This window comes from Falco biarmicus, chromosome 5, assembly GCF_023638135.1.
Source record: "Falco biarmicus isolate bFalBia1 chromosome 5, bFalBia1.pri, whole genome shotgun sequence".
In the NCBI taxonomy this organism is placed as follows: domain Eukaryota; kingdom Metazoa; phylum Chordata; class Aves; order Falconiformes; family Falconidae; genus Falco; species Falco biarmicus.
The window spans coordinates 91,456,521-91,517,468 of record NC_079292.1 but is presented as its reverse complement, the minus strand read 5'-3'; the positions used below and the strand labels follow the sequence as shown (position 1 = coordinate 91,517,468).

At 41.0% G+C, this 60,948-nt stretch overlaps 2 protein-coding genes across 2 annotated transcripts in view; one reads left to right on the top strand and one right to left on the bottom strand.

The window, feature by feature from the left end:
* Window positions 1-849: 849 nt before the first annotated feature.
* KPNA1 (karyopherin subunit alpha 1) lies at window positions 850-55,275 on the top strand. Its single transcript, XM_056341181.1, has 14 exons — window positions 850-984; window positions 13,481-13,614; window positions 15,955-16,062; window positions 17,853-17,952; window positions 18,523-18,617; window positions 22,534-22,665; window positions 30,797-30,885; window positions 32,563-32,662; window positions 33,269-33,432; window positions 34,585-34,663; window positions 37,157-37,282; window positions 49,823-49,950; window positions 50,680-50,858; window positions 52,252-55,275. The coding sequence occupies exons 2-14, from the start codon at window positions 13,486-13,488 to the stop codon at window positions 52,437-52,439; spliced, it is 1,617 nt and encodes a 538-aa protein (XP_056197156.1). The 5' UTR covers window positions 850-984; window positions 13,481-13,485; the 3' UTR covers window positions 52,440-55,275.
* Window positions 55,276-59,890: 4,615 nt separating this feature from the next.
* Window positions 59,891-60,948, bottom strand: part of FAM162A (family with sequence similarity 162 member A) — a 9,016-nt gene continuing 7,958 nt past the window's right edge. Inside the window, exon 5 of the mRNA XM_056341182.1 lies at window positions 59,891-60,168. Coding sequence (XP_056197157.1) covers window positions 60,073-60,168 — 96 coding nt within the window. The 3' untranslated portion in view covers window positions 59,891-60,072. The remainder of the gene's footprint in view (window positions 60,169-60,948) is intronic.

Sequence of the window (60,948 nt, the reverse complement as noted above, 5' to 3'; positions counted from 1 at the left end):
TGGGAGCAGCCCGGCAGGGCACGGCTCCTCCTCCTGCCGTCCCTCTGTGGGTGTGCAGACCAGCTTTTGCCACACAACCGAGCGTACCATCTACCTCAACATATCGCATGGCTGACTAGCGGCTATTGTATTGTGGCTTTTTGCACGAACTGGACAACCAGTGCCCGCCGCTGTTATCCATCACTGCCGCTCTGCTGCGTTCGGCCTTGCTGCCGCCGCAGGGTCTGGGAACCGCGACATGGCTTCGCCCACCGTGCCTCCCAGCCTGCGCAGCACAGCGCGGTGCTTTGCTCGCAGCGACGCCGTTTGTAGTGGCACCGAGGCCTCCGCCGGGTAACCCGCAGCGCAGGAAGCGCTAATTCCAGTGGAAATATCAGCTCGTCAGGTTATCCCGGGCCGTACGCCCCCCCGAGGGTGCGGGCTCTCTGTCCCTTTCACTGCTGCCCTCCCCTCGCTGCCAGGCGGCGGGCTGTGGCCCACGGCCGCCCAACACCGCCCCGCCAGTGGCGGCCGCTGCGCCACTGCCGCCCCGCTCCTCAGGGCAGCGCCCGGCCGCACACCACCTCCACGGCCGCCACGGCCGCCGCCACCGCCACCCCTCCCGCGGGGAGGCGGCACCTCCGCGTCCTCGGCGGGGCCTCCCGGCTGAGGCGGCGTCCGCCGCACTACAACTCCCAGCATGCCCCTTGGCCGCCCACCGGTATGCGCCTGCGTGCCGCGCCGCGCTGCATGCCGGCAGTTGTAGTGCGGCCGCCGCCCGGTGTAACATCCTGAGGAGCCGCCGCCGCCGCCGCCCGGGCCGGCCGGAAGAGCTCTCCTTCCCAGAGGGCGCTGCGGCAAGGCCGGAAGTGACGTGTACCCTGCGCCTGCGCACTGTCCTCGGCAGGCAGCGCCGGGCAGGCAGGTAGGGAGGGAGCGGCGCTCGCGCGCCTCGGGCCCGAGAGGAGACAGCGCGGGGCCGGGCCGGGCCGCGCCGCCGAGGAGGTACGGGGGTTGGGGGGCGCCGCCTTCCGCGCCGCTGGGAGGCGGGGGGGGGGCCGGTCTCGGCGCCTCGCTGAACCGGCGGAGAGGAGTGGGGGGGATAGCGGCGAGCAGAGCGGTGAGCGGGGCCGCGCCGGTCGCGGGGGGAGGGCTAGGTTCCCGTGGGAGGCGGCCGCGCCCGGGGTTGCGGGAGGTCCGGGTTGGAGGTGCCGCTAGCGGCGGGAGCCCCCGGCCTGCTCGCGTGCAACAGGCGGGGCGGGGCCGGCCGGCGCGGCGGGAGCCGCGCTTCTGGGCCGGGGCCGGTCGCTTCCCGCCGGCCCGCGCCGCCCGCCCGGGGAGCGGGGAGAGAGGGGGCTCGGGGGCTCCTGGGAGCTCCCGGGGAGCGGGAGGGCGCCGGGCCGGGCCGGACCGTGCCTGCCCCGGGAGCTCCGGCGTCGCTGGTTGGGCGGCGGGGCTGGTGCCGGTGGCGGGCCCGCTCCGCGGGAGCGCCGCGCTCGGCTTTGGGGGCCGGCGGGGCGGTCGTGGCGGGCCGGACTGGGCCTGCCCGGTGCCGCTGCGTGCCGGCGGGCCGGGCCGTGAGGGAGGCCGGGCCTCGGCGTCGGGGCGGGCGGAGGAAACTTTCTCCTGGGTCTTCAAGCTCGTGCTTCCACCCTCCCCGGCGATCCCGGCTGATCTTACCGAGGTGCTGCCTCACCCCGCGCCTCGTCCGATCCCGCTGCAGGTTCTCTGCCTTGGGCGGTGACGGGTCCGCGCTTTCCCTGTGGCCCTGGCGGCCCTTCCCCGCTGTGCCGCCCCGGCACGGCCCCGCACAGCCCGCACGCCCCGCCGCCGGCAGGCCTCGCCGCTCAGCCCATTCATAAGTTCCAGGTCGCACCGCCCGTGCAGCATGCATGCATACGTACATACATACATGTATGTAACGGTGGTTTTGAGCTTTGCCTCTTGAGGGCGTTTCATGAAAACTGAAACTCCGGGCTGGAAAGATACGTCATGAGCTGTGAAAATACTGGGCTGCTGTTTCTGCAGAATTCCCAAATGGTGCTGAATGGTTGTGTTTAATAGTCCCATTATCCTTTATTCAGGCTGCAGTTTCTCTGGATTTTTTTGTTTGCTGGCACATTTTCTGCTCTGACTGCTTAATGAAAGACTTAACAAAGTTGGGATATGTCTGTGAGTTATCTGGAAATGGGATTGGAGCTTTATTCCTAGAAACTAGCTATTTTAAAGCTATTTTGCATATACCTCCGACAAATTAATAGTTTGAATCCAGCTGAACATTGGTTTATCTGTCCTTTATTGTAACTTCATTGTGTTGTTCTCCCTGCAACATTACCACCGGCATCGACACTTGAACTAGCTCATTCAAAACAAGTTTGTTTCTACCTGAACTGTGGTTGCAACTTGTAATGACCCTTTAGACATACCCATAGGCATAGGCAAAATGAGGAGTAGCTTAGGGCATGGCAACATAACATATGTGTGGTTGTAGAGGTTTTTCTCAGAATGGATTCCCTTGTCATAATCTTTCAAACAGATGCAATGATGCTTCACTTCCAAGAAATGTGGTTGTTTTGGGGGCTTGGGACCTCCCCCCCCCTCCCCCCCAACAACCCAACAAAATAAAACATCCAACAAAAAAACAGCCCAAAAAAACAACAAACCACCTTCTGAGCAGAGTCTTTTGTTACATCCTATTTCTCATTCTAATGCTGTACCAGGATGTTTACCTTTTGCTGTCAGTGTGCCATCAGTTGATTTTTTTTTTTTTTTTCCTGATACGTTCTTTTTATTGATGCCTTCAGAGCTGGCTTACTTATGTGGTCCTGTATATTCAGCTGAGTGCCAGTACCTGGAGAAGTCACAGTTAATTCCGTGGAGAAGTCACAGTTAATTCCGTTTATAAAAGGAAAGGCAGCAACAGCCAGCAGCAGCACTGACCAAAGACACTGTGAGAACTAAAAGTACTACAGATGCTGTAGAAGTTTCTGAAAGGCTCTTTATAGAGACTTCTAAGAGTAAATATTTATTTAACCAGATTGTTTGATAGTCTTATTTCAACTTAAGTGTTTCAACACAGTGTTCTTGTTTCTCCACCCCCCCCACCCCCCCCCCCACCCCCCCCCCCCCTTCCTTTCTGTTGAATAAGCTAGAGTGAACAGAATGGTACATTTTGTTTTAGACTGTCCTGTATCTGGCAGGCTTGCTTTGATATTTTTCTGTTTGTCTCTCCACAAGATTGTGGAATTTTTCTTCTGAAAGGTTTTACAAGTCCTGGAGGGGGCAAATGGAGGGCTTAACTCATATCCTTAAGAACACAAAAGGAAACTGTACCTTTAAAGGCAACAGTAAAGAAGTTGCTGGGTTGGAAAATGTAACTTTGTGGCAAGGGGTGAGAGATTAATGGATGCAAAATGGTGCCCGCCAGAAAAATGGAAATTGAGTCTATGTGAAAAAGTATAAAATTTAACAGATAAAAAAGAAGAAGAGTGATGTGAATTGGAAACGTACAGGGGAATAAAAGAGCAGCAACAAATAGCTAAATTTAATGGATTCGTTTAAGTACTTCTGAAGGCCACAGGGAATAATAGGGGTGTGAGGGAGCCTTGTAGGCCATGAGTCAAGAAAAATAAAAGACTTGAAAGTAATTACTCAATGAAATGTTGTGAGTGGCTGAAATACCTAAACAGGAGGTTCTGGAACGATGTTATGGACAAAGAAGTTAGAAAGACGAGGCCACCTCTCTTTTTCAGAGAACAAGGGTGGAAGCTGAACAGATAGGAAAATTATCCAGTTTCGTGCTAAGGGGCTAAAGCCTAGTGGAAGTCCTTGTTTAAATAATAATACTAATGAAAAAAATGCTGATGTAAATTGCAGAGGTAAGGGGCAGCAATATGATAGCAAGTCAGGTTTGTTCTGCTCTGAAGAAAAAAAAAATATTCATCCTCAGTCTGATATAGTTTTCAAAGTGTGCCAAGCAAGTGATGGATTTAACTGCTCTATGCTATTTCCAAGAATGAATGTGGGGTTTTCAAGATACAAAGTGCAACCAGTAGGATGCAAGGCCTGTAGAAATGTCAATGGTTTTAAATTATTTTGAAGAAGGTAGAGGAACTCTGGAAAAACAGCAAAGCAACGTTTAAACAAAATACTCAGTGAAAACCTCTGCTAAATATAGTATCTGTAGAAGAGCAGGACTGGAAATTATATTATGCCACCTCATGAATGTCTTGAACTGCATTAAATATTGTGCAGGCTTAGTAATTCATTTTGAGGATAAAAAGTAGAGGTAGTCCCTAAGGCAGGTGACAGACAGTAAATTTCCTTTCACCAGAATTGGTTTAAAAGGGGTGTTAGTAGTAGGAAGGTATGAAGAAGTGGTAGGAAGCGATGGTAGATTGGACATGGCATTGACACTTCTGTTAATTCACTAAAGACAGGAGTAAATGGAGTTCAGTGACACAGAAGAAATTGTAAATTGGGATAAAGTGAATACTTTCTTGAAACATAATTAATGCTTAGTGTTACGAGGAGGCAGAAGCTGAAACCATTAGAGCTGAAAGAAATATGAATATGTTCCTGGGTGTATATGGACAGTAACAGACTATTGAGTTTTCAGAGTGTGCCATAAGACTTAAGATTTAGCTAGCCACCAGCTGCTGAAAGCTGCCCTATGGTTTAGGGTAATTCTTTCCTCTTGTATTTGGCAGTTCAGACTGCTTGTCAGGATCAGCAGGATCTGTATGTTTTGTGAACAACTAACTGGTTTGACACACAGAGATCTTACTTACTTTTTTACTCTCAGGCATAAAGTTGAGATTATACGGAAGTGATATGCTGATTTTAGAAATAAATATCCTGTGGCTAAACATCCTGAATGTATTTATCTCCAAACAAGGCATTGTAAGCCTATGAAATCTAGTCCTAAGGTTATACTTGAAAGCAAATTCACCTGTTGATAAATGAATGTCATTTTGGCAAACAAGCCACCTTTTGGTGACACACAAGCCACAACTGTAAGTCAAGTCAGATAATAATGTTGTGATTAATATTAGATTGTTGTGATGTGTTTTTTGTCTGAATCGGGATGAGATTGCCTCTTAAAAGATGCAGGACTCTTCTGTATAACTTCCACATTACCTGTTCTCGTTTTACTCTTTTTTTTTTTTTTTATTTTTTGTATTGAAAAGGATCAGAAGAGAGAAGAGATGTCTTTGAGTGTGCTGCATATTGCATTCCAGAGCTTTTTGGGTAGGAGGGGTACTAGGTGTAAGTGGCATGAGGGAGGCAGAACGAGTATCATCAAGCTTTAAAGTTCCTGTGGGTTTTGGCTTGACGGGGCTGATACAGCAGTATTATATGACTCTCTTGGTTGCTGATGTCCAAAGCTAGTATGAAATCCGTAGAATTTTTACTTACAGTTATTTTGTGCTTTTGTACACATATCTTCCATAATGCTGAGTCACGGCAACCAATAAATTAATCTGTTGAAGGCAAACTTGTCATCAGGGGAAGCATGAAGTAGGTTTGGTTTCAGTGCCTTCCGATAATCATAACCTCAAAGAAAAGTTGCTTGAAATTACATCATCAACTCTAATAATTGAGTTTAGTTTTAATCTAATTTGTTTAAAAGTGTCTGGGATTTCTTATTTTCATGATATGAATTGCTGAAAGGTGCACTCTTGTTCTCTTGTAAAGAATGTTTGGGGCATGTTAGGATGATTTTTTTTTTTTTTTTTGTGCCAGATGACAGAGACTACTGTTGTTTTTCAAATGGTCCCGTTTTTAGATACGACTTCACAAAAAATACGGTTGTGGGTCAGCTAGGCCTGTAAGTGCAGGGAGGATGTGGTGGAATCTTAATCAAAATACAAATGAATCTCTGCTTTAAAAGAAAAAACAGATTACATTTTAGTTTGGTGCACAGGAATAATCACTTGGGTTTTCATGTAGGTGGGCACGTGAAGGTGGGGTTATGTTTTTTAATGTTAGTATAATCCTGTGCAGCTGAAAAGTTTAATTCACCATCACTAGCTGCTTTGTTTTATGACTTGTGGGAACATTTTGGTTTCAAGTTGATTATGGACTGTGGTGTTACAGAAATCAGGGTGAGGCTTTTATCATTAAAACAGATTTATTGCACTGCAATGACTTCGAATGCAGCAAAGGAATTTTGTGTTTGCAACTCAAATCAGAAAGGCTCAGTTAACAAATCTGAAGATGTTTTAATTTTAAGTTGACCTGGCTTTGAGAGTCAGGGTTTTTGCCATCTTGCTTGAGTTAAAAGCTTTCTGGAACTTTGAAAGCTGTATCTGCTGCAGTGTTAAGTCAAAAGGGACCTTTAAAAATGTGGAACTCAAAAAAACCCCATAAATTTGTAGTGAAGTTTTTAGATAGCATCTTTTATTGCTTCTGCTTCCCTCCGCTCTCCTCCCCCACCTCCCCAGTGAAACTGTTTTCCGATAAACTTTGTAAATACATTACTAAATGTGTTCAGTGGTGTTTCTTAAAAAAAAAAAAAAAAAAAAGACAGAAAGCATAATCCTTAAATTTTGAAATTAAAAAAAATTGCTTAAGTGCCCGGTTGTGTGGCTGTCAGCATACTTAACTAGTGGTACAGGCTGATGTGTCAGAGAGAGCATCAAGTAAATCTATTTCTATTATGGTTTGGGTTTTGTTATAGCCAGAAATATACTTTCTTGATTTTATTTTTTTTGTTTCTTTGTGCGTTTTTTAGTGTAAAAAAAGGAAGACCAGGGGGCCTGGCAAGCTGGTGTTGGCCTGACTTTAGGTGTGCTTTAAAAAAAACACCTGGGTTTTTTTTTGTAAGCACAGTTCTTTCTGAATATTACCTGGGGTGGGTTGGTGGGTGGTGGTATACTTAACTGACTCTTCAAGATTAGTCTTTTTGCAGAAACACTTCTGGTATGGTGGTGGTTTATTTTTATTTTTACCACCTTCTCAGCCCTTTTTTCTTTTGTTGATGATGAGGAGGTCACATTGTTGAAATGTGACATCCCTACAAGCTTGATATCAGGCGTCATCAACACTGTTCAGATAACACTGTTGATTTTTTTTCTCCTTTGAGCGTCAGTCAATATTGAGGTTTTTAATTTTCAATATCACATTCCATATTGTGCAAAAATGTGTATCTTTTCAGGCCTTGCATTAATTTTCTGAAGTGTTAAGGTTGTTTTAATTTACACAAGTACCAGTCTAAATTGCTAGGTGTCCTTGAACTAGAACATGCCAAATTTGCTATAGATTAGGTGGATTAGTACTTGGTTTGCTATTTCACAGGTTTATTAAGGTGCTAGAACAGAAGCTGTTGTGAAGTAAGACGTACTACTGGGCCTGGGAAAAAACCTAACAGGGCTAGGAAGCCTGCAAAGTAAAGCAAATTTAAAAGACACTGGGATGGGCAGCAATCCCATGAAGTCCCTTTACCTCCATTTTTTGACAGAAAGTCCCTAAAGTTAGGGCCTTCAAGGCTATATATTCAATCTGCATTTAGCTATGGCTCTTATGTTACATTTGAAGCTTCTTTAATCTTTTGGCCTTTTCGATAGCTGGTGGGGGTTCTGTTTCTTCTCCATCATTCTTGTATGGTGGCTGCCCTAGGAGTGTGGGTCCCTGCTGTTCTGCATGAACTGAAGTTTGTCATTCCTGCTCCTGAGTAGCACTGGTGCTTGCTGCTGCAGCTTTCCCAAACCACAGAGAATGAAATTCACAGGGTTGTTCTGTTTCCTTAGTGCTAGGGTTTGATGTCAGCAACACTTAGTTTGCAGCCTTTACAAATACAACTGTTGATTTTGTGGTGCCTGTGAGACATTTCCAATTCCTATTTTACAGCTAGAGAAAGTTAAGCAAAGGTTTTAGAAATTGGCTGTTGTGCTTGAGTGATAGCTTGTTGTAGTTGAGATGATTAAATATCCTTTCCTCTAGATGTCCCAAGCTTTACAAGAGTCTGAAGACATTTGACATTAGAAAGTAACACTCCTGTTGCTCAGGTGATACAAGTTTTTCTGCTGCTGGGCATTCCCGTAGATCCCTGTAATCCTGTATGCTTTGGCAAACAATTTTGCAAAAGAAGCAGATACAGCTTCACCAAAATATTTGTCTGTTTGAGATGTTTTTTCAGACAACAGGAGGTGGCAGTGAAGAGAGAATTCAAGTCTGCAGATTTTCTTATTTTCTTTTTTCCCCTCGGATAACACTGTAGAGACTTGGATTTCATCTCTAGGATGATGGCAAGTGTAGGTTGTTGCTCTAGAATTTTTTCTGGGGAAATAATATTAATCCCAGGTGATTTTTTTTATCATTCTATGCCCTCCCTATATTATTCGTTGTTATTAAGATGACCTTTTATTTTATAATATTCTTCTTCTTAATAAGACCTTTTGTTGTCTGTCACCTCCAAGAAAACTGACAGTGTACTTCCACAAGATTTAAATATTTCTGTTATCATCCTGAACCTGTTGCCTTAGAATTGCCAAAAAGCAAATTAGGACTTCCCAAAATCTACACTTTGGGGGGGGGGAACCAAACACATTTGTGGCAAAAATGTTGGATTTTTAGGGAGTGTTGATGAGAGTAATGAATGACCCAGTGCTACTTTCAGGGTGGTTTTTTAAATTGCATAGATTTTCCAGTCTCTCACTAAGAATGTCAGAAGATTGTGCATCCTGTAATCACGGCTCAGTGAATTGCTTAAATGTCTGTCCAGGCTGTGCTGTAGATGTTTGGTGTGATGTTGAGAAGCATGATTGTGAAGAAACTTTAATTTTCTAGGAGGCCTAGAGTCTTATGGCAGGGCCAAGAAGCAAATAGATCTCCACTGAAGTAAAGGTTTTGTAGTGTAGCTGAACCATTTCTTACCATGAATAATTCCACCTTCTCTCACTGCTTGGAACTGTGTTGAGAGTGCTGTTTCCAACGCAGGTTGTCCTTTCGGGGCTAACAGCCCCACATGGTTTTTTTCCCCTTGTCTTTCTGGCAACAATCTGAAGAAGAGACAGCAGTTTGACTGTAGTAGAGCTAAGTATGCCTCCAGTAAGTCCTTTCCATCTGCAACTGCAGCTTAGGAAACCAGACTAGTAGTATGTCAGATCAGGCATCTTTAAGATAACTTTTTTAACGGCTAACACCATTTCTCTTCAACCTCCTTGTCTGCCTTTGTTTTCAAGTCTTCCTTTTCTGATATATTTCTATTGGAAGGTAGAACTTCTTGTACAGGTCTACACTTCTGGAATACTTTTTTTTTCCCCTCCCTCTCTTTCCCACCCTAAATTCCAAAGAAGGAAAGTTTGTCTCTAACAGTCTTTAATATCAGCAGGGTATTTGGTAATCTTAGTTTGAGTCATTTGCATTATATATAACATCACGCAGGTCTTGATTTGTAGAGCCTTTAGTTTTACATCTGGATACCTCTGATGTGAGGAATATCCAAGAGTGTTAGTCATATGGCATTCCTGTTGGCAAAGCCCTTAAGTGTGGTGACAGCGATATCTGATTTAAGAAGGCAGGGAGTTCATTTTTGTTCCTGTCTAGGTGATTGCTTGGGACAGGACAGGTCATTGCACTAAGTGACTCTGCCTTTCCCAGTGCCTCTGAATTTCTTTGACCTGATGAGCAAGGAGAAATGCAGCACTTTTCCAAATGTGATGTGTTCCAAGCACATGTTTCTAGAAGAAAGGAAGAGTCCTTGTCTTGATCAGCAAAAAATTTGGGGATCATAATTTCCTTAGGGAAATGTAGACATCCAGGAATAGATTGTGGTTTTAATTTTACTAAAGATCATTTTCATGGCAGTGAAACTGAGGAGGAGGAAGTGTCATATGGGGTTTGTACGGTGCTGCACAAAAATCTAAAGAATACACCTTGGAAACTCCTCACCAGGTTGCCAGAGGTTTTTATCTGTAGCTGGGAGTATCCAAAAAATGTGGAAAATACTATGCTATCTTTAGGAAAGAAAAGATGGGTAGAACATTTCCATGGCAACCACCACGGATTTTCACCAGAAGTAGCATTAATTTTGATCGTGTAGAGAAGATCCAGGGTTTGCTATCCAATGGTGAATTTAAAGTGGCCAGTGAAGGATGCTCAGTTAAGCCACAACAAAACTGCAGAAATGAGTCAGGCAATTCGGAGTTGTTTTGCCTCTGTGGTTTAGTCTAGGGGAAAGGCTACATCCTGAGAAATGGAAGAGTTGATTTACAGCAAACAATCCTTGGATGACTGTAACAAGTAATTTAGGATTGTTGTATTTTCAGTCCTAAACAAAATAATTTGGGTGCTCACACTGAATAGGTCAAAGGTGCTAGAAATAGGTGTGGGTTAGATGAAATCCTTGATGGGCTCATTGAATTTTTCACCGATAGTCAGGGAACCAGTAAAAGAATGATAAATAGTAATGATTTTAGGAGATTTAAGGATATTACAAAAACTGCTTTTAGAAAATAGTTTGGGATTTAATGGTTATACAGGTTAGGTAGGCAGGTATATAAAATGGATACGTTACTATGTGTTGGGTTTCTGTTTATTTACTATCAGTGAGGGACTAGTATGAAATTGGTGATCTCATTACTACTTGGTAACTTCTTGATTCAACTTCTCAAATTATTGAACTCATTATTACTTGAATTGGTAACTTCTCAATAGTGAAGGGAGCTTAATTTTTTTTACTTTTAATAGAAGAAACTGTCTTCCCAGTCATTTGGTGGTAGGAGTTTCTAGAAAGGCTTTACTCGCAGGTAAACCACAATATACTACTTTAAAAGGATTTTAAGCATACAGATTACTCAGAAAATAGAAGGGGTTAGTCAGCAGTGAGCTGTTTTGAAAATCAGGAATGAGCATAGCTAGAAATTGCAGCTAGGCTTCTAAAGAGTGTAATAAATAGAAGATAAAGCTTGTGAAGCCATTAGGTAGAGGGGTTGAAGTAAAGTCAGAATTTAAGTAAATCCTGTGCCTGTATTTTCAATAAATGAAACAATGATGTAAAGTGTGACAGGAGAGGGCTAATAGAGCTCTGAGAGGAAAATTAAAATTATTACTGAAGTCAGAAGCAAAATTAATTTCTCTCAATTAGTATACGGGTTGGGAGTTGAGGGGAAACTAGGTAAATAAGTACAATAAGGAAGAATACGCTAAGGAAACTTGATGATGATGAAGCTGGACGGTGTCATTGATGTTTAGAAACTCTGGAACGTCATATGAAGGGGCTGCATAATAGAAATGAGGTGAAATTCAGTGTTACGAAATGAAGATGTTCCCTGGCAAAGATTTCTTTAAGTTAAGAACTTTTAGGGATTGAAAGTGAAGGTGTGAAATGACCACAGGAGCTATCAAAGACCTGAAATCCCAAATATAGGCAAATATAATATGAGTCTGAGATGATGTTTTTCAGATGGAAATGGAGAATTGCTAACCGTGTCAGGGAAGGCCTGAGATCTTATCTGGGCTGTTGTGTGTGCCCGTGTTCCTGTTCAAAGGCAGATTGACTAGGGTTGGCTGCAAAGCCGATGTCCTGTCTGGCATGTCCTTTTAGCTCATGGTTGTCCATCTGGTGTTCGAGTTAATTTTGCTAATTGTAGAATATATAAATATTTCTTTCAAAATGTTTTCGAAACAAAAGAAATGTTGTGTTCTGACTATTTGTTAGACTGAACTTCTTTTTGCAGTTAAAATCCAAGCCTTCCACAAATAGTTTTTATGTTTAATGTACGGGTAGTAGTCACTTAAACTAAAAATGGGAAGAAAATGCTATAGCCAAGCATATTGCAAGAAACACGAAGACTTTAAGCTCAAGCACCTAAACACAGGAAGAAAGGAGCCTCTAAGCTGTTATGAATGATGTAGGGCTTAAGGCATTCTAAGGTGTATCTTTTTGTAGGACCTTTATTTCAAATAAAGCCCTTTCAGGAAGAGCCTTTTTGGCAGAATTAGGCTGCTGAATGACTTGCTTGATCTGCTTAGGTTTTTATGTTGCATTCAGTGTGATCTGTGATTGACTGAGCTTGAATACAGTAGTTCTTTCTCTTAACAGTTTTCTAAATCTCAGTTGGCAGAATACAGTAATGCTTGACATGATGCCTGAAATGTCTTCAGTGAGTCAGTTCTGATCAGAATTCTTACAAACAGTTGTCAGGTAGCAGTAACTTTAAAAGAGGCTCTAATAAGAAGCACATTTGGATATCTTTTTTTCTTTAATCTTTTAAAAGTCTTTGTGCTAACTGAAAGAAAAGGAGGTTAGAGTAAACTTTATTCTACATTTGTATTTTAAATAGGAAACCTAAGCTGTTGAGAGTCTGTTTACACCTGTGTTGCTCCATTTTAAAGTAAAAAGTACACAGGAGATCATTTATCATCTGGTGATTCTGTGCTTATGGAATTTGAGGTAGGTAGCATATTTAATATAACGCATTAGAGCATTTGGAAGAGACCTTTAGAAGCCCTCAGTTACCTTAGAGTAACTTTTTATAGAGCGTTAATTTTGTATTGCAAAGCTGCAGGTATTCACAACATGTTGGAGATTCTGCATCTGTATGAAGATACATGGAAGTACCAAGATGTTTAGAATTTGGTTCCCAACATTTTTTGGATTTAAAGGGGAGGTGTAAGGAGAGAAATAGCAGCAGAATGGAGTGCTAAGAGTAGAGCCCTGATCCACAGTGCATTGGTTTAAGGGGGAGTGTGGTATTTCCACACAGCTTTGTAGCTATTGTTTTATGGTACGTAACTCCGAAGTGCAGCTTTGTGCACGTGAATATCATCACAGGTCGCTATAAATGCTGATCCACTGAGTTACGTAAGACAGAGTCCTTGGAAATCATGGACTAAAAAAAGGCCCCTCTGCACAAACAGCAGTGGGATTAGAGGCTGGGGGTGGGGAGGAGGGCAAGAATATCACGGGCAGCAGTGAGCATTTTCAGTGGTTAAACCATCCCCATCTAAAACTTCTCCATTTCATTTTCCTTGTAGGCGTTGTCTGGATAGATAAAACACAGGGTTGTGTTGAAGTAACTTAAAATGTGGATTTGGAGTGCAAAAAAGCCCCTGTACTGACTTGCAAAGTGAATTAAGCTAAAAAGCAGCTAAACCCCCTTCACTTCTGAGTGAAGGCAGTGGCATATAATTAGTTTGGCTAATTCCCTGTGTGAAGAAATATTAAGATTTATTGGTGCAGTTTTGTTTTTAGTCCAGACTGTATACTCTGCCTTAGAGATCTTAGTTCATTCTTAATATTACACTTAACTCATACCTTGCAGCCTCAGAGAGCAAAATAAAAGTTTGTTGCTCTGATGTGAACAACTGGCACGCTGAGGTGACAATTCTGTGAAATTTTGCTTTGCGTCTTCTAAGCTATTGAAAATTAATTGACAGGGTATAGAGGGGCAGTGGCTGGAAATGCATGGCTACAGAGACTGAGACAGAATATAAAATAACGTGTTGTTGGAAGAGTAGTTCTTCTCTGACTTCTTTTAAAAATTTTGTTGTAAAGGAATCATGACGACCTCAGGAAAAGAGAATTTCCGACTGAAAAGCTACAAGAACAAATCTCTAAACCCTGATGAGATGCGTCGCAGGCGAGAGGAAGAAGGTCTTCAGTTACGAAAGCAGAAGAGAGAGGAACAGGTACTGTACTACAGTTGTGATAATGGTAACCAGTCCTTAAACGGTCTTGTCTTCCCCTGTTCTGGCTCTTCGCTTCTCCCAAGTCCCTTCTTAGTTGCTTCCCTTCCAAGTTCATACATTGTCAGTCTGAAATCAGAGTCACTTGCAGACTTTACTGATTTTTCTGCAGGCTTTACAAAACTTAAAAGTGCATGCTGCTCATTTGCTTCGGTATAAGCTTGGCCAGAGCAGCTTAAAGGTGATTTGAATAAAGCTGTCTGACCTTGCAGTTAGGGTGATTGAGGAACTCCTGTTTTGTTTTTTGTTTATGCTTTTGGTTTGTGGTCTGTGTTTTTGTTTTTGGCGTGGTTTTTTTTTTTTTTTTTTTTTTTTACTACCTGACTTGTGGCTTTAATCCCTGTTCAAAGAGTGACAAGCTGGGTTGACAAGAATGCAGCTAGAACTGAAGGAGGAGAAGGTCTGACCAAGTCTTTATAAGTTGCAGTGATGATTTTCTTGATGGAAGAAGTATTTTGTTGACCTAATTCTTCTTAGTTTTCTATCTTTAAGTTTCAGTTCATTTATGAATTTACAAAAGTTCACACTATGTTTATGCCTGTAAAGGTGGTACCTACAGTGGTGCGATTGGTGCATGTTGTAAATAAAATGATTGAGAAAAATGCTTGGGAACAAAGCTTCTCTACCTGCTCATGTCTTCCCTAGTTCTTACTGCTTCATTCCCTTTGCGAAGTGGCAGGTGTTCTGCGGGTTTCATCAGGAAACAGCAGCAGTGGCAGAGACATGGTGAAAACCATCTTCTGATAAAAACGGGTAGCACCGGACAGATCTTCCTTTTCTTAGTTGTGTTCATTGGAAGCTTTAAGGGATTGGTTCGATTTTAAACAAAGTTACAATGAAGCCTTTTTCATCAATGTTGAGGTTTCTGGAGTGAGAATGAAGATAGTAATGTGCTTTTGTTTGGAATGGTAAATCAGGTCTGTTGTCTGATCTGTTTAAGATGGTTTTCACAGTGTCAATACCAGATGCTTCCAAGGACAGGTGGGGAGGGTTCTGGGAGGGAATTGCAATATTTCATGTTGATTTTTCTCACTATCTGCAGGTATTGTTTCCAGATATGCTACTAGTAGCACAGAATATTGGTCTTGTTTGCAAAGCCATTACTGAATTAGGAAAATGATGAGTCATTTTCTGTCTAGTGTATGCCTCTTGACCTCTCTTGGACCTGATTACAACAGGTTGGCTAGATAAAGTGTGTGGCAGTATTTCCTTCTGTTAAGGAAAATTGTTAGTCCTATCTGGACTAACAGTGGAGCAGAAGTGGAGTTGAAAGCAGAGCCTGCAGCTTTATAATTTCAGACCTTGTACAGGTACTTCTGTGTATTTGGCACGTAGCTCATGGGAGTTTGTTTAAATTCCCCTTGGTTTTGTTTTTGGCTTGTTATTTTTTTTTAGCTGAACAACCCCACAAAACCAACCTTGGGCTTATGAATTTTCACATAACTTGGCAATGTGTAAATTTTGGTTTAAGATTGTATTTGAGCACATACAGTAGGTTGGAAGAAATACCATTCCATAAGGATGCCCATCACTGACCTAGGGTTGCTGTAGATGTAGCAGTTTGGCGTACTGTTTCCTCCCCATCTTCTCTGGAGAAGAGTAACAGCAGGTCTGTGTCGGGGCTCTGTCCTGCCTGTCTGCGGTGGTGCAAATCTGATGTGGTGCAGAGCTGCAGGCTCGCTTCCCGAACTCGGCAGGCCGGGCAGTACCCCTAGAGCAGACTTGTCATTGCTAATGTTTCTTCCAGGGAGACAGCTGGATTAAGAGGAGACTTAACTAGCCTCTCCAGCTCTCCTCCTGACATCTCAAACTGGGTACCTTCTCGAAGTGGTAGCAATGAAACTCTGTTCACCCCGGTATAATTTCAGTCCCATGTGATCACCCTCCAAAGCTCTCTTTTTGCCACTGCAACTTGGTTACCCCAGCCTCTGCAGGTGTTCTGCAGACATTGTTATACCCGGCAATTTTTCAGGTCTTTGAGCCCCAGCATCGTCTGCAATGAAGCAGTTGTCTGGAAGCTAGAGATAGTTCGTAGATGGAGGGGAATGGTGAAGAGGGAATATCGGTGAGAATTTTTCAGAAATGTCGGGAACCAATATTCTAGCACATTGCTGCTTTCATTTACTACATGACTAAACTTTCTCTGTTTACTGTCAGGAGGAGTCCTGTAGCCAGTATACTAGTTTTTTTCAGGTGATAGCATATATTGTTTTTATTGTAGCCTAACTTGACGTGCTGTGTATATTGGCTGCATAATATGTATTAAATACTTTCTCTCTTTAGTTGTTTAAACGCCGAAATGTTGCAACAGCTGAGGAAGAAGCGGAGGAGGAAGTGATGTCAGATGGTGGCTTCCATGAGGCTCAGATGAACAACATGGAGATGACTTCTGTAAGTGATCAGAAAGGAATATGATGTTTGTTGAAAGGGGTGGGCCTGTTGTGCAGTGACTTGAGGGGAATGGAATTCCAGGAGAATGTGAAAACTGGCATGCAGAGCGCTTAGGGACAGCTCTTAAGCACCTGTCTCAGTGTACTGCCCTGAAACAGATTGCAGGAGAGAAAAATCTTGTGGATAAGAGTGAGTGGTTGCTCAGTGGATATGCTTTCAAGAGAATGAACTAAACCATCATGGCTCCAGACAGGCTGGTTACTTCCTGGTTTTGGTGTTTGCCATTATAGGTGATTTTATCAACTGTTGCCCAGAGGTGTTGGGTTTTTTTAAATCTGAAATTCATAGTGCTTGTAACATGAAAATACAAACCAGGCACTGTGTTATTGCAATTTACAAAGTAAAAAGGGGCTCAGTGGAAAACTTTGTTAGTAGACTTTCAAGTGGCACCATTTTTAGCCAGGGTGTGGGAAGCACAGCTAGACCTAGCTTATCTACATGCCTGTGTCCTTAAACTGCTTTCCAAGCTGGAATGTCATCCTACAGAAAAAACTTAAGTGGAAATTAGACTTTTTGGCTTTCTCCCTGTTTCTTTGCCACAGTCCTGTCCCTGGAAAGAAAAACGGTAAGGAATTCAGGCTGTAACAGAGGTTTAAGGGAAGTGCAGTCCTCACTTATGTCTAACTGCTGATTTTCACACTTGTGCCTGTATTCAGAGTATGCAAATGATGTTTTCATAGAAATCAGGCTGGGCTTGGTTTCTCTTGGTGCTTGAAGTTTACCTTGAAGATTACTGTGAAATAGAATGCCTATAAACAGTGTGGTAGATCACTGATAGAATATATTGTTTTGCTCTTCAAGATAGTCTTTGAATGTCAGACAAGTCCTAAATACCATTTAATCATTTGTGTAGAAGCTTATATGAAATGAATAGACAGTAAAAGGTAAATGAGATAGATACTACAGTTTACTAAAATGTCGTTAATTTCAGGATTTTAACAGTTGGAGCTGCTAGCTGTTACAGACAAAGCTTAAGTATTTTCAGCACTGTCATCTGTCTCCCTGTCTATCTAGGGGTTTGAATCAGATCTATCTAAGGGTTTAGATCAGAAGTGGAAGGAAAAAATCTGACTTTCCTCATGCTGCTTTACAGGGATCTACATGTGTGATGAACAGACTGTCAGTTTTTACCTGGCGTTAGAAAGATTACTGATTTAATTTAGCTGTATTAGTGGAAAGCATCAGTATTATGGAAAATTTAATACTCTTACTTGATTATGGTGACAAGCATTAGGTTTGCCAGCTCTTCTAAAATGACAGGTCTCGTACATTTTGGTGTAAGAGAATGAGTCAAAATGTACATGTTGCAGAAATCTAAATAATAGTGTAATCAAAGTGGTGTTCTTGTATAACAGTAATTGCTATTACAATTTAAACTGCCTTTTGTTGAAGCTGACAATTTTACATTTATTTTAGAGGAGGGGAGATAGAAAAAAGGGGAAGAAAGTACAGGTGAGAGATTCTGAAGAGTAATTTTCTTACCATATCTGAAATAAAATCTGAATTTTGGCTTCCAGAAAAGAAAGGCTACATGTAAGAGTGATGCTGCATATGTAGATGTACATGTGTGATGGCTCATTTGTTTCCATGATGGTCTTATCTAGATTTTTACTCAGTAAGAGATGAACTTGATACCAGTGTAGCAAAAGTAACGTTTTTGCCACTAATCCCAGATTTTGTTTTCCCAATTTTCTCTATCACTGTCATTGTCTCCCCCACCTGAATCCTAGAGTGCAGTCATCACCTCTGATATGATTGAGATGATTTTCTCCAATAGTCCAGAACAGCAGCTTTCAGCTACCCAGAAGTTCCGAAAGCTTCTTTCTAAAGGTAAGGACTGAAATTACTTGGAGAAAAATGTAGAAGTGTCCCTGGCATATGTTTCTACTTTGACAGCAATAAAGATTGAGTTTTGTACAGAAATTTCTGGATGAAACTCTGTTTTGCAAAGTATCAGCTAGGTGTGTGTAATAGTAGCTTTTTTCTTGAAATCTGTAGATAACTGCTAGGTGATGCAGATGTGATGTCTACTCTTTAATATTGTAGGCAGTATCTCTATGGCTTAAATATGCTGATATACCCAAGTTTCTCTGCATGTCTGCATGCCAGAGTGACTTCACAGAACTGCTGCTGTGAAGTTGGTCTGCCTAAATTACCGAGTGCGTAAATGTTTTGAGTAATGTTAGCTCATTACCTCAGAATTTAGGCTGTAGTCTTCTTACAGTGACAGATGGGAATCCTTTGTCTTTTAGTAAAGGTAAAGCAGTATTGTATAGAAAAAGAAAACACTCTTAGAAAAGAGGAGTCAGTATGTCATTGAATATTATTTTGATGCACTAATTTGAGAATTTCCCTACAAAAAAATGAATTGTATCTAACTTTACTTTTTGTTTTAAATAGAACCAAATCCCCCAATAGATGAAGTCATAAGCACACCAGGAGTGGTGGCCAGGTTTGTGGAGTTCCTCAAACGAAAAGAAAACTGTACATTACAGGTACAGAAAAATAAATGTATCTTCCTATATTACAAAGGCATTTGGTGATGCAGATTAGGAAAAAAAAAAATCAGTGATTTGTTTAATTAGCTGTACTTTCATTTTTTTTACTAGGTTAAAAAGCTTTTTTATCTTCAGAGTTTCTAGCAAGACCTTTGGAGACGGGGGTAGAGAGATATGTTTGAGATGCATTGTGTGGTTGCTAGGGTGGGATCTTTACACTTTGTCATGTAAGAAAGTGTTTAAGACCTCAACAGATGAAAAGCTATTAAACTAAACTTCAGTGTTTGTCTTTTTTGTACTAATGGAAGATGGTTTTAAATCTCTAGAATTATAACTTAAATTTCTAATGAAATAAAAACCAAGTTTAAATTAGATAAACACAGAAGCCTTGAAGCTTACTTGCTCTGGTTTGAAGAACTAAACTGTGTCTGCTACAGTGGTGGTTAATTCATCTTGGACTTGCTTCTCGGAGCTTTGTCTCATTTCCAGCTATCTCTTTTTTTTTTTTTTTTTTTTTTTTTTCTTATCTAAGTTCTTTCTTCTGGGCTAGTAGAAAATGAAAAAAAAAAAAAGAATTATCTAGTGAAAGGAAAAAGTTAACAGGTAACCATTAGATACATTATATAGGCTAGGATCAGTGTTCTTTCAAAACGCATAAGGCAACAAAGTTGCTAATGCCCATGTGAAATCCAAATTTTGGTGAGTGGAGAGATGCGAAACATTGGCATTTTTTTTTCTCCTTACACATTAAAGAAGAGGTATAATTTATAGGAATTATTTTTCAAACTGATACCTATATGATTCCAGAGTTCTGTTGGCTATCTTTGAGGAGTCTGAGGACAGTAACTAAGAGTATGTATCAGATTTAAGCCAGTTGGTTTGCAACTCCAGTGAAAAGTTTCTAAGCGATTGGATATTTAAAAAAAAAATTGAATACCTTTTATTACTTCATAGGGTGCTAGCATGGGAGCCTAAGACAGGCAGATGCAGGGAAACAAGCTCCTAATACTTCAAGGATGTATTTGAATAGGAAGGGAAAATAAGGGTAGAAGATACTTCCTCAAATGCAGATACATCTTGAGTTTAAAAAACTTCACAAGCAACTGTAGACTGAGTCAAATCATCATGGCTTTACTGATGTAACATGTAGTATTGATCTTTGCTTTTTCTTTGCAAAAATCAAAGTTGAAACTTCCAAGCTTGTCATAAAGAGTTTGTAACAAAACATTGAAACCTGAGTACATTGCTTTTGATACTCCATTCCAACTGCTTAATTTTCCTCCTTCTTGCCAAACCTGTCTGCCTGCTTGGCAGTTTAGGGTCTGCAGGTAGAACTTTTTGCTGTGATACGTTAGGAATTTCCCCTTGACCTCGCTCTTTAGTATTTGTTTTTACTCTGTCAGTGTTTCCGAAAGTGTTTCCTGGCACAGGTACAGATTTTGAGCTCACCATTTTAGGCATTCCTGACTCTAGCCTAGCTGTAGAAGGAAAGGATTTTCAACTAATCCTGGAAATGCTGAAGTATTTTTGTGCTTAGGTACTATAGGTCCGTGTTGATGAACTTGGGAATTTTGTGTGACTTTATGCTCTGTTTTTCTTCTGTGTTGTCAATGGAATATACACATTAAAAACTGGGGTTCTGGTATCAGTGGTAGGAAGGATTTGTCTGGAATTCCTCTGTCCCAATTTTTACTCAAGCGATTTCAAGAATTAGAAAAACGCCCTTCTCCGTGATCACTTAAACCCATACATGAACAAGTAAACTTGTCTTGTGCAAAATCTTCTTGTGATGGAGTGGGAAATCTGAAAAGAACAGTGCCACAGAGATACCAAGATTATTCCTTGGATGAGATTTTCTTCCTGTCAATTAATTTTAATTATGATGAAGGTTTTTTTTTTGTCCTTTACCATTTGCATGTGGCTGTTCTTTAGTTTATAGGTCCTGGAGCATCAGGTGTCCAGAGTGGGGATGGAGAAGAGAAGCTGTCTCTTAGCTAACCTTTCTGTAACTGACACCATCTGAAATGTTAAGTGGTGTTCACGCAAGGGCATCATCTAATTCACGCTTGAATCTAGTGAGATGTTGGGAGGAGCTCAGTTTTACAGAACTTTGTTCTACGAAAGATGGGGAGATAATTAGCTCAAAATCAAAACTTACTTTATAAATGTTTGAAGAAAGTACAGATTTGTGCAAGACCTGCTATTTGGTCTTAAATTTTAATCTTTTCATGCATAGGGTTTCTACTTTGTCATGGGTGTATGACTGGAGAAGGTGTGAGTCTGAGTTGAGAATAGTCCAACCTGGTAGCAGCCATCCTGGTGGAAGCCAAAGGGCAAGTTCTAAAACATGAGTAAGAAACCTCTGTGGTTGAGATGACTAATAATCCTGTTATATTGCATCACAAAACACTGGATACTCACCTCAGAGAAAGTAAAATTACAGGAAAGCAAATACATTTTATATTGGCTTTAAGCTCTGGCCTGGGAGTTTTGCTTCTGGTTCGTTAATGATGAGTGTTGCAGCTTTGGCATTGTGTGCGTTTACTTTATTGCAGCCCATATTCCTTGTGTATTACAACGATATATCTTGGAATTGTTTATTCTGATCACATCTTACCAGAAGATAATTTAGTTCATCAGGAGGGCAGAATTGTATTTTAAAAACTAAAATATTTAATAATTAAGAACACTTGGAAATCAGAAGCCTTACAAGCATAGGCTTAATTGTTGAGTTCTTATTTCAGGCCCATTTCAGGAATATGTATGTCCCTTTAGCAGGAGGTGCTTTTATTAATAAATCCTAAATGTAAGTTCTTGCTGCTCTTCAGAGACAGCTAGTCTTGGGAAGTGTATCAGGACTTTCACTGGAATACTGCCAGATCAACATCAGTTTAATAAAATTCATTAGTAATATCAAAGTTGGTCATTTATAGCATACAACTTTCCAGTTTTATTGTTTGTTGATTTTTTGCCTTTTCATTCAACTTTTACAAGTCTTTTCATTCTCTAGTTTCTGAATGTATCTGATAGGATTTAAATTTGCTAGCATATTGTAATAATTTTTGGACTGAAAAGCATGCAGAAATCTACCAGAAATCTAGATTTTTAGAATCTATATTTTCTGAGTTCTGTATCAGGTAGTGTTAACATTTGCATTTCAGCTTAAAAAGTTAATGCTTTCACAAGTTAAGATTAAAATAAAAATTAATTGCAGAAACAGCTAAATCAAAAGATGCAAAGTGTTAATTCAGGATCTCAGTTTTGCTTCAAGTCTTGAATAAATCATCATGCACTAATAATTCTTGACAGTAATACTGATCACAAGAGTTGGAGAGAAGTACTTTGCTGTAGTTGCAGAATTCTACCAGACTGTGATCACAAACTTGTTTGGGTTTTTTTGAAACCTCCTTTCCTTTTTTTTTTTTTAATTTATTTTGGGGGTTTTTGTTTGTTTTTGTTGTGGTGGTGGGGTTTTTTAGTGGCTTTTATTTGCTTTATATCTATAAAGTTTTGTCAAACAATGTCTTTTTCATGCATCTTCAGGAAGATCATTGCTGATTCAGTGAATGCAGGTATCTGATGTCTTGTGGGAAGACTAATTTTTGTGTGTATAGGTTCTTAGCTGGTAATGAAAGGCAGTAGAACAGGCCAAAGGTAATATAATCGCATCGCAAAAAACAATATTTGAAAAACACAGCAAACCTGGTGTTATTCGCATAAAGATCTGCAAATTTTTATTTCAAATGATATTGGTAACTTTAACTATTCTGATTCCTACTTTGAAAATTGTTTGTGTTAATATCTCACGCTTTCCCTACATCAGTTCCTTCTGTCTTTTACAGACTTCTAGTCTTAATTTTTGGTGTGGCCCAGAAGGCTTCTAGTAAACTTCCTTTTGTATTTTGTTTTACAGTTCGAAGCTGCGTGGGTGCTGACAAATATTGCCTCGGGAAATTCCCTTCAGACTCGAATAGTGATCCAAGCAGGAGCCGTCCCCATCTTCATAGAGCTGCTTAGTTCAGAGTTTGAAGATGTGCAGGAACAGGTACAGATTAAGAATGGTGTTGGGTTTGTTGTGTGTGGGTGGGTGGTTTGTAGGGTTTTTTTGTTTGGGTTTTTTTTTTTGTGTGTAGGGGAGGGGTTGGTTTGGTTTTGTTTTGGTTTTTTTCCTTCCCCAGAAAGGAATAAGGCTGTCCTGTAAGAAAGCCTTTACAGGAAATGTAGCGTTTGGCAGTTTTGCACAACAGTTCCTTTCTACCTAGCATGTCTTAAGATATCTAAGCAAGTATTGTATTTTTCTTTTTCTGGAGATGATGTATTTAACCACAGCCAATGGGGTAATGCATTTTGATCTCTGATGGGTTAATATTTTTCTCTTGTGTTGAGGAATTCAAGAAGCTTTGTTTAAAAAATTGCTCTAGGGATGGGAAGTTCGTGCTTATTTCTCCTGAAGATAAAGCATGAGTGGAAATTATAGTTTGTGCTCTACAGAGAAAATTATAGTTTGTTCTCTGAGTTTGTTACAGAGTAGGTGAATATTCTTTTAAGGCCCAAAGAGATCATCGTAAAGCACAGACCAAACATTTGACTCGCTAATTTCCACATGAGGTCCATAACTTTTGTTTGAACAAAGATGTAATCTTGCTTTGAAGGCTTAAGGTGATGAAATATTAATTATGTTAACAAATAGTTTCAGTTAATCTTAATCCTAACTTGAAAGTATGTACCTTTACTGTACAAATTTGACTAGCTTTGGGTCCAGGTTGTTTGCTTTTATTTCATTGTCTAGTCAGTTAGCAAGGTCTCTGTTTTTTGCTATAGCTACTTAGAGGCCATAGCTTAAGCTTGTCTTGAGCAAATGAAATTAACTTCTGAATTCTCATTATGAGGGCATTTCTCTGATGGTTGGTTTGTTTTTTGGTGACTCTTTTCTGAATGTTTCTTTGTTTCAATATCTTTTTTTGTGGTGGTAAAATGACAAGCGCTGGATATTCCAGTAGCACTTTTCCAGCAATGATGTTTGCAGAGATAGTACCTCGTTTTCATTTCTGCTTGGTGCTTTGTTGTGTAAATATCCAAGATATCTTTCTGGACTCTGCCACGGAAGCTGGCTGCAGCTCAGGTTAAGCTGATTATCCAATATGATCCGTTGTTCTTTTCAGAGTCACTGACTTCCAGGGTTCAGTTCTCCATCCTGTAAGTGTGACTTCTATTCTCTGTTCCTAGATGTCTGACCTTGCATTTGGCTGTATTGAGATGCATGATTGGAGGAGTCCCAATTTAGAAGCATTGGATCGCTTTGTGTAACTTGCCTTTCTTTCTTATAGCTGGCTCAGAGTGTACCACCTGTACTTAAGGTTGCCTAACATTTTCCACAAAACAGATACATATGTATCTTTTTTTTACTTCTCAGTTGTTTTATAGGTTACTACTTCTTCCACTGTGCAACTTCCCATTTTCAGTGGTCTGTCTCAGGCTGAATTATTTTTGAAAGGTTTTTTTTTCAGAGAAATTGAATTGAGATGCTTGAGAAAATGAGATAGTAAAGGAAATAAGTATTTTTTCATCCTTTTTTTTAGCCTTCATTGAGGAAATAAGTCTGTTGTTGTAGAAACTAGAAATGTGATAGGGAGCTTGCCAAAATGGCAGATAAATGCTACATTCTGCTGATGTGAAAATCCACCCAGACTTACCTAGATGATGCTTTTAAGAGTGTTTTTTTTGAGGGTTGAGATTGGTGGCATTACTTTCCAAATTCAGCCGTCGCTTGTACAGTGCTGTTCTGCAGAATGACTGGTGCTTTGAGTGTGGTAAGGGCTACTCCGTTTTTTTTCTCCTAATGGTCTTCTGTGCAAGAGCTAACTTGTGTTTTTTAATAGGTTGTTCTTATCATCCCTGCTGATGCTCAGAGAGCAGGTGGGAAGAGCGAACCTGTTTAGAATGAGTTGTGCAGCCTTCAGCCTTAAGATGTGTGAATTAACAGAAGAGCTTAGGGGCCACAGTTAAGTAGTTTATCTGTCTCATTCCCCCGCTGCCTCCTAATAAACTGCTGACGTGTTAAAGTTCAGATTGCAGGCAGGCAGAGTGGGTTGTATTTACCGGACAATATTTTTCTATGTAATTCAGGTGCTGAATCCGTGATTTCTCTGCTATCAGTAAGTTTCTAAATACCAGTTACAAATTCCTCTGTAGTAAGCTGTGCTAAAGAAGGAAGATGTACCACTGCGAAGTGTTACCTACACCTTTTCATAGTGGGTTTCTGTGCTGCATGTCTACAGATTGCAGTCCTGCTTACAGCTGACGTTGGGTTTAATGCAGGCCAACATGAAAGAAATTATGGTTTTTTTCCAACAGCTTTAACACCCACCCCCCCACCCCCCCCCCCAACATTTCACCATAATATCTACTAAACCAAAAATCATTAAGGGCTTAAAAGTTAGCTCTCGTACTTTTGTATTACAGGATAGCATTAGTACACAATTGCGTAGTATTTTTCCACATCACTCTCACCTCATTCAGTATATGTAGGTTGTGGCCCTGGTAACAAATCAGTGGCTAGTAAAGGAGGCTTTTATTTGTCACACTGTGGCCCTGTTTGTTAAAGTTGGAACAATTAGAGTTAATGAAAGAGAAAAGCAAAAAGATGCTTACGATCAAGGCGATTGCAGGTTTGAGATAAATGTGTCTACTGCTTATTGTCTGATGCTGGACAATTTCCTTGTGTCAGTTTTCAGTAAGCGGATACTAGTTCCGTGGTCTTTTGAATGCTCAGTGTGAATTATTTCCATTGCATTGTGTAGTTGAGGACAGCTCAGCATTTCTGAAAGTAACTTTTGTAGTTAGGTCTGGGTTTTGAGTAGATCTGGGCCTGGCCTTCTCAAGCTGGATTTCTGAAACTGGGAGATATTTGACCATAATTTTTTCCCCTATAAAATTATGATTCTAGGCTTCTCTCGCAGTAGTACTGTGAAGATTATTATTTGCAAGCAACTCTTACTATATTTGCAACAAATTACAAAAATACAGGAAACACAGAAAATAGAACTACACTTTCAGGCCATGTGGGCCAGAAGCTAGCCCTACAACCATACAGTAAAGGGTGAAGACAAAAAGGAATGTTGAAGGCTGTGTTTAGTAAGCCATTCTTTGTGCTAGGTGGGATAGTAATTATATAGAAGGAAATGTTAATTAAGCAGTAATATAATTGTGAATATATAGCATAGCATAAACTTAAAAAAAGTAATATTTAATATTAACTTGACTTACTGGCTAATCATTATCCACTGCTTTTGTCTTACAGTAAGTCAGTCTTAGAGACTTACACCATTGAATTTGTCTTTTATTTCAAACTTCCTTTAGCAGTGGCTCAGGAACAGATATGGATTTACCTTATCCGGTCATGTTTTCCCAACAGGTTTTTTTTTTTTCATATTTATAAGCCAGTATTAATCTAATGTGTTGCACTGTTTCTTTTGGGTATGCTGATTTCTGAGTCTAATGTGATTGTAAATCAGCAGTTTTATAGAAGTCTGTGTGAGGGAATCTTTATGTTTATTAGGCAACATGTATTTTAGTGAAATTATTTCTTACATCTTTTTACAAAATCTTTTCCATTAAGCTGTGCAGGCTGATATTCGATAACCCTACCATCTTTTAACTCTTTCATTGTTTGTATTGTGTATCAGTCTTTCTTGGATTGTATATCAGTCTTTCTCTGTGATCGGTGGTCAGACCATTTGGCGTCCTTTTTTCCCATCAAAGAGTCTGAGTTTATGACAGCAGCTACATCTCCATTGTTCGTGAAAAACACTTCGGCTACATCTCCCCACTTCTGTTGTTGGTGTACTAAGTTTTAGATTTAGTCAGTGGCATATGTCCTAGCTTTTTTCCACTGATCACAGTTTTTCTTTCAAAAGACATGTAGAAATTCAGCTGTGCCAGCCTGAAATTATTTATATTGAAGGATTCCATCAAAGCCCTTTAGACATGCTTAAGGTGGATCTAGCTTCAGCACTGTCTTAGCTGCAGTTCTTTCAGTTCTTTGCTGTGTTCCCTTGCTGAGGTATTTAAAACCCAGATGTCAACTTGGGTTTCCTTGATGAACATTGAATTTCCTTCAGAAACCATGCAAGGCGTTATGCTCCCTGTCTGATCCTGCTGAGATTGTCTCACAGTGACAGATACGTGTTGTTGTGCTCTGCTGGACAGCCGGTGGCAAGAGCATCCCCAGCTGCCCTGTTCTCCTTTGGGAACATTTGTGTTTTCAGCTAAAGCAACCAACGTGTTTTTCCCCTCAGCATATTTCCATTTCTGGTTGTATTGCTGTTCTTTTGGTGACCATCGTTTGTTTGGCAGATGAATCCGTGAATCTGGTGTCCAGGTTCTGTTTGGCTTTTCCATCAGCAGCTCTCCTAACTAGGTCTTAGTATTCAAAATCATGAAGAGCAGTTGAGGCACGAGTATGAGCTACTTTCTCTGTTTGGGTGCATGAGATGTGAGAAATAAGTAACTATGAGGACTCCAGCCACTGAGAGAAAGGTGTTTACTGTGTTGGTTCATAGCAGAAGTCATGTCCTAGGAATCTGGCCTTCTGGTGTACTTCCTTGTGTCCGCTCTCCAGTCACATTGTGTGCAAGTTCATCTTCACCATCTGCATCCCAGCATTAGATCCGTTTCCCAAGTCAGTGGCCAAAAGTAGAGACAGTGTTGATTCTGACTTCATAATATCTCTTCTCCACCAAGAGGCACAGACTCTACACACTGTTGGTGGCTGGTTTAGCACTTGGCTTAAATATCCAGAGGCCTAATGAGATAGTGGCTGAGGGCCTTCAGAATCCAGGGGAAGGTGGAGGGTTGTCAGAGAGCACATGGATTATTCACAGAGGGCACCATATGGCTCAACAGTACTCTACAAAACTTGCACTTTACTGTTGCTACTGAAGTTGTCCAGCACTTGCAGGAAAAAACCACTGGAATTTAATAAACTGGAGACCTGCAACAATCCCTACTCCACTATTAGCAATAAATGGAAATTTGTAGACGTTTATAAAAAAAGATGCTGTCAGTTGGCAAGGCAGCATTTACACTTTCAGTTTACACACAACTTTGCTATGTAAAATGTTGGTTAAAAAGTCAAACTACAAATCTTAAAATGACTCATTCTTTTCATCTTTGGGTCTGGGTGTAGATATTGGAAAGTACTGAAATGGATTTTTTTTAAAGTATTTTTTGGATTTAATAAACTGACATTTAATGGAATTAAGTATCCTTTTTACCTCTGCAGCTATCCAGAAAAGAAGATAAAAACATTTGGGATGTACAGAAAGAAGCCAAAATGTGATGGCAGGCAAGCCATTTGCATCTTGAGGAGTGCACAAAAGCAGCAATGGAAATCATTGAACATAATTCAGACAAACAAACCCTGAATACACTTGTCAGTGTTCACATGTTGCCATGACAGAGCTTTGTATTTATGGCATTGTCTGATGAGAACAGTTTAAATGAGCTTGACTCATGTTCCTCACTTATCTGAAGAGCTGAAGTAATTCCTTAAGGAGAGACCTCTTCCTTGTTAAATGAAACCGTGTCTATTTTTCTAAAGATATTTCAATTTCTTTGCATCTTGTGTACTATCAGTCAATAGGATGGCAGGGATTTCTTGCAACATCCTCTCTTGCTAGGTCCTCTGATGCCAGGCTACTTGGCCAGACTTCTTTTGCCATTAAAAAAAAAATAAATCAAGAGCGGGAAGGCAGTGACATGCTATTTGACTTCTCTGGTCTGACTTTTTGATGTGAGATTTGCTGTTGCAAAACCAGTCTGTCATTCGGGGTCAGAACGGATTCTTGGATTAAGTGATTATCACTGTCAACCCTAAAAATAGATATTGCTATAATGGCAAAAACAAAATCCACAGACAAGTGACATACAGCTTCCAGGGGTGTTTTAACATGTGTTAGGGTGTCCAGGCAAGGAGATTATATCTTCATACAAAGTTACTTACATGTTTAATAAAAGGAAATTATTGTAAATTCTAACTTTTTTGACCCCTAAATGTTTTTAGAAGACCCACAAGACTCATTTAGAACTAGCTGAAATCTTTGATTCATTCCTTGGGCTTGTGATTGCTGCAGAAATACAGGTACTGCTGGGAGCCACAGGCATGGCTTCTTCCAGTTCTGATATGAATGACATCTTGCAGGAGGTGGTGTTCTATCTCTTAAGCTAAATTTTTCCAGTAGCTGCCTTCTGTCTTGAGTCCATGAGGCTTCCAGACTCGACATCATGCTTCTGTGTCAGATAAACTGTTGTCACAACAGTTGTAAAATACTAAGAATTACAGATTTTCATGGTGCAGATAAGTTTTGGGAGGACATTGTGTAGTAAGGCTGTGCTGTTTCACAGCGAAGGTCAGTATAGCCTCGTGCCCTGTCTGACAGTGGCTGACAGCAGAAGCCTGGAAAACAATAGAAGAGCAAAACAAACTAATCCTTCCCCAGAATAGTCTCCTAGTCTCTGAACAACTTGCAGTGTTGGGACTTCTGATCTATCTATGGTGTTACTGGTAATACTGGTACAGAGGAGCTATCTTTTTATTTGGTATCTAGCTGGCATCTATGTTTACATTTTTTTTTATATACATCTGCTTCTACCTGTATTACACTTGCAGAATTTTCTAGTGGTTTTGGGCCTCTAGAGTGGTTGGAGTCTTTTTTTTTAATTTTTTTATTTTTTTATTTATTTTTTTTTTAAGGTAGCATCTTTTTGCCACCATTTAGAAATGTGTTACAGTAGAAAGCTTGTGCAACAAATCAATTGACATGGATAATGAATAAATAAGTTTCTTTCAGATTATCTGAGAATTACTTTGAGGTAACAAATGTGGCTTACGCTGTCAATTTCTTTAGAGGAGTAATTTATTTCAAGTAGAGATATGGAGAGAAAAATGTACTTACTTTGTGTGAGGGAACTTACATATGTTCTGTTGGAGAAATAGTTATGCACTGTAACACATTTTTCTGCAAGTAATACATAGTCTTCGATTGAAGAGAAATTTGGGGAGGACATTCAGCTGCTGTCATGACAAAAGCAATCCTTTTTATCTTCTCTGTGCAGTACTGGAAGTATTTCCAGTGGTTGTGTAGATGTTGTATGGGTCTTCCCAAATAAGCAGATACCTGTATCTATTTGATTTGACAGACCTCTGCTGACTTGAAATAAATGGCAAGTGTGAGTTTCATACAGTTTCTTGTGTGACAAAATATTGTCTGTAAATCAAATGGAATTCATAAAATATTTTTTATACTTCGTATAGACTACTACTATTTTTCAGTTACAGCTCTCATATTAGTGGACAGTGATATCAAAACCACCACTTGACCCAAATGTATGAATAAAAAGCAATTAAATCTTTTATTCTCATAATACTACAGAAGATAGATTTCATGCTTCTTTAATTATCTTCTGGTATTTTAGATCTTTTCTTCTCAAAGTGAAGGGTTACATTAATACTGATGTAAAAGGGAGAAAATACCTGTCCTTGCATTTTGGCATGCATATGTCTTAATAGGCAACGCTGATTCTGTCTTGTGTAGTTTTCTCTTAAAGGATATATGCCAATGCCCATCCGAACTCTTTGATCCCACATATTGGTTTATTGTGCATATAGATTCTCATTTTCATCTTGGTTGGTGTCAGCATTCTTAATATGACTGTGTAAACAACGCATGCTTTTATGGCTTCTTAGGAAATACTAATATGGGCTGTTCCACACAAACATTTTTGGGTAGATAGAAACTTGCTTGACCTGTGCTATGAATGTCTGGGCTTGAACCAGCTCTGAACCAGGAGGAGTGTGGAATTAGTATGTTACTAAGCCTGAGGAGATAAGCTCATCTCTTATATTGTGGACAGAGCAAGGTTATGTCTGCCTGCAAAGTCTTTGGAGACATAAGTGTTGGCTGTTTTGGTATTCCTCTTAGATCTGTGTAAATACTCCTGAGTCATATAATGAGCTTGGGTGTACATATGTAATACTCAACCAGAATACATTCCCCTTCGGTACATTGTCCAGGATCTAACAGTGAGAACAGAGTATTTCCCACTCTAATACATACGCTAAATTGGTAGAATTGTGAGAATAAAAGCAATTACTGTTTTTTTTTTTTTCATTGCAGGCAGTATGGGCCCTTGGCAACATTGCTGGAGACAGCACTATGTGCAGAGACTATGTGTTGGACTGTAATATCCTGCCCCCTTTATTGCAGTAAGTCTGTTTTAATATGTTTTCCAGAATTTTGCTCGTGTTTTCTGATAAGACTGAAGTTTGTGTTTTCCCTTGAAGAAGAATAATGATTTTTATTGTTTTTTAATTGTGAAATAATGAGACTTTTTAATGGGGGCTCCTGAACCACTTTTGTAATGGAGCTAAAATGGAAACATGTTTTAGGAGCAGCTAAGCTGGAACTATTTTACTCTGCAGAGTGGGTGGATGCCTGAGCTTATTACAGAGTCATAGAATAAGTTGAGAGGAACCTCTGGAGGTCACCTAGTCAAAGCCTTTCTTCATAGCAGGTGAGATCAGATTAGATTGCTCAACTGCTTAACCAGTCAAATTTGGAACATCAGAGGTAGATTTCATAGCCACCTGGGGCAACCTGTTGCAGTATTTGACCATGGCATGGTAAAACCCAATGTTCTGGGTTTTATCTTGTGACAGTTGCCTCTTTCCTGTCGCTGTGCACCCTTGAGGAGGATCTGGCTTCCTCTTTTCTGTATTTCTGTATCCACCTGTTCATCTGATGTAGACAGCAGTTTTATGTCCCCTTACAAAGGCTCCTACTAAGGCTGAGCAAATCCAGGTCTCTAGCCCTATTGCTGTGTGTTATTTCTTAAGTCTGCTAATTATCTTAACAGTCCCCTGCTGGAGGACCTTATTATGATTGCTGGAACAGTGACACCATCTTGTGTTGTCACGTCCAAATTGGGATTACTCAGTCTCTGTCCTTTGCAAACTGTTTGCAGCAGTGGAGTTCTCCAGCACTCTCATAAAGACATTGGTACAGTGTAGGATGGCTGTAAGAAAAAGAAACTGAGTTGTTAACAGTTGTGGAAAAAACTAGGTCGCACCATACTTCATTCCTTTTAGGCCGAAGAGCACCATGGCTAGTCACCTCTCGGTTGTCAGGAAGGTGCCTTGTCAGTATTACAGTTCACTGGGGGCTCCCTGTGCCTTACGGAGTAGAAGGTGGATCCTGCAGTTGGTGTGTGGATGCCTCCCATTAGCAACTGTGGGAAGAGACTGGTTTGGGGTGGTCTGGAATTCCATTCTAACAAGAACGCAGTGGGCAAGGCTCTCATATCCAGGGGCTGGAGCCAGTGTGCACAGGAGGTCTGTCAACAGCACTTGCTGGGAGAGAGGTGGCTGTCTTGCCTGTCTGGGAAACCCTAAACCTGATCATTCCTGTTTTCTGAGGATGTTTTGTTCTCCTAGTTAACATACCAGAGTCTAGAAGTGTACAAGTGGGGCTAATAGTCTGAGACTGACATAAAAATGCAGCGCAGCGAAGCAAGTATTCTCCTAAAATACCTGCACGTCCTTCTACTTAGAGTAATTTTGTCACAGTTCCTGCACCTTTGACTGTTAATCTGCCACATCAATATCTAAGCAATTTAAATGAACATGCTTTCAGTGTAATGGTTATAGTTCTTGTTGGGATACTGGGACTAATGTGTCTGGCATGTGTGTTAGTATCCAGCCATCAAGCATGATTTTCCTCAGGGTGTATTTTTTAAAAAATAAACCTAGCATGTTTTGCCCTGGTGTATGTTTAAATGTAGGCCTGAGTTTATTTTAATGATTCATGCAGTTGACTCTACAAGGTTGCTTGGCTTTTAACTTTTTAAAAATCAAAGGCTGGAATTTTTTGTTGGTTTGTTTTAGATTGCTTTCAAAACAGAACCGTCTCACTATGACCCGAAATGCTGTATGGGCTCTATCCAACCTCTGCAGAGGGAAAAATCCTCCCCCAGATTTTGCCAAGGTAAGAGATTTTTTGAAAGGAAATTCATTCTGAGGTGGTAGTCAAATAAGCAATAAGGGTAGTGAAACTTAAATAGAAGAAATATTTCAGAATTTTTCTGAAACAATGTGTGGGCTTCTTACAGGTGAAATTGGTGGATGTATTCAGTCTTTTGGGCAGACATTCACAACCACTGTTTTAATACAGCTACCTCCTAGCTTTTTGATACTTGTCCTCTACTAGAGATGACCATCCCACAGCAGAACAAAACTCTACATCTTGGTTGCTGTAGTGTGAAGTATGGCGCATCTTAGCAGACAAGTCTGGGTTGAAGTTGCCAGACATTGTATGTAGAGGCTGAGGAATTCTCATAGTGCTTTTCTGTGGTACTTGCTGGTAGCTAACATGTCAGCAGAGTATGGTGGTTGTGTTTCTGACTTGCGTAGCTGCAGTCGTAGCTCGGTCCTGCACGGAAGTGCTGCCTAGGTCTGACATTTTTTGTGTATTGAACCGTGAGGTGCTGGTGCCTAGGACTGTAATGTCACATACAACATTAACTGACATGTTAATAGAACTTCTGGCCCTTCTAATTGCACAATGTGTGTATCTCCTCTTAATGTCTTACAGGTTTCACCTTGTCTTAGTGTGCTCTCCTGGCTGCTCTTTGTCAATGATACGGATGTATTAGCTGATGCCTGCTGGGCTTTGTCCTATTTGTCTGATGGCCCCAATGATAAAATCCAGGCTGTGATTGATGCAGGAGTCTGCAGAAGACTTGTGGAATTGCTGATGTAAGAAATTTCTACTGAGAAAATGTACTATCCACTCTTGTCCCTAAAATCAAAGTTCCAGCAATAGGAAGTTTAATTAGATCTGTCTTGAAATGTAGTAATTTCCAAAAGCGAAATTTGAGTTTTAATTTTACTTGACTATATTCAGTCTTCTCTGTTTGTCATGACTAACAGAAACAATGGAACTTTTCTTCTACTAGTTTTGCTCTCTTAAAGAGATTTTTTTTATCCTGCACCTAACAGCTGCATTTTTGTAAAACTCGTAACATATACTGGAATTTTCTCTGTGCCATGTTATAACTGCCTACCAATGGCATTGCTGAAGGATATCGAAGATAGAAATGTAAGAAATAGTAAAATTTACTAGAATTGACAGTACCAGGGACTTGAAAGGTAAATAATTTCTTAAATCTTACTGCAAAAATATACTCACACTTTGGTCAGTAAAGTGTAGCTGTGGGAGTTGGGGTCAGGGAGACCGGCCTTGTTCAGAGCCATTTCTCCAGGTCTAAGGGAAGGACATGGAACACTCAGTTACTTAAGAACAAGAAATAAGGATTTTCAATGATGTAAATAAAAGACTATTGAGGCTTTTCAGATTAAAGCGAAACTGATGCTCAATTAATGAATAGAATGTATTACCTAAGGTACCTTTTTTGAAGAAGTGTTTTAATTTGAGAAAAAAAATCCTTACTACACCCTTCCTATTCCAGTCCTGGATTAACGATGATGGGAGGATGCATATGATGACAGAAGATGCTCAAACAGCTGCATGGGTTAAACACACAGCTTCTATCCGTGTTCCTCTGTCTGTCTCATTCTCTGCCTTTGTGCACGCTACCTATGTGTGTTTTGTAGTTAAAGCTGATAACTTTTCCCTCCCAAGGATGCCTATACTCTGAAGTACTTGTATTCTTTTGATTTCATATTTTATTTTTATGCTGCTCCATGATAGCTGAAGGTCTGAATATTTAGAAACCCTAGAAAGACTTACCTTTAGTTCAAAATCAGAGTGTTCTGATTCAGATAGTGAGAATTAAGTCAGGTTTAGCAGGGAAGTTTTGCACTGGCTGATGGTTGTTCTTTCCTTGAGGATGTAAAGATGGAAATGCTTCAGGATGGTTAACACAAATTTTTCTTTGGTAATTTCAGGCACAATGACTACAAAGTTGTATCTCCTGCCTTACGAGCTGTTGGGAACATTGTCACAGGAGATGATATCCAGACCCAGGTATGGATGCACTTTCTCACACGTCCTACTGGAGTTCATCTTCCTGTCAGTTCTGATAACTTACTCACAAGCACTCCTCTTGTTTCTTTTGAAGTTCGAAAGTGGAGGATTGATGACACTAACTGCCTTAAAACATGTGATGCTTTTCATAGTTTTTGTTCAGTCCTGAACTGCTGGTGGCTCTTACACAGCTACGTCTGGGATTTATATATAGCTATGCAGTACCCTTTGAGGGTTTGGTTTTTTTTTTTTTTTTCTGGTTTATTTAAAGCAAGCCTGCCTCTTAGGTGAATTTTATGCTGAATGATTTGTATGATAGGGCCATTGAAGGCTAATCACATTTGATGGTGTTGACAGTCTATGAGTAATATACCAAAAATGAGTGTCTGGTCAGATTTCAGATGGTATGAAGTTGTGTCGGGCACATGTTTGGAGAAGTGTTGGCAGGAGGCAGTGATTCTCACTGCTGTATTGAAATTAAACTGGGAGCCAGGAAAGATGATGCTTCAGGGGCCCTAGGTTGTCACCTTGCTGCTTGGTAGGTTTTGCGAGAGGCAGCAGCTCCCACCAGTTTTTAACATCTGTGGGAGCAGAGAGTCCATGCCTTGCATATACACTACCTGTGATCCACTGGCTGGTGGCAATCTCTTTTTACATGTAGAGCAGAAGCTCCAGTTACGGTCTTCTGCTGTTGTACCTCATGTTAAACGCTTTTTCCCCCTTTGTGCATTCTGACACCCTTTTGTGAGGCTCAGTTGGTAAGAGGAAGAGTACAGAGTAGGCTAATGCTCTTGAAACTCTACTGACTCTTGGCCTTCATCTTAGATCACAAACTAAAAAGCATGCCTGTGTGGTGCAGAGCTGCCTGACACGCACAGCCAAATTGGATTGAAGTGACAGGCTCAAAGAGGCTTGCTGTCGTGGGCTGTTATTTTAGTAAACTGATGGCAGAAACGGGATCAAAAAGTGGTAGCAGCTGTGAATGGGGAGGTGTGTGCAGTGGAGGCAGTGAAATGGACATCCAGGAGGCAGTGGTAGCAGCTAGGGGTGTGAGACAGCGTGAAGAGTGTGGAGAAGGATGCCTTCAGTGAGGTGTAGAGACACAAAGCTTATGATTCCTCATTAAAAGTGTTAATTACGCCTTCCATGTAAAGTTAAAATCTAGGCTCCTAGTCTTGAGGCTTCTTTCAATGCTTGTTTTTTGGTTTGGATAAATATATCTTCTGGAATTCTGTAGTTTAGTGATAGTAGTAGTCCAGCTTTCGTAGTTGAAACATTTTTGAATATGAATGCAAGACTGTTGCCTGAAAACTTCTCTGTGTAGCCTCAGAGCACAAACCTGCTTTTACTTTAGATCTCATTTGTAACTATTAATAATTGCCAGTGCTTGGAGATGGCCAAAACCTTAGATGATATGCATGAAGAAAAAATACTTGAAGCAGATACCCAATACAATGCTAAACTATAGTATTTGCTTTTTTTAATCTTAATGTGGAGTAGAAAGGTTTAAGGAATATGGGGGTGGGGGGGAAATGGTGGTGGATATGAGCAAGGGGATTCAGTCCAGAGATTCCATGATCAGAAGTCATCACTATAATTTAGCTTGAATCTGCCATCCTTTTGACCTCCACTGACATGTTGAAGAATTTCTCATTCTGCACCACGCTGTTCTAAGCTGTCTGCTTTTGCCATGCAAAGCAAAACTACAGTGCTTCTTGGCAGGCTTTTCCAATTTTTTAACTTGCAAGAAGCTGGAATTTAATAATTAAAAAAAAAAATTAATCTTTCAGTCATTGAATCTTGTTATGCCCTTTTAGAGGGGCAAAAAGCCCTTCACTGTCACATGACCTAATCGAGGATTCTGTCTTCTAACATCCCTGTTCTGGGGTATGTTCTCTTGTACTTTGGGCACTCAAAATTTTGATTTTGGAAATGCAGACTTGCCTGCAACTCTTCTGCTCTGTGAAATTGCAATTTTTGACAATTCTGGACAATTTTTTAGTTAAGAATTGCCCATTTATGATGTCAATGGACCCAGCACTGGCAACAGTCTGCCCCACTGTGCCAGCTGATGTGGAAAACAGAAGTAGCTGGAGATCCAGTTGTTCAAAAAGACAGCATTTTTCTGTTGTCTTGTTTTCTGTAATCTTATTTTTCTTCAGGTATAAAGGGCTTAGTATCTTCTTGTGTTCAGGTCACACTGAAATCATAATGAAGGCATGATGTCTTACCTGAGTTACTAAGCTGTTTTGCTCGTAGCTTTCCTGCCAACATTTGCTTCTTAGTTCTTGCTGGTTTTTCATTTTGTTTGTTAGTTGTTTTGTGGGGTTTTTTTTGTTGTTTTTTTTTTTTTTTTTTTTAACTTTCTGGGGTCGTCTGATGGGGTATGCTTTTACAGTTTTGAAGACAACTTATTCCTTGTTCCTGTGATTCTTTATCCTAAATTACCTCTAAGATGTGGTTTGGTTTGTTTTGTTTTTCTTTGGTATTCAGGTAATTCTGAATTGTTCAGCCCTGCAGAGTTTACTGCACTTGCTAAGCAGCCCAAAAGAATCTATCAAAAAGGAAGCGTGCTGGACAATATCTAATATAACAGCTGGAAACAGAGCCCAGATCCAGGTAACCTTTTCAGCTATGATCAGTAATATTTGTCTTGCAGGCTAGAAGAAACACACATCAGGCAGTATACTGTTTTTTGTGTATAAAGTGCTTATTTGTATGTATATGCAGTCACAGATACATAACTATGTACGAGCAAAAATATATTACAGGCTTTGTGTGTAATTGAATATTTCAATGCCCCAGTCATCTCTCAAATTCAAACTATGTAATTTTATAATCATCTATAGACTCTAAGGGGGGGGGAGGGGGGAAGATAGTCATGCTAGAGAATTACAAAATGAGGCTAAGCTCAAGAAAACCTTGTCTTAACTAATTTGCTTCATGCCTTTGACAGTCACTAAGACACAGAAATTCTCAAGCCCCAAAAAAGTAAGCTACAAACTTTGAGAATCAAATAACTTTACATGTTTCTTGACTTCATCACCTGATATGGACACCTACATTGTAAAATACTTTATTCCTGTTTATATTTTCTTATAATTCCTGATACAAGAAGTTGTGCTTAGTCAAAGGAGGAGGATATCTAACATGTTGCACTGAGATTCACTCTTTCTGATTATACCAATTTTTGTACCCCCTTCATTTTAAGTGATGGCACACAGAAGCAAATGAAAGTCTCACTCCCTTATGTCCGTTTATGATTAGGCCTCCAGAGGACCACATCTTTGTTCTGAGTCTGGGCTCAGTGTCTCCAGATGGTATAAATAAGACACTGACCATCTCTTCCCCAGAGAAAAGTTCTTTGACTAGATAAAGAAGCAGCTGCTAAATATATTTTTTTCCTGGATATGGAGCTTTCTCAGAACAGCTATGCTAGGGGAATATTTGCTTGGCTTTCAAGGCCAGTGCCTTATTCCTTCTCTTTTAGAAGTGATAGAAAACCAGACTGTAGTGAAACCAGCCTTTGCCTGATAAATATACAAAGTTCCCCTCAAGGCAGTTGAATGGAAGTCTCGTGTAAATCAAATTTAATTCTTCTGAAGTTATGCTTCTCAATGTTGTTCTCCCTCGCTGGATACAGAGAGTATTTTCAGAGATTGCAGAGGATGCGAGGGAGTCCAGTTGGAGATAGCTGTTCTTTGAGGAATAGAAATAAGTAGCAGAAATATTGGACATGATACGTATTTGTCTCATTTGTAACCAGGCAGAAACAGTGCGTGCTCACACAAAGTAAACCAAGTCCCGTGGTGTACTGGCAGAAGTGGCCGAGGAGTACTTCCTTCCTCCATATCGTTTTCCTTGGAAGGCAGCCTGACACTTGCTAGTCTAGTATCTGATGGCTCTGGATTATTCATTTTGTAAGATCAGAATTAGTGTGAAGTGGTTAACCCTCTGCACCCAGGGGATCGAAGTATTTCTCTCTCTGCAGAAAACTTGCAGGAGTTTGTAAGAAGGCTGCATGTTTTTCCTGAGGAAAAAGTATGTTACATCCTTTGCAGGTGGTACTTGCAATCTTTTGGTTATATGCTCTCCCTTACAAGGACCATCCAGCTGCTGAAGGGGCAGCAGGAAGCCTTAACACCTTGAATGAGGTCTTCGTCTCAGAAGCCATAGGAAATAAAGCTAATGCTTTTGTGGAAGATAAGTCAGCCTCTGCTAAGCTTGCTGGAATTAAGAGCAAATGTTCATCTAACTCCAGAGATGCTTATGTTAGGAAATGAGTAGGCAAAACCCCAAAACTTGTGAAGGTGGAAAGCTGTGTAGGTTCTCCTTCTCTGATGTAAGGATGTGGCTAAGATGGAAGTGCAACTGTGAGCAAATAAACCTCCTACACTTGTATTTGCTCTGGCTTTCTCAGTCAAGATTTTACTTTTACCGCTGAAGAGCATGCTTTTTGTTGGATATAGAGAATGATATGGTTACTTAATCTAACCTTGGTAGAGCTCCAAGAATTTTGATTCTGCCTTTATTGTGGCTTGCGTGTTAATCTGTGGATTAGCTGAATTTCTAACAAAGTACTGTGTAAAATCAGCAACTGTACCACTGTATTTTCCAGCGTCAGCAGTTCTAGTTGCTGTGCAATTAGCAGTGCAGAGAAGGTAGTTACTACTGCTTGTACTAAGGTAAAAATGTTTTTGCCTTTGCTTTTCTTGCAATGAAGAGTCTTTCCGTTGGTTTAGCCATGCTACTACCACCTTAGAAACAGGGAGAAGTATTTTTTGTCTCTAGAAAGCCATTTCTGCTTTTCCTGGGAAGTCTTAAGAGTATTTTCTGCACAACAGTCCAGCCCAATACATTTTCTTAACTCTGTGTTTTTTCCCAAGTTTATCAGAGAGTTGCTTCAGGTTGCACAATCATATAGGAATGCTGCAGACTTAAAAAAAAGAAGAGCTTGAGAAAATCAGATATCTGTACAGGTCATTCCATAAAGAAATAAGTATTGAAAGTGGCAACAGAAAGTAAAGTTTGTTATTAGAGCATTTGTTCAAAACTTCAGGATCTCTGTTCTCGTATTCTTGATCTGCTGAAGGTACAGTTGTGAAGAGTCCTAGAGGTAACTTAAATTCTAGTGCACCAGAAACTATTTCAATAGTCTATTTACTTCTGTGACTTCTACATAAGTATTCACTGTACTAAGTCATCCTGTTCAAGTGAAGGAGTAAGTGCCTGTCCTTGTTTGCACAGTATTCTTGTGCCTGGTATCCACTACTCCGACATGTAAAAGTAAGGCTTTAGGTGGAGAATCTTAACTATACCCTTAGTAATCCTCTGTCGTCTTAACTGTTGTCACATCTTTATTTGAAAACAAATAAGAATGAAATCTCTCCTTCATTAAAATTTGCCTAATGTAGCTAAACAAAATTGTTAGGTTCTTCTATGTGTATGTGTTTAGTTTTTAAAGAATTTGAGGTGTCTTGTCACCAGTTTAGATCAGCCCCCTTTCTGCTGAGAACAGATCAGAATTGCTTGGAAAGGTGAGGTGGGAAGGCAGGGAGAGGGCAATTAATGCTATGAGCCATTAGTATTGCACCTTCATTTCTAGCAGATGATTCTTTTAGAAGTACAAAACCCCCTCTTAAATGCACAGAAAAAATAGTCATGGTTGCATGGGTAGAGGCTTGTTTTCTCAGGGTTATTGCATCAGGAAGAAAACGGTGTCAAACAAATCACCAAAATAAACATATATATAAAAGAACCCAGCTTAAAGCAGCTGCCTTAGGATGTCACAGGTGAGGCTGGAAGCATGTTGATGCATTACTGAAGTCTGGGGGGAAAAAAAATGTGAGAAGCAGCTTCTCAAAAGTGAAACCTATAGTTCATTTAAGAATCCCTCAGGCCCCGTTCAGAGTAATTGAGCTGCCTTGGAACCCTGAGCATGCACATACTACATAATGAAACGCTGACTGCCCTAAGTGCATACCCAATTTAATCTATATAGCAGGTATAAAAGAGATTAAAAAAATAGTGTCTGATTCTGAGCAGGAAATAATTTGCAATATAATTACCAGAACAGTTATGTCTGTCATGGGGCTGGGATTTTTAGAACTGCGAAAGGAGGCCTGCTAGAGGAAAGTTGTGAAGTAAAGGACACTGGAGGATTTTTACAATGTGCTTGATCAGAGATTTCGAGGCTAGTGTTTCTTGGAAGCCAAGTTGGCAATTGCACAATTTCAACACAATTATCTTGTGTTGAAAGGGAATTATCATCACAGATGTGTAACATTCCAGAAAGGTTCTTAATTCTTCAGTTTCTAGTCTCAACCTAGAGAATGCCATGTGAGGTACCAGGTGTGTTGAAACCTCCTTCCAGCTGAAGGGCTGATAGTCTGCTTTTCTCGGAAAACCCTTCTCTGAGGTGTTACTTCAGACAACTCCTACTCAATGTCAAAATCACTGTAAACATTTGAGCTGAAAACCCCTTTAAAATAATTTCTGAAGTTGGAAAATGTGCTTTGGTAAAGTGTTTCTTGAAGATGGTCACATGCTAAAATGGAGAATAGAAGCCTAGTTGTGTTTTTAGTGGTTGTGAGAACAAAGAGTGATTCCTGTCTGGGAAGAATATCTGATTTACCTAAGTTCACAGATGAATATTTCATCTGAGTTGAGTTTGTTCTTTCTCTAAATTAATTGCACATTGTGACGAATTCAAACATTACTTCCTGAGAATTGGTCTTCCTTACAGAAGGAATTCTAAAATACTAGGTGCAGCTCTAAACGAAATAATTTATTTTCCTTTCTCCTCAGTCCCTCCAAATTGTTTGTTAGCTCCTACTAGAGGTCACAGACTGTAGCCAAATCTCTTCCAGCCTCTGATACTAATTGGATTTTGAGCACGCACAGTCTTTAGCCAGAAATCAGACATGAATAATTTCAGCACATGGTGATTTTTTTCCTGAAAGTTAAATGTCTGCCTGGCATAGTAAACCACATTATGGCAAGTTACCAGCTGATCTGAGTAGTGGGTTACGGCTCCAGACTAGTCAGGATGTTACAGTACTGTGGAAACTTTGGGTAGTGCTCGTCTTAATTTAGCAATCCCTTCTGCACACCCAAGTATTTTGATGAATCTAACAGGTATTTTACCTAACGAGTATTAACAGACAGAGCTATATTTAGTGTTGTTTAAGATTGCATTGGGTTACACTCCCTCCATCCACCCACTCTGAAGTATAGAAATACAAAGTTAGAGGGAAGGACTTCTCTGTTTGTTTCCGCTTTCACACTGCCTGCAGCGCTGGTTGGTAGCACACTCCAGAGGCTTTCACTGCCATTTCTAAAAGATAAGGCAGCAGCCTGTCACCCTTAGATTTGCACTCAAACACAATCGAGTAAACTCTTTCTGGTGTTAAGGCAATATAAGTTAACATGCATGGGATGTGTGAAAGTAAGTGCTGAACTTTCTTTTGTAGCTCTTATTAAAGCACAGGAGGTCTGGTTTTTTTTCCCCATCAAAAGTGGAAGTGAAAGCCTTTCTGAGTGTGTTATCAGCAGTGCCTAGGCAGCAGCAAAGTGTGGTGGAATACAGTAGTCTTTCCCCTCTTTATTTCTGTGCTTTTAAGGTTTGGGTTGGATGTATATATCCTGATGCAGTCATGATTGTCACTAAGTATAGTTTTTGTTTGTTAATTTCCTAGTTTGTATACAGCTTTGCTGTACTTCAGTGGATAGCTTCCCCAGTCAGGGAGAAGGGGAACTACATCTTCCTGGGAGTCAGAAGGAGAACTGCACAGCTGAAGCTAAATCCTGACTGTCGACCCTTCTGAAGGGTATGAAAGGCTATCACATACCTCAGAAAATGTTCTGTCTTAACTTCGCAACCTGTTGAAAAGCTATGAAAGGCAGTACATCAGACACAATCTTCCATATCTGACAGTGAAGACATCATAGGAGTTCTCTCCTGTTGACAGGTTAAGAAACTATCACTTCTTTTCTAATATGCCTTAAATTCTCACAAGAACGTCTGGAAACCAGAGTATGGCTAGGCATGGTAGCAACAGGGTCTGTGCCATATTTTTCCTCCTTTAGGGTTTCCTATCCTTGCTGAAATGGGCAAGTAGAGCAAATGATACATTGCCTGTCAGTTTTAAAAACTCTGGAATGAAATACATGTTTATGAATTGGGGTAAAGATACAACCTAAAAATTTTCAGAGGCTTTTCAAAAAGACCACAGTAATGTGGGGAAAAGGAGTGATGTGATTCATACAGAGTTGTGGTTTACACAGGCAAACTGTGTGTCACATTACTCAAATATAAAATGTGTTTGACTTATGCCATAGCTTGCACAAGCGGTCTAAAATCTTCATGTGCTGTTTGTGGTGGCAGAACTTTAAAAAATGTCTCGATTAGGAGCAAAATATGGCATTGCTGACAAGGCCATACTTGTTTGAGGACCAATGAAAGTCAAAGGTGAATCTCTTTCAGGTTTAAGTTTCTGTTTAAGTACAAAAAATCTGTTTTCAGGCTTCTACGTGTGCTGAATCTCATACATCATACCATACTGAGTGCAGCAGAGCTAGAATACCTTTAATTCCTTTATTCTGCCTGAAAACCTCAGCAGTCAGCAGTGTATAGTCTTATCTTTTTTTTTTTACTGTGGGGCAGACCCTGGAAGCTGGTGATGCCTCAGCAAGGTGCTGTTCATTACAGTGCAGGTTCCTCCTGACAGCTGTAGCAACCTTGTGGGAACTGGCTGTAGAAGTTTGCTTTATAAGCAGTTAGGAGTTTATAGGCTTAGGTGTTTGTGTCAACAACGTAGAAGTCCATTAGAACTGAGATCCGAAGTGCTTCCTTCCTGGCTCTCAGATGGCAGTTGTTTTGTTACTCGTGCCATCATATTAGGTAGCTTTGGCTTACAAATATTTGCTATGTTATTTAAAAAGCAGTTGCAAATTGAATCAGTATACTAACAAGGTAACTGGAATGCAGGTAACTGGGAAGCCTTTATGAACTGAAACTTCCAGCCAGGAGGAGGAGATGACAGCAAGAGGGCTGTATTCGCAGCTGCTAGCTAGGGTGGTGACTGTAATGTGGATTTGTTAAAAGCTAATGAGAGAGCTCGCAGGAGCAGGAAAACAGCCAGGCTGTAAGACTTGTTTGCTTTCACATTTATGTGATGAATCATATATAGACACACAACGCCAACACTTGCATAATAAATGGTTATGTGCAGTTTTGCATACCACAAGTGATTTATTTGTGGGAATCCAATGGAGGAGAAGCAAATTCTCTTGGAACTGACCAGCTCAAAATACTAATTTAATATACTACTGCTGAAGACCTGCTTTCTAACAGTGAGTACAATGTATTTAGATCTAACATCCATGAAGATGTAATAAGATTCTCAAAACTCACTTTTATGTAGCTTCACGCTTTAAAAATCAAATATTACAAAGTGAAAGAAGCTTGATGAAAACATGTAAGAAGGATAGAACTTTCCAAGAAACAGGCAACCCCCTTGGAGGGCCACAGCACAAGATACACCATCTAATTGAAAAGAAAAATAATTAAAAAAACCAAACAAACACAAAGTTGACACTTCAAAAGTGAGGGCCAGATCTGCTGAAGGACTGAGCATTACAATTCAGTTCAATTTCTATTTCAAAATGCAGATTTCAATTAAAATTCAATATCAGTTTTCTGAAAGACTCTTAGTTACAAGTCGAGATGGAGTTCAGTTCCAACAAATACGAATGGATGCAATTGGGCAAAAATTTTAGTGTTAGTTTGATGTATTAAAGGATGGGCTTAGGATTACCTATTATGCAGAAAAGAAATTTTGAATGTATTTTGAAGACACCACCTCAGTGCTTGGTAGTAGTAGCCTAAAATCAATATGAATATTAGAGATCATCAGGAAAGGGATTAAAAAAAGCCAAAAAGAGGAATCCTTATTCTTGTTCCTGTATAAATCTTCACTGTTGCCCTCTATGTAGATCTGTCCTCAGAGATTATGGTAGGAATGGGTGCTAAGGAGGGACCATAAAGTGACAACTGGATTCCGTATGAGGAACAACTTTGTAGACGATGAGGCAAACAAAGGGACATGTGGCAGGATGCTGTAGAAACCTGAGTGGCATCTGAGAAGGTAAACAAGTAATGATGTTTCTTTCTTTTTTGAGCAAAATGCATCAAGGAAGAGTCGTCAGAGAAATCGCTAGGCACTGCGTTTAGGACAAACGAGCACATATCTTCTCATACTGGTGTAGTGTAACTGGAACGTGTTGCTGCAGCTGTGAATACATAGAAAGGAGAAAAAGAAGAATCGGCATGATTAGAGTTTACGCTTTCCTGTGCATCTGCTGTTGATTGCTTGTGGAAGCAGGATGTTAGTATGTTTTGTTCTTACACAGAAGCACAGGAGTAATTTGGATTCAAAAAATCCATATAAAACTGCTAAAAATGATACAAGTTTTGGAGTGTTCCTTCACGTTTTGGTTACCCTGTTGGCCTACTGTTACTGTCCTTGAAAAATTCCTGACACATTTAGAGTGTGTAAGTGCGAGTGTTACAATGTGTCGACTGCTCAAAAAGAATGTTTAAACATCCTTTACTTTATGGCAGGAAGGAAGCAGTTGCCTGCTGTTTTCATTAGTGGATAAGTGACTTTTCATTTTTCGAGGAACAGTGGAACATTTGAATAGGTGACAGTGTGAGCTCTGCAGTAGTTTGTACATCAGTCCTAAGTTTACAACATGATTTTTTTCATTTCTCTTTTATTTTTTCCATGTTTTTAAAGTTGTTGAACTGAAATCCCTTAATTGTGTTCATTTTGTTTGACAGCTGTCCTTTCCTTGAGCATTTTATGTGCACTACATTACTTTAGTCTTCAATGAACTTCCACGTGTCAGGCACACATAGCATAGTAATGCTAAAAGGTCATTTGGATTAAAACTTCTGAGGATTTAGAAAGTGTTAAGTACCTCATCCTGCCACAGTCCTTAAGAGTTTTGCTCTGCCAGAGGTTTGCTTTTCTTCAAGAAGAAAACAAAACCAAATTCTATTTTGGTAGTGTACTATTTTGTCACTTGGAAGGAATTTAACTGAAAGGGAATCATGGCATGATTCCACAATAACTGTGGTTCCCACATAAAATAGCACAGAGCTAGGAATCCTTGGGCATTCTAGTTTGCTTTCACAAGTGACTGCTGTGGGCAGGGTTGCAAGGCATAGGGTGTAAGTAGTAGATGCTGCTAGTGCTTCTGCTGTATTGATGCTCTAATATTTCCACCCTTGTTGAGCTTAACTGGGCTTTTGGAATCTAGTGAAGGTACTGAGGCTAAAGCAAACTATTTTCTGACCTAGTTCATGGGTTTTGGTTGTTTCTTTTGTTTGGGGTTTGTTTTTATTTTTTTTAATCTAAGCTCTCAGTTTCAACTGTCAGCAGGCTGCTTGTTAAAAAACTTTGCAGTACTGCAGATGTACAGTCAAGTACCTTTACCTGGGACTCACGTTCGGGTGAGGTGGTGACAACACTTACATTGCATGTCAAGCAGTAGGAAACAAAAATATGGTGATTGATCATGTGCTTCTCTCTTGACCCAGTCTCCTTCAGTGAAGTGCCTTATGAGAGGCTGTAATTCATCGTGGTGCCTTAGCCGGTTCTGCTTGGGTGAAGGTAGCCTGTATATAGCGTTGCAGAGCAGAAACTGAACAAGATGCCCACAGCCTTTTACGCAATACAATAAGAAACAAAAATAAGTAGAATTAGAAGTAAGAGCCCTCACACAAGAGATGTGAGATCTGGATTCAGTTCCTTCTGAAAAGATTCAAATGCACATTTCCCTACTCTGAGAAGACCAATTTTATGCACCGGTCTTTGCAGTGAAGCCAAGAGTTTAAAATTGAGCTGGAAGGAAAGCAGTAACAATCTTTCGTGATTCTCCTACTTGCTGCCCTCCCATTGTTCTTAAAGTCTGTTACTGCCTGTGAGCTAAGATGTGCTGACTTAGTTCCATGCTATCATGTAACATACTCTGATTTTAGTATTTTCTAAAGTTGCTTTTAAGAAGACACTTTATAAGGAAATAAATCTCATGTAAAAGTTTGCTTTTGGGGAGAGGATTTAAGGAAGTGATAATGAGATTTCTTTTTTTTATGTTCTTTGCTAGAATACTAAAATAGTAATGCCCTTATCTTATCCTAGATCTGTATCAAGCTTTTTTGGTACAGAATGCTTAACATCATGTAACACACTGTTCTCACAAGGGCTTCCACCTCAACAACGCCCTTGTATAGCGCTACCTGGCCTCACATGAAACGTAAGTGCAGGCTGCCAAGTCCTCTTCCTCCTCTCCCGCTGATCAGGACTGAAGCTCACTGGTGAAAACACACATGCCCTCACTCTCTCCACAAGCACACATGCACATTCACAATCTCTTGAATGTCAGTGTGGGCTTTCTGCCCATCTGTTGTCTGTGGCTGGATCATGAGCTCTCAACTCGCTATACCTGGCTCCTACTCACTGGCTAGTTCAGCTCTATTCTTGGGAGCAAACAGATGGACGTGTTTGTCTCAAGCATCCCCACACTTGCAGACCCCTTGAATGTCAGCGCTGCCCTCTGTCCTTGCCCAGATCTTGGGGCTTCTACTTACTGCCTAGTCCGGTATGGCAGCTGAAACAGAGCAAGGTCTTAAAAAGATTAGTCAGGATGAGTTTGGTACAATGATCTGGGTGATGCTCTGTTTGTGTTGAGGTAAGATAGAGATGGCATGGCCTGTTCCCTTCCACTGATGATGTTAAAGTAAAGGAATGTACTCAGAATAATTAGAAAAGATAAGGTGGGCACCTGAAGGAGAGGAGGAGACCATGAGTCAGGAGATCGGTGAACAAAGAAAGTTGAAAGGTTTAAGTGAGGAAGAAGATTGAGCAACCCCCAAGAATGAGGTCAAAGAATGGAACGACCACCCAAAAATCCTCCCAAAAGATGTCTAGAAGACTCCACCTCAAGCTCCACCTAAACCCCGCCTATTATGAATACAATGATTAGATGTGAAAATCAAATGAATTTGTATGTAAAGATGTTGTAACCTCTCATGAAAACTGTATAAATAATTACCTGACTTTTTCACTGAAAACTTTGGAGTTAGTTTGTTCCATGTGAACTGGCTAGTTCCCCAGCATTTCACGAAATAAATACTTTTGCTGCTTAAAGACAAAATTTGTCTCTGAGCAGTTACTCTGTGCTGTTTTGGCATCACAGCAAATCATGTACGCTGTGATCTTCCACTCCGCCCTCCTGGTTTGGGGGATAACATAAATCCCCCCATTGCATGGGGCTGGTGCCCAGGCATGCAGGACCTGCAGCCCCGCTCCAGCTGAGGTGCTGCGATCCTTGCGCAGCTTCCCTGCTGCACCCAGGCACATGGGCCCTGTGGGCTGTGATCCTGCCCCAGTGGCAGCTGCCACTGGGTCCACATACCCAGTGGACCTTCATCTGCTCCAGTTGCAGGGGCCCCTTCCCCCGAGGTCTGACACCAGTTGTTGGCCCTGAATTCACCTTTTCTGAGCACCCCAGAAACATGCTCCCTAGTCCGTGGCCCCTCCGGCTACTGATGCTGAGACCCCCACCCACTCCAGGTGCTGGCCCTGCAGACAGGGTTTTCTGCTGAGCTCTGATCCAGTTCCTGGCCCAAATGCTGTCATGCCGATCTCTGCTGCTAGCTGGAGGGGGAGGTTACTGGCTGCAGAGCCCTGCCAGTAGTTTCTTAATGGCTCATTAATTAGTAACTGGAGCCTTTCCTCCTTTGTGATTATCTCTTAGCCCTTGTCTGTCAGGTTTGTGTCACCATCTGTTTTATTTATTTCCTGTTATTTGTATCTCCTTTGGAGCTGGAAAGGTCCTTGATCTGATAACCTTAATGAAGCTCTTGCATTCCACATACCCTTACAGTGTGTTGCTTTTGTGTATTTTTAAAAATTACCTGTGTTTTTCCCCAGTAGATATGTCAGGGGGGAAAACATTCTGTTTTCTGAAGATATCTTTTATTTATTTATTTTAAGTAGGTGGCTTCTGTTTATGATGCTCAAAAGCACGTGTTCCTGTTCAAAAATTTCAGTTAAGGACTTTTTGCCAACTATTCTTTGCAAAGTAAAAATTAATATAACATGGCATGATGGAAGTGTGTGTGTGTTTTTCCTCGAGGCCCCAGATCGCTGCGCGGAAGTGCAGGTCCTGCAGTGCAGGGGGCAGCGTTGAGGGGCTGCTGGTACCACTGGTAGGCAGCGTGCATGTGCGAAGTGCCGGGACAAACGGGAAGAGTAAAAGAAATATCAAACAGTTGGGATTTTTTCACTGTCATCTCTCAGTTTTCTTCTGCAGACCTCCTTGAAAAGGATCTTTTTGGCTTTCTTTGAATTTGCCTTTCAGTTCTGTGATGACTTAATGTTTCTAAAAGGGTAGCTTAAAAATGTCATGCAAAGCCCTTGCTTCTTTCAGTGATAAACGTGTTTCAGATCCTTGTCACAGGTGTGAAACTAAACTGGTTTTACTTGGGTCTTACTGCAAAAGGCTCTACCAGAGGAAGTTACTAGAAACTGAATTGCTGACTGAATACACGTTTGACTTACTTTCTGAGCTAAGCAGTTAACCGATACCAGTGAATCATCTGTTGTTTTGTCTTTTGATCAGGAAGGAGTATATTGGTGATTGCTTCTTTTGAGGAGTTCTTACAGTGCATTCTCGCCTTACTTGTTGTCTGCCTAGTGGAGATGTAGTGTGACACACAGGCTTATGAAGTTTTTTTCTCTGTTTAGGGGCTCTTAACGACTTAGTGGTTTACTGACTTAATAGCTGAGTGGTTCACTACCTGGAAAAAAAGGGGAGGTATGGTGTTCTTTTGCTGTCAAAGTGTGATTAAGTAGCGCATTAGATACAGCAGTCACTTCAGTCTGAAAGCATTTTGAATTGTTTTGGGATAAGCGCAGACCCTGGCGATAGCTAGGGTTTTGAATGTAAAGCTGAAAACTGAATTTTAACCCCTTGATAAGTAATGTGATTGTTTAATGTGTTGTGCTGAGCATAGACGTTAACTAGCTCAGGAAGAGGGAGTTATTTCTAATTTTTAGTATAACCCTGACATGTCATTTCTTTTTGCAGACGGTCATAGATGCCCATATCTTTCCGGCTCTTATAAATATTTTACAAACGGCTGAGTTTCGGACAAGGAAGGAAGCTGCTTGGGCAATCACAAATGCAACATCTGGAGGCTCTGCTGAACAGATCAAGTATGAAATAGTTCAACTCTTTCAATGCAATTGAGTGAATTAGTATTTGTGCAAGAAATCGAAATAATAACCTAGAGAATGGAAATCCTTGCATGTATGCTTCCAGTGTTCGGTATCCAGAGAGACCATGTCTTTTTGAGTTGTGAATGAGCCATTCCTTCCTTCAGGGAGAAATCACCTAAGTATTTCAGTAGTAATACTTTTTTAATTAATTGAACCATTTCTCTTCTGTGAAAAAGTTAAATGCAATTTTAAAACTAACTCCTTAGTGGTTGTTGTACAGCGTAACAAAGTGCATTAGCAGTCTGGAGAGGAACAGCTCAGCCCCTCAAACAAGGGCATCGTGTGCATCGTTGTTGCTGTTTAACTTGTACCAGTACATCATGCTTTTATGCAGTTTTGTATGAAATCTTAAACCTGTATCTAAAGTTAGTATAGCTGATATTAATAGAAACTATAAACTGTAGTTATAGAATTATAAATTAAATTTACAAAATCAAATTACTATTTCATGTCTATATATAGAGAGAGAGACAGAGAAGGTAATTTTCATTGTTTCAGCAGAACTGACTAGATGTAACAGGTGTCTATAGTTTCTCCAGTTTCTCTGGTCAAGTTGGTATTTTACATGATCATTTTGGTTTTTAGACCTTCGTGCTTAGTGCTTAAATGGCTACACCAGTTATAATTTTGCAGACAATTTACTGGGTTCCATGTGGTGTTTTTCAGGTATTTAGTAGAACTGGGATGCATCAAACCACTGTGTGACCTCCTTACAGTAATGGACTCAAAGATTGTGCAAGTAGCACTGAATGGGCTGGAGAACATCCTGAGGCTCGGAGAGCAGGAATCCAAACGCAGTGGCACTGGCATTAATCCTTACTGTGCTCTTATTGAAGAAGCGTATGGTATGAGCAAAACATCTGTGGAAGTCAGGAGTTAAAGCAATGATCACGAACCCATTAGAGTTTCAGTAGACCCAATTTATCCATTGCCTCATCACTATTACCTGAAAATTAACTGTTCTTTGATAAGTCTTTTCCTTTGACCCTGAGGGAGCCTTCTGGGTGTCATTCTGCCTCAGTATCTGCCCCCTCCACAGCAGATAAAAGCGCTCTGTCACTCAGGTTTCGGACCTTTCCCTTCCCGCTCTGCTGCCCTGTAGAATTCTGGCAGCAGCCACAACTTCCTTGTTTGCCTTTGCTGTGCTGAGATTCTGGCATGTACCAGCATGATTTCACCCCAGTTCTGAGGTACTGTTGCTCTTAAGGTTAGTTTCCTTGTTGATTGCCAAATACTTATTAAGAAAAATAATGAGTTATCAAGAGCAGTATAGGAGTATGTATCACTGAACATGGTTTCTTGAACCATGGTTCCCTTCATGGTTACCTTGACTTCCAGGGAAGAGCTGTACCAGAACAGGATTTATTTTCTTGCCTGCTTCGAGGTTTTAACCTCCCTTTTCACGTCAGTGTTGCAGAAGTGCCTACGGAGTATGAGAGAATTGTTTCCTCTAGTCTTTATACATAGTTAAAGGAGCAGACAAGAAAACCACTACCATTCCCAATATTAGAGATTTACTAGAGCAGCTAAGGCTTGGATTTCATTATAGCATCATTCCCAGGTATCAGAGATAGTTTAGGTTGCTGTGTTCTTTGCATTTGTTTCTGGCTACAAGGCCTGATACATTAAGCAAGATTTGCTCATCTGCTTAATGTCTGCCCAAAAGCTGGTTGCATGAGTGTATATCTTGTATTGTATGCACATGTGATGCAGGTTGGTTAATGGAGTCTCCATCCTTGGAAGTTTTAAGTCTTGGCTAGACACAGCTGACCCAGTTTGGTGTTGGCAGTGGTGCTGGGCTGGGCTGCCGGCTGGACTAGAGGATTGCCAGCAGTCTCCTCCAACCTGCAGTTGTGTGATTCTGTAGTCATCGGCCTTGCTATCAAAGCACTGTGAACACACTTTCAGGAAACATGGTCCTGAAAATCTCTTCAGAAGGTGTCTTTGAAGCCTTGTTCTTTACACATGCAAGCTTGTTGATTTCATTTTTTGAGAGAAAGGGGAGAGAGAGACACACAACCTGAGGCACATCACACAGTTACAGGGAACTCTGTAGTTCAACCTGTTTTCTCTTGGTTGTGGAGAGTACAGGTTGGGTGAGGGTCTCCACAGAGGAACGCGTTCTTTCTGAACGTGGAGAGAATTCTCGTGGAACTTGATGTTCACAACAGGCTGAAAATGATCAGGGGCATATGCTCTCACCAAGCTGTAACTTCTATGTGCTTCTTTTCTCTCCAGGTCTGGACAAGATCGAATTCCTGCAGAGCCATGAGAATCAAGAGATTTATCAGAAGGCCTTTGATCTGATTGAGCACTACTTCGGAACAGAGGATGAAGACAGCAGCATTGCCCCACAGGTGGATATCAACCAGCAACAGTACATCTTCCAGCAGTGTGAGGCTCCCATGGAAGGCTTCCAGCTCTGAGGTGCCCCTGTGCTGTGTGCTCCTCTACCTAGCCAATCCTGTTGTCGAGCCACAAGCCACCCGTGGAGTGATTCTCTCAATGTTTTCCATAACCCTGTTTGCGCTCATTCGCTTGCCTTGTGCACATGCTCTTACATACGTCTGGAAAACTTCTGGCTCTCCATGGCAGGATGCCCCCTCCTTGGCAAGGGGTCACCAGAATCACCCTTCTCCTCTAGATTCTGAACCTCTCCACTGTCATCTTTGTGGAGTCAAGGCACCTTTCTACACTTTAAGATATTCCCTCTCCTATTACAGGAAAATAATCCCTCTCCACTGGCCCCCACGCTCCTGGCATCCAAGATAAGACTGCCTTTCTCTTATATTTGCTGCAGTGTGTGCCTGCAGTCCAGGGAGACATTCAGACTTTCTGAGAACGTAGCTGAATTCATTCCCCGTATTCTTCCCTGGATGCCTCTTTGGATGGCTATGAGAGATGTGTTAAATCTTCACATGGCAATGCATCTACTTTGCTGTACGTGCCAGCTGGGGTTATTGGCATATGGAACATGTTACAAATAATGGAATAAGTTCTCTGTCCCCTGCAACAACAGGCTGCAATGGATGTTTTCTGGTTCTTGAGAGTACTGATCACATCTGGCCCCGTCTCTTCTCAACACTGAGCTCCCAAGCTGGATTGCAGACCACTGTGGAGATTTGTATACGTTCCCAGTTTTTCCTCTCCATCCACATAAAAAGAGCCTGTGAATAGGTCACTCTCTCACCACCTCCCCAGACATGACTTTCCAGACCAGCTTCTAGAACAGAGAAACTACCCCTACTTCTGCTTGCCAGCACAGCATGATCCAGCTGGGCCTTCCTTACAAATCAAGCCCTTTCTGACTTCATGCTCCAGAATCTGGTCCTTGGTATTGTAGTTATGGCTGAAAAATTCCTGTCTGCCTCTTTACATTTTTACACAGTGTGACTTGAACAGATTTATCTTCTGAAAAATTACCTTCTGAATACAGAAATCTTAACTTGTAAAGCCTAGCACAAGGAGCGTTAGATCTCCTTTTCATTTTCACGAGACAAGAGCTTCTTCTCCAGCTCACCTGATCAAATAGAATCCTCCTGGTCCAAGTCCCTTATTTAACAACTAAAATGACACTACATTCAAAGGATAGTAATATTCCACCCGGATCTGCCTGGCCCTTTCATTTCATTTTTCCCTTCTGCTGTTTACGGGACTTCAGGTGAATTAGCATGGAAGGCATGGTTCCTACAGGTGACATCTATAAGGCATTGCTGACTGCATGACAGCTGCCATCTGCAGCTGTAGACTGCCCTTCTGCTAGCAGCATGTTCTTGGCTCCGCAACCTGCTTGGATCACAGACGTCTGATGCAAAGGCCGGCCACTCCTCACCGAGTTCAGCTGACGCTGACACCAAACCCTTCACACGACTGGGGAGACGCCGCCTGATCAGAAGTGGCGGTTCCATTTCTGTAAATGCAGTGGGTTCTCCAGGCTGTCCGCTCCCCCCCTGCATCGGGCTGTGTTCTTTCAAGCCATTTTGGATGCTTGGAACACACATTTGTCCAGCGTAAACATTTCAAAATCGCCACTGACAACAGCAGCGTCATGTACCTGCGGTCAGCATTAGTGGCAGGTCTGCAAGATCCTCCTAATGACTCCTCTCAGTGACAAGCCACTGCACAAGCAAAAACAGCCCATTGGATACAGAATAATCAAAATATAAAAATCACTTAAACTGCTGAAAGAAGCTAGGCAAGGGCCTGAACATCAGCTCTGTGTGACCATTATTTAAATGCAGTCTTCAGTTCTGTCTGTGCTTCAGGATGGAGACTCTGACCTGTGTGGCCACCGCAGAAGCCACCTGCTGCCTCCCTAGCTAAGCTGGTTGGCCTCCACCTTCCCTCTCCTGGTTATTTTCTCTAGTGCTGCTTTGTGCTGAAGGAACATTTAGTTTACTGCACTTGATCTGTAAATGGACTTCGATTCTTTGTAATTTTAGGGGGTTAAATTTGGTGGTTAATTTAAAAAAAAAAAAGCAAAAAAACCCCTCAATGTTGCCTTTACATCACATATAAATAACTGTGTTTCTCTTTTCTTGAAGGGTGATAGAAGCACTGATTAGTAGCAAAATCTTGTTTTAGCTTTTGGATTTTTTTGTGCTGGATTTTTTTACGTGTAAATTTCCAATAACATGTCATTTCTATAAGATTTGTTTAAAATCATGTACCTCTTATTGGATGGTATAAAAATGCTCCATATTTTGTAAACAAATCTGAGCAAAGTGTGTGTGCATATATTCTGTATATTCATATATGTATATTCTGTGTATATATACACTAGTGTGTATATATACATATATACACACACACGTATATATATACACACATGCCTATGTGTGTATATATATACATATCTATATATCTATATATATATAAGTGTTTTCTCTTCCAGGCTAGTGAAAACAATGTGGTGCATTGGCGTTTCCCTTCCCTGCCCCCCCAAGAAAATAATGACAGTTGCCTCTAAATGAGTGAATTAAAAAGAGAGTCCATTTAAGCTGAATGGTGTGCCTTCCTGTGTAAGGAGCCTGGCCAGTGTTTGTTACTTTTGCTGTGGATATGTGAATTCAGAGCAGATAAGTATAAATCTTTAAACTTGGTATGTTTGTTTGAAGTGACAGGCCTGGTTGACACAGGTAATATTGTTGTCATATATACTTAGACTGTGTAAGGCATTTGACTGGTACTGCATAATATTTTGACTGAAAACTAAAAGAATACAAAAGTCAACATGGCACACATTAAATGGATTAAAATGTGGCTAACTCATAGGTCTCAATTTAATTTTAAATGGTGCTTAATTGAGTGTATTTCCATCAGGATCTTCCAGCAACCAGTTCTTGGCCTTGCTTTACTTAACCTTACTACTCAGCTGAAAAGAAACAAAATCTCCTTCTAACAAAGGCTGCAGATATACGAGTATGGAAGGGAGATCAGACTTGTGAACTGTGAAAGGAACAGCTCACTGGTGCAGACTGATCAGAATTACGTGGTAAGCCAAGGGCAGGTAAACTATTTGCATTTTAATAGAGCTAAACGTGTAGTGTAACATTACCCTTCTAATAAATAACATTCAGGACAAGGTGAAGGACTCTGTTTTGGAGGAAAAATGGTGCTGAAAGTATGAGGATCGTTGTATGTTATCGCTTGAACACTGCTTCCTAACGAGACTGTCTGGCTAGTATAATGCTCACAGGTGCCAAAAGATCTTTAGCAGAAATGAGGAATTTATATTAACTTCGTATTTGGCATTGTTGAAACTCTTACAGGAGCACTCTCAGCATTGCTAGCAGCAGTTTAAGAGGGATGGTAGAAAAACTGGCAACAGTAACGACTGTAAAAAAGTTGTAAGTTCCATTTGGATGAGAAATGAGGCACTTTTATAGGCTGACGTGAGAGTAACAAGGGTTAATGTCCCTTGCTGGAAACACTGAAACCAATATTCTCTGCTTTCCTGAGGGATGTGCTGCTGCTGGAACAGGAACTCTCGGAGAATGCCTCTAGCTTCCACTCGTGTGGAGGTCATGCTGTTTTGGATGATCTGTTCTGTGTGTAAGTAGGAGGCAGTGTGCTCTCAGAGGATGGGCCAGGGAGCTGCTGGAGCTCTGGGGTTCTTCTCTTAGCTCTGCCATGTGGTGTGTAGTGCCAGAAAAGTGATCTCACGTGTTTTTATCTTATTCTGAAAATTGAAATGAATGCATTTGTTTCTGTCTGGTTGTGGAGATCTGATCTAAGCACCTTCCAGAAACCCCACAGGCTGGTAAGGTGAAAAGATTTCTGAGAACGAAGAATCTCTTGAGTGCTGCTTGCAGCATCAGTAATAAGGTGGAACTATTACACTCAGGTTTGAACACTAATTTTAAACCGGGTGTTAAGGAGACGAAGATGCGGGACTGCCCACAGAGCTAGAATGCCTTTTAAGTTGCATGTTTGCGGGGGCAGCAGGCGGGAGCTGTTGTTCTTTCTGCTGGTGAAGTTCCCAGTGGAACACTGCAGGCAGGGTCACTCTCTGGGATTCAGGAGGGTACCACGGATGATGGGGCAGGTTACTGAAAGCTCAGTAACTGAGTCAGGGCTGGTGCCTGGGGCTCCGGGGAAGAAGCCACACACAGTCATTTGAGGCAGCTGCTGCCTCGAGACTTCACTGGACTTAAATGCCTGTGTGGATGCCTTGATGGCAACTAAATACTGGTGGCCAAAGTCCCTTCACTTAATCTTAAAGGAGGAGAGGAAAGCAATGACCCTGGAAAACATACGTGTTCTTGAACCTGCATTCCTTTTAACTGTCAGCACTGAGACTGTTGAAGAACCAAATCACGCCAGCCAGTCCTACACGTGATGGTGCTGCTGGCGAGACTGCTGCTGCTCTGAGGATTTCCAGAACAGCTCTTACCTCTGTGCAGTTTGCATCTCTGGGCAAGCTTGAAGTAATTCCCCATGCCTTCCAGTATGGTTTCTTTGCCTCTGGAATTGTTATAACACATCATTAGCACTTCCCCACACCAGTTTTAGCCAGTACACATAAAGGTCTTTTCTCAGATAACCGAGTCTTAGTAGGAAGATAAACAAGATCTCTGTGTACTGCTTGGCAATGTCCGTAGGGCTCCCGCGGCTCTTCTGAGGCAGCGCTCAGGTTGTCAGGTGGATCGTTGCATTAGGAAGTTTGTTGCTTCTGGAAGAGGTACAGCAGTATGACAGACAGTATGAGATTGAAAATTAGACTTTTTTGAATGGCGTTGCAGCCCAAACCAACGGGAGAAAGAAAATGAAACAGTGTTTAAGGGCTTGGTACGTTCCTTCCATCAGGCACCGTTAAGGCTGAAGGTGGAAGCTGTGAGCTCACCGGGTGACCCGAGGCGTATTGTGAAGTTCTCCAGGCAGCTAGGCTGGCTGCTTGGGCCAGAAACGTGTGCTGGTTTTTTAACCGTTGTCTGTGTTTAGGAGTGCTTTCTTGGAAGCCATCACACTAGGAAAGGCGTGATTTCTTTCATTGCCTCTCTGAGAAAGATTTACATCACTTTCCTAGCACCCAGCTACTTGCAAAGAAAGTACTGCAGCAGTTGGGAGCGTGCTGGGGACTGCACAACGCCCAGTGGCTCAGGCTTTTATTCGAGACTCTGGAGCCTGTGTGGAAGCTGAAAGAAAACACAAAGGTGTGCAGTGACGCGCAGTTTTTATGGTAGATACTGAAATGGTGGAGATACCAGTGATAGAAGAAGGGATATAGGACTTCTGCATGGAGCTTGTGTCAAACCCCTGGACCAGAGTGCAGTTTTTGAGTAAACAGCATAAACCTTATAGAAATTTAAGTAAAATGGAAAACTGGTGACCACTGCTGCTCTGAGGTGTCGCTTTCTAAGTGGTATTTTATGTATCTTTATTTGAAATGTATCTTTATTCGAAATACTTTACCAGCTGGACGATTCCAAATAGTTTTATCTGCAAAACTAGATGAGGTACCGGCCAGTTCTGTTCAGATTGCACTTGGAGGTGCTTACTGAAAGGGGGACCTTTTGAGATGCATGGGTTTAAGCTCTGCCACCACCAAGCATAAATCAAATCATAAGTTGCTCTTCATGGTAACCTGAAATACCGTCTGAAGCGCACGTTCTCCTTTTTGGTCACATTTAATACGTACCTGAGCACAGGCACACAGTTTGGGAAGATTTTTCTGTTTGGTTCCTGTCTGGTGTGTGTGCCCGCTGGTGTGGGAGAGAAACAGAGCTGTTCACGGCAGATTGGTTCACATACCTGCAGTGGAATTAAGCGTGACTTGCATTCAGCGCTAAATGAGTGGACAGATCTGTGGAAGCCTGCTCTCCTTGATTTGATGGCATACTTGCAATTGTTGCCTTACAGAGACTCTGGTGACAGGTCGTGGCATCACCTGGAGGTTTTAACTTCTCTGCTGGAATAACTGTACAACTTGTTTGATTGCTTAGGTCTTGCCAGTATGAGTGGCACCCAGAAATGCAATCCACAGGAAGATGGACCACAGCAGCTATTTTCTAGCTCTAGGATAAAGGACAAAGTACTAGAGGATTGCACTTGATAACTTATTGCTTCTCTTTTCCAGGTATAAAGCCAAATTTGCTCTGCATTTTTGTAGGGCTTTTAATTTATTCAGCAATAGTGCTAATTTTTAGTAGTACAACAAAAACTAATCAGGAAAGTTTCAAAAAAAAAAAAATATCTGCCTCCCACTGTCAGGAAGTTCACAAACTAAAATCTGTCAAACCCATATGCATGCCTCTTCTGTTCCTGGAGTCCCCAGGGCCAGTTAGCAAGCAGTCCTGGGAAATAACACAGTTTCAATCTGACAGTTCCAATCTACATTTCCTTCCCAATGAACTGAAAGGAGGAGGAAAAACACTGCCTCCAGTTGCTGCAGGCTGTTCAGCATGAACAGTACGTGACTTCTGGGACGAATGCCAGCAATAGGACTGTTGGGAGTTGCGCTTTGCTTTGCAGGTATTACTGGGTCTGCCACTTCTAAAACTTGAGGCAGATGATCTTTTAAGTGGGCTAGCATCATGAAAGCACAGATGATGATTTAAAGGCAGGGAAATGCACATAAACCCAAATGACCTTTGGAAAAAAGAGCTCAGGAGCAGAGAGCAGGAATACCAGACTGACTTTCTCATACTCACCTGCCTCTAAATAGTAAACCTGATAGCACAGGTTGAAGCTGTATTCCTCAAAATAGTCACCTCTGTGCCCTTAGCTTGGACCTTCTCATCTCACTGCCATCTGTAGGGTAAAAACCATTAGGTTGTCCTCTGCAACACACCAGTGCTCTGGAATGACATTTCACTATTGCTTTCCCTCCTTTTTTTTATCAGAGACAGGCGGTTCTTCACAAAAAGTAATTCTTCACTTAAATGCAGCCAGAATACACTGGACCTAGAACAGGCAAGCAAGACTTTCTAATAACCTATGACCGTTTTGATGATGTTAATGCAGGTCATACAATTATTCCTGACTCAAGGGCTCCCCAAATAATTGTTCTCTCTTGCACAAAGAGGAACACACGGAATATTTGAAGCGGACAGTAACAATATAGAATACATACAGCACATTCTTCTTGAAGGGACCTGAACTAGTCAGTGATAGCAGATGACTGCCCAGTGAAGGTATTTTGTTTGTACAAGTGGAAACCAAATGGCTGTCCTTTCGTGTCCCAGTTCCCTTCTTGTAAATGGTAAGCAAGCGTGTAAGACTTCATAAAGGTGCCATGAACGCAGGTGTGCGGCTCCTGCAGCCTTTTAAAAGATGCTTAGTCTACTGCATAGCACATGATGGAAACAACTACTCTGTCCCGTTTGCTCACCTTATCCTGTGCCACTAACCACAATGAGAGTCTGGAGGAAAGGGGTGGTGGTTAGGAAAGGGAAATCAGTATTTCTGGGTTTAATGATTACAGGATAATGTATTCATTCTTTCTTGAACACGACAGCACAGAACTAACATACAGGAAAGACGTGACTGTATTCTCCTTCCAGTGCTGAGGAGGACTCAGCTCTTCTTCCCCAGTCATTTGTCTTTTCGTTTCCTCCTCTAAGGTTTAGCAGATGTACTCTGAGCAGCTGCTTCTCTCCACTGAGCTTTCTTCTCCAAGTTCATACTTATGAGAGACTCGTGCCTTTTTACAGCCTACAATTTAACAACAAAGCAAGAGCAGAAATTACCACCTGAAGGACTGCAGAGATGAAGCTTGAATCAGTAGTGTTTACAAAAGATCTGGCCTGTCCTTACCAAGGCACAGCTCTGTCAGCTTTAATGCCAGGAAGACAGAGGGTTAAAATAAAACAGCCAGAGACTATTTTGGCTTAAACTCATGACTTCTCTGGGAATAAATTAAACCCTTTTGTTAAGGCACTGGAAGATATGTTCTGTGCTTCTGGTCAGTATTTAATACTAATCTCTGGTCTTCAGAAATCGGAGATACTGGGAACAAATCAGAAGCTAAACAATAGATTCCAGCTGCTGTGAAAACAAGGGTTCCAAAGCAGCTGTCCTCCTCTCTTCTCGCTGTTTGCATTCATACTTCTCCAATGTCAGAGGAAAATGTTCTGGGTGTTGTCAGTGTTTGATCTCTTTGCTAAAGCCAGGGAAAAACCTTTCCACTGTTTTGTTTCAGGGTGCTACCTCCTTTCCATTTTGCGAGACAAATGCTGACAGAAATGGCACTTGGCACTTTAGTTTCCCGGTGCTGGGGTGTTAAGGTTTCTCTAGAACACTTAGCACTCTATAAAACACCATCTGAACGTTGTCATCAGAACTGCTTTAGAGAGAGGCAGCACACCAGTAAGGTTCTGCCCATGCTGATGCTTTAAGGTCAGAGTTTTCTACTTCCAGTTATCTGTAAAAGAATGTAGCGGACTGTGTTTGTGCTACCACTGTGCTTTTTATCCAAAGTAACACGGCAATAAG

Bases quoted from the DNA above. Each gene is read 5' to 3' on its own strand.
- KPNA1 (XM_056341181.1), top strand. From the start codon at position 13,486: ATGACGACCTCAGGAAAAGAGAATTTCCGACTGAAAAGCTACAAGAAC. The intron at 16,063-17,852 runs GTAAGTGATCAG...CCTGAATCCTAG, and splicing joins ACAACATGGAGATGACTTCT to AGTGCAGTCATCACCTCTGA. The intron at 33,433-34,584 runs GTAAGAAATTTC...TGGTAATTTCAG, and splicing joins AGACTTGTGGAATTGCTGAT to GCACAATGACTACAAAGTTG.